Source organism: Papaver somniferum, chromosome 8 (assembly GCF_003573695.1).
Source record: "Papaver somniferum cultivar HN1 chromosome 8, ASM357369v1, whole genome shotgun sequence".
In the NCBI taxonomy this organism is placed as follows: domain Eukaryota; kingdom Viridiplantae; phylum Streptophyta; class Magnoliopsida; order Ranunculales; family Papaveraceae; genus Papaver; species Papaver somniferum.
The window spans coordinates 138,114,403-138,186,491 of record NC_039365.1 but is presented as its reverse complement, the minus strand read 5'-3'; the positions used below and the strand labels follow the sequence as shown (position 1 = coordinate 138,186,491).

The 72,089-nt window shown below is 37.4% G+C and overlaps 4 protein-coding genes and 1 pseudogene across 5 annotated transcripts; 3 read left to right on the top strand and 2 right to left on the bottom strand.

The window, feature by feature from the left end:
- The first annotated feature begins 25,118 nt into the window (after positions 1–25,118).
- On the top strand, positions 25,119–28,984 carry LOC113303189 (protein SET DOMAIN GROUP 40-like). Its single transcript, XM_026552217.1, has 6 exons — positions 25,119–25,585; positions 25,666–25,816; positions 26,007–26,138; positions 26,221–26,361; positions 27,236–27,529; positions 28,062–28,984. The coding sequence occupies exons 1-6, from the start codon at positions 25,428–25,430 to the stop codon at positions 28,704–28,706; spliced, it is 1,521 nt and encodes a 506-aa protein (XP_026408002.1). The 5' UTR covers positions 25,119–25,427; the 3' UTR covers positions 28,707–28,984.
- An 864-nt stretch (positions 28,985–29,848) lies between these two features.
- On the top strand, positions 29,849–34,450 carry LOC113303188 (sucrose synthase 7-like). 2 transcript variants are annotated; one of them, XM_026552215.1, is made up of 16 exons: positions 29,849–30,030; positions 30,137–30,269; positions 30,365–30,519; positions 30,629–30,821; positions 30,922–31,040; positions 31,132–31,348; positions 31,431–31,526; positions 31,625–31,798; positions 31,912–32,028; positions 32,110–32,276; positions 32,390–32,614; positions 32,782–33,348; positions 33,465–33,603; positions 33,699–33,781; positions 33,947–33,970; positions 34,137–34,448. In XM_026552215.1, the coding sequence occupies exons 1-16, from the start codon at positions 29,933–29,935 to the stop codon at positions 34,339–34,341; spliced, it is 2,712 nt and encodes a 903-aa protein (XP_026408000.1). In that variant the 5' UTR covers positions 29,849–29,932; the 3' UTR covers positions 34,342–34,448. The 2 variants fall into 2 exon arrangements, with proteins under 2 accessions (XP_026408000.1, XP_026408001.1); XM_026552216.1 differs by having other exon boundaries at positions 29,878–30,030; positions 34,080–34,450.
- A 313-nt stretch (positions 34,451–34,763) lies between these two features.
- LOC113306099 lies at positions 34,764–37,029 on the bottom strand (annotated as a pseudogene).
- Positions 37,030–44,545: 7,516 nt separating this feature from the next.
- On the top strand, positions 44,546–45,397 carry LOC113306098. The gene has a single exon (XM_026555078.1). The coding sequence runs from the start codon at positions 44,546–44,548 to the stop codon at positions 45,395–45,397; it is 852 nt and encodes a 283-aa protein (XP_026410863.1).
- Positions 45,398–59,412: 14,015 nt separating this feature from the next.
- LOC113303187 (protein argonaute 1-like) lies at positions 59,413–66,701 on the bottom strand. The gene is made up of 22 exons (XM_026552213.1): positions 66,489–66,701; positions 64,355–65,136; positions 64,063–64,271; positions 63,826–63,975; positions 63,607–63,740; positions 63,402–63,511; positions 63,165–63,271; positions 62,922–63,060; positions 62,722–62,838; positions 62,491–62,598; positions 62,311–62,382; positions 62,107–62,229; positions 61,843–62,002; positions 61,485–61,744; positions 61,245–61,387; positions 61,063–61,125; positions 60,916–60,979; positions 60,556–60,691; positions 60,356–60,429; positions 60,158–60,252; positions 60,037–60,068; positions 59,413–59,880 (listed from the first exon to the last, which is right to left on the bottom strand). The coding sequence occupies exons 2-22, from the start codon at positions 65,126–65,128 to the stop codon at positions 59,666–59,668; spliced, it is 3,285 nt and encodes a 1,094-aa protein (XP_026407998.1). The 5' UTR covers positions 65,129–65,136; positions 66,489–66,701; the 3' UTR covers positions 59,413–59,665.
- Positions 66,702–72,089: the final 5,388 nt, after the last annotated feature.

Sequence of the window (72,089 nt, the reverse complement as noted above, 5' to 3'; positions counted from 1 at the left end):
AGTCATTTGAACTAGTTATGGTTAAGATGAATAATGTTTATATGAGAGTAATCATATGGCTAACCTCGGTTAACTATTTGTGAACCAACATAGTGTACACGTTTAGGTACGGTTACATAAACCTAAATGGGGGTACATTTCATTTGTGTGTAACAAGATAAGTTCGATCTAACGGTTGAAAGATATTAGATTGATTGAATCAGGTTTTTCATCTAATGGTGATTATTGAATGCTTTGTTACCAAGGTAACTTGGATTGCAAAGCCTGATTTGAAAACTATATAAAGGAGAACTCTAGCAACTGGGAAACCTAATCCCCACACCTCATGTGTATTACTAGTTGCATAACTATAATTGATTCTCCTTTAACCTTAGGTTTCTTCTCGAGACCCTGTAGGTTAACGGCTTGAAGACTTCATTGAGATTGTGAAGCCATACCCAACTATTATCGTTGTAGTTGCGTGATCTAATCTTGTTGTTTCTATCGTGTTGAGTACAATTGAAATAATTGGCTCGAGATTTTATATCTCTGATAGGAAAGATATAAAAGTAATCACAAACAAACTTCATCTCATCGTTTGTGATTCCACAATAACTTGTTTCGCTAGTCGATTAAGTTTATTATGAGGTGATTGATAATACTAGGTTGTTCTTCGGGAATATAAGTCTGGTTTATCAATTGGTTCATGTTCACCTTGATTTATCAAAAGACGGAACAAAAACTCTTGGGTATTTCTGTGGGAGACAGATTTATTCAATCCTATAAACTTTTCTGAAAAAGCGGGGGTCTAACAACACCACTCAATATTTCGCTTAGCAATCTGTATGGACTAACTCCGAAATACTTTCTAGAGAATCAACTAGACAGTCAGACTCAATCTAGGTAAAAGTATCTCAAGGAGTTATTATCTCTCTCTTGTTTTGATTCACTCGAGCTAATAGAAATCAGCGAGTCTTTAATCAAACACAAGGAATAACTTGGATGGTACCAAAGACCAATATCCAAGGATCAATCAATTTAAATCAACAACCAAAGGTTGGATATTCTAATTGATGATCTACAATGCACAACCTGTATTATTTCAATTATAAAGATAAACAATATAATGCGGAAATAGAAATAACACAGACACCAGAATTTTGTTAACGAGGAAACCGCAAATGCAGAAAAACCCCGGGACCTAGTCCAGATTGAACACACACTATATTAAGCCGCTACAGACACTAGCCTACTCCAAGCTAACTTCGGACTGGACTGTAGTTGGACCCCAATCAATCTCCCACTGATCCAAGGTACAGCTATGCTCCTACGCCTCTGATCCCAGCAGGATACTGCGCACTTGATTCCCTTAGTTGATCTCACCCACATATAAGAGTTGCTACGACCCAAAATCGCAGGCTTTGACAACAAACAAATGTGTCTCCCACAGACAAGTCTATCAAAGGATCAATCTGTCTCCCACAAATAAACCCTAAAGGTTTTGTTCCGTCTTTTGATAATAATCAAGGTGAACATGAACCAATTGATAATCCGGTCTTGTATTCCCGAAGAACAACCTAGAGTTATCAATCACCTCACAACAATCTTAATCGTATGGTAGCGAAACAAGATGTTGCGGAATCACAAACAATGAGACCAAGATGTTTGTGATTACTTTTTATATCTTGCCTATCAGAGATATCAATCTCAAGCCAATCAATCTGATTGTACTCGGATGATAGAAGATGCAAGATGAGATCACACAACTACGATAAAAGTAGTATCGGTCTGGCTTCATAATCCCAATGATGTCTTTAAGTCGTTAACATGGTTTTAGAAGAATAAAACCAAAGGTTAAAGGAGAATCGACTCTAGCACACAAACTAGTATCACATGTAAGGTGTGGGGATTAGTTTTGCACAATACTAGATGTCTCCTTTATATAGTCTTTCAAATCAGGGTTTGCAATCAATATTAGCTTAGTAACAAAGCATTCAATATTCACTGTTAGATGAAAACCTGATTTATATTCAAGCTAATATTTCTCAACCGTTAGATCGAAAACTTAGCTTGTTATACACACTTGACAATGCACGCTTCTAGGTTTGTTAACCGTACCCAAACGTATGCCCTTGTTGGTTCAACAACAGTTAACCAAAATGTTAGCCATATGAGCATTTCATATCAACTATGTTCTTCTTCAACATAACTAGTTCAAATGACTTCAAATGAACTAGTTAGAGAGTTGTTCAGTTGCAAGGAAATCTCATGTACTACACAAGACACAATTGAAGCAAAGATGATTTGATTCACTTGAATCGATTCATGAACTTTTATAGCCACGGTTTGCAAAATGCATTCCTTAGTTTTTTAAGTTTAAGTTCAGAAATCATCTTCAGATATATAACCTTCTCAAGTTCGCAGACTAGGTTCGCGGACTTAAGTTACCGGGCAGAGTTTACAAACTCCAGCAGAAATTCTCAGGTTTGAGAACTTCGCCGGTTCGCGGACTGGGTTTGCGGACTTAGCTTCACGCAAGTAGTTTTTCAACTCCAGCAGAAATCAAACTTATAATTTTGATCACTAACATTGAAAAACATGCTTGAGATAGCAACGCATGCGAGTTCGACCGAGCAATGCTCTAACATTTTCTGTGTGAGACAGATTTGTCTATCAAGTCTTCGACCTTTGCTCGTAGAAACTATTAGTTGTGGGTGAGATCAGCTAAGGGAATCAAGTGCGTAGTATCCTGCTAGGATCAGAGACGTAAGGAGCGCAATTGTACCTTGAATCTGTGTGAGAATGATTAGGGTTCAACTACAGTCCAGTCCCAAGTTAATTGGTAGTAGGCTAGTGTCTATAGCGGATTAATACAGCATGGTGTTCAATCTGGACTAGGTCCCGGGGTTTTTCTGCATTTGTGGTTTCCTCGTTAACAAAATTCTTGTATCTATGTTATCTCTTTTCCGCATTATATTTTGTTATATAATTGAAATATCACAAGTTGTGCGTTAAGATCAATCAATTAGAATATCCAACCTTTGGTTGTTGATTTACATTGATTGTCCCTTGAACATTGGTCTTTGGCACCGTTCAAGTAACTCCTCTTATATTCAATCAGGCTCGCAGATTTCTATTTGTTGATTGCGGATTGAATTAAGAGTTAGAGATATTAAACTCGTTGATATACTTTATTCTAGATTTAGTATGATTGTCTAGTTGATTCTCTAGAAAGTGTCTTAGAGTAAGTCCTCTCAGATTGCCAAATGAATTGTTGGGTGTGGTTGTTAGAAACCCGCATTTTCACAGTGCACCACTGTTAGCCGCATCAATCAAGTATCTCTCATGCGGTAGTAACCCATCATAGAAGTGTGCAATGATAAGTTGTGGTGGTATCTGATGGTGTGGGCAACTCGCCAACAATCTCTTGTACCTCTCCCAATAGTCGTACAAAGTTTCTCTGGTAATCTGCACAATTCCAGCGATTTCCTTACGAATAGCTGCAGCTTTAGAAGCAAGAAAATACTTCTATAAAAATAGCCTTTTCATTCCGGTCCATGTGGTAATACTTCCGTAAGGGAGATAATATAACCATGATTCTGCTTGGTCTGTTAATGAAAATGGAAAAGCTTATAGAAAAGTTGTATCATCATCATCATCGCTCTTTTTCATACTTCTTACTGTATTCTGAAACTGCTGCAGGTGTCGATTAGGATCTTCACCTGGTAGTCCCTTGAACTTTGGAACCCAATGAAGAAGATTTAACTTAATTTCCAGTATGTCAGTTAGAGTAATACACAGTGGTTGAGATTCTAAACATGGTGATGTTAGATCTCTCAACGTCTTCCTCTCCGGAGGTGGAGGTGGAGGTAGATTATTTGTACCGCCTACCATTTTTGATGTAGAAGGTTCTTCTTGCAACTTTGGACGTGCTTGTAGTACCGTTCCCTTGCGAATTTGAATTTTGCACCTCTGATAATTCCAATCCTTCGATGCCAGAGATTAAGTACCTAAAACAAAAATCTAGAAAACAAAGTTCAAAACTAAAAAGAAAAACTAAAAACAAAATAAACGTAAAAGAAACAACTAAAGCTACCGACTGCTCCTCGGCAGTGGCGCCGAAATTTGATGCGTGTGGTGAGTACAATCAAATTAAATCACTTATTTCCACACAATTAACTAGTAATATAATGGAAGCAAGGATCGTTCCCACGAAGAGCAGGGAGTTTAGTTGTCAAAAAGGTCACAATTAGGAGTTCTATTTTAGATTGTAAAAAAAAGTAAATAAAGAAATTAAAATTGAGTTGCAAGCAATAGGGAGAGAGATGACTGAGGAATCTTTCTTCGTTACTAAACCGTCAATGAGTTAATATATTCATCAATTCATCATTAATCATAGATTATCATCAACCGTGAGATAACAACTAGCGCAGTGCTACCCCCTAAAGTTCTTTGGTCACTAAATACCGAAGCGCTCGAATATCAGATTCTATTCATCCAAGCCACCAAGTAGTAGCACACTCAAGGTATAACTTGGTAGAATGCTTTAAGTTTTAAGACTTAGGTTAATCTTAGTAGTTAGACTCTTAGCGCAAGGTCCACTTTTTAATGTTTTTCTACACGCGATTGCTCCACCGAATCCCTCTGCAAGGTCTCACGTTTTCTACTTGTGTAAGGATTATTCAACAATTACACGGATATCCTAACACTTTATTAGCAATGGATCAATTAATAAACTACTATAGTTGGCCACCTAGAGCAATCAATTTATCAATCATAAGCATTAATCAAAGTAGAAGCAAATGATAATCACATGAAGAAATCAAACTAGATGCATATACTAAACCAAATCAAGTCTAGAACTTAGAATTCATCCTCAATCAAGTATGGGTTTATCTACTCATGAATGTAGGATCATCCATGTTATACAATTGATAAACTAGAGAAGAAATTGTTACAATTGATAAGAACCGCTCCGAACCCTAGCTTTTCCTCTGTTATGTTGTTCCTCTCCTCCAAGACTTGCAAAATAATGTAAAAGATGTCTTCTTAATGTTTAGGACGTGTCTTTATATAGTTCTCACGAATTAGGTCTTCAAAATCCTTCCAGGCTCGCGTTTTCTTCGATTTGTAGTCTCACGCACGTGCCAAATACCCTTAGTTACGGTTGGGTTCGTTAACATCAATCCAACTGTAAGTCTGATCATCAAAATTCGCCAAAAATCACCAGAGTTACGGTTGGGTTCAACCCAGCCGAAATTCTGACCAAAAAATAATGTTGAAAATCCCAGAATTACGGTTGGGTTCGAGTCTTTGGACCTGGCCGTAATTCTTCCTGGATAATTTTTGTTCTTCACCATTTTGGCTATAACTTCTTCATACGATGTCCGGTTGACCTTATTCTTTTTGAGTTTCGTTTGTATCGTCGTCCTCTACAACATAGCGATGACCAAATCTTCATATATCTTCACTCAATTTTACGGTTGGGTTGGACCTAGCCGTAAATCTTCCTGTGTAATATGTTGAAATTCATCTATTTTACGGTTGGGTTTTGAGAAGCTTTTCCCAACCGTAAATCTTCCTGGAACTTGTATCCAAGAGTTGTCTTTGAGCCTTACAACTCTATAGTTTCATGCGGTAATGAACTCCTTTCCTCTTCTTGGCTCCTTTTAACTTCATTTCCATTGATTTCGGATGATTCACCTAAAGAAACAAATAAAACACAAAACAAGAGTAATACAAGATAATATGCAAGAAATATAGCTAAAACAAGTATGGAATGAATACTAAAATCATGTAAATTATGCACTTATCAATCGGATTATCAATTGGTTCATGTTCACCTTGATTTATCAAACGACGAAACAAAAACCGAATAAAGAATAGACATGTCCGCGGGAGACAGAATTGTTTATAGGTCTTCGACTTTGGGTCGTAGAAACTCTTAGTTGTGAGTGAGATCAGCTAAGGGAATCAAGTGTGCAGAATCCAGCGTGGTTCTAGAGGCGTAAGGAAGGCGACTCTACCTTAATCGGTGAGAGACTTGGTTAGGGCTCAACTACATTCCAGTCCAAAGTTAACTTGTAGTAGGCTAGAGTCTGTAGCGTATTAATACAGTGTGGTGTTCAAATTTGGACTAGGTCCCGGCGTTTTTCTGCATTTGCGGTTTCCTCGTTAAAAAAACTTCTGGTGTATGTATTATTTCTTTTCCGCATTATATTTTTATGTAAATGAAATATCACAGGTTATGCGTAGTTCAATCAGTTGATAAATCCGACCTTGTTTATTGGACATAACTTTATTGACACTTGAGCATTGGTCTTTGGTACCATCCAAGTTATTTCTCATATCAATCAGGCTCGCAGATTTCTATCTTTTTGATTTGCTAATTGTATTGAGAAAAAGATATAAACTCTTTGATTTAATTCTTGATTGAGTCTTGCTTTAAAGTTGGTTCTCTCGGAATTAAGTTGGAGGTTAGTCCATATAGATTTTCCGAACGAATTATTGGGTATGGTTTCATACCCCCGCTTTTTCAATTGGTATCAGAGCAGGCAAACACGCTAAGACCTTATAAGTATGTGCTTGTAGCAATTTGATTCTATGGACAGAAGTGCTATCTCTATAAATGTACCGCCAGTCTTCGATGACTCGAATTACTTATGGTGGAAAATTCCTATGTGTGCCTTTCTTCAAGCGCGTGATTTTCAATCATGGTTTTTTTTTTGTTAATGGCTATAATCCTCCATTAGTTACAGTAGACAGTGTAACTGTTGCAAAGGATATTGTGAGTATGATCCTGTCGACATTCTCACTGCAAAGCAAAATTCTGATGGATTAAATGCAATCATCCATGCCATTACCCATATCTTCAGCACCATGTGACTACGTGTACTCGGTCTAAAGATGCTTGGGATATCTTAGAAACCGTATTTGAAGGGAATACTTCTGAGAAAGAAGGTAGGCTTCAAAACCTAAATTCTGATTGAGAAAACCTTCGTATGGATGATGAAGAGTCATTTGATGAATTTAATCACAAAGCGTCTGAAATTGTTAATGCATCTTTTGTTTTGGGTAAGACTATTCCTGAAAAGGACATTGCGATGAAAATTCTTAGATTGCTACCAGCTAGATACGATTCTAAGAAATATGCCATAATTGAGGGAAATAACCTTGAAACACTTTCCAGGAATACTCTTATTGGAAAGCTAAAGATTTTTGATCTTGAACTGAGTAAAAGAGAAAAACTTCACATGTCTTGCATTCATGTTGCTGCACCTGATGTAAAGTCTCTATGTCCTGAATTGATTGATATGAAGGATGAGAATTACTTTAATTCAACTCTTTCACTGCTTGTACAACAATTGAAGAAAACTCTTAGAAGGAGAAAAAGAAAGTCTCGTAAAAATTTCTCCTCATCAATCAATGAAATGGATAGGAAGGTTCACAAAGACTATGATAATGGAACTTGTTCCAAGTGCTACAGATATGGTCATCATATCTCTGGTTGTCCTAATAAGGAGGTTAGTGAGAATACCAAAGCATGGATGGAAACTCTCGACTATTTCCCGAGTAAGAAGCCTGTGAAAGTTATCTCACTTACTTAGATGATAATCACACTTGTCTCTCCAACAACTCTGATTATTCCATGATAAATAGTCTAACTTCCCCATAAGAGAAAATTGATATGTTGACCAAAGTTCTATACTCAATGAAGAGTATGTTTTAACTAGAGAAGGAAGCTTGGATTAAAATGGTTGAAAATCTGGAGTGCAACTGAAAAAATGAAGACATGAAAATGCAATATCTTGCAACCATGATCACAAAAAGAAGAATCGATTCACTTCGAAAAAAACTCTTTTAAACTCAATCAACATACTACTCCTGAAAACACGTCAGGTACAAGCTCCTATTATAAAAAGAAACACCTGATAAAATACAAAGACACAACAAGTCCCAAGTCTTCCTTGTGTAAAAACTAGGATCACCTGAAGATGGATTGCACAAAGGTTCTTGAAAAGCCTTCTTCTATTAATTTACTTTATCATAAGAAGAGAAGAAAATCTCATGAGAAATCAACATCATTTTCAAAAGAGATATTCAAAACCATTAATAGTTTAAAAAAATCGATAAACAGAGCATTCAGAACATTATGGGAAAGTAAGATATTCTCTTTTGACCATTCCTCCATAAAGACAAATGAGAGACAAGGAATAAGGAAATCATCCTCACCTCTTGAGAAACCACCCGATCCTTTACTGGATGGGAGAAATTACAAGTTGTAATAGGTTTTGATATTGTTCTTGTTTTTCTTTGGACAAGAACCATAATATCCAAGCGAGGTGTGAAAAGGTTCATGATGCTTCATCTTGACCTAGACGAGAATCTATTCTTGTTTCGGTATCTCTTTCTTGTGATCTAAGTTCGCTTATTGATCTAAGAACTGTTTCTTGTGTTTTTGTTCATGAAAATAGCTTGCACACATCCTGGGTATGTGTACAGAGTTTGTTTGACGGAGCCTTGTTGGGATATCTAAAATTCTTTTAGGGTTTTGGTAAAAGGTTATTTTGGGAATTTATTCCTTATCTTCTTCCTTTTAAGGTTGAAGATTTCATTTCTTGATCAAGCATTTCATTTACTTTTAATCATGTCCTCGTCAAGTTTTTCCAGTAAAGAAGATGATGTTTGGACTGTTCTCTTTCCCTCTAGAAAAGTTCGTTTTGATTCTTCTGGTAGTGGGTTAAGTCAAGACAAACGTGATTCCTCTTCTGATGTGAATCCTTCAATCTCACAACTTGATAATCTCTTACTAACTATAAATCTTGTTTTGAAACAAGTACACGCCTTAAAGAATGAACTCGAATTTCAACCAAAAGACTTGAAGATAAGATCGATAATATCGAATCTAGGATTGATCTGATCGAAGATGAGCTTGATGAATATAGGTAATACGAGAAGATTCTTCAAAGTAAGTGAAATGTCTTTTTTTTTCATTGTTAAAATATTGTCTAGGAAGCTTCTTATGAGAATTTATTCTTATGTTTAAGAAGGATAACTAGGGTTCGGAATAGCATTATTTGTGATTACACATAGGTATTTCAACGATTTTCATCTTGCAGTGTTTTTAGGTTTATTTATTCTAAAGTTATTTGGAAGATGATTCTTGCAGTATTTAATCTTTTTGATTTCATATATTCCAATTGCTTATGAGATATATATGTGTTTATGTTCGTGAACTATGCTTATCTCATATATGTTCAAAAGTTAAGTCTGTTGTATCATTATGCAAATATTGATGAAAGATAGAACGAACTTTTGAAAGTATTTCGCAGTATTGATCTTTACCTGATCCACTTTTATGTGAAAGTACTTTATGGCTCCGTAAGTTTTCTTATGTTGAGCATTTTTGATTAAACTAATGATTAAGGTCTTCTTCTGATCAATTTATTCGAGTTTATTGCATACAAATCCATGTGATTTGTTAATATCCAAAAAAATCCTTATTTTCTTGTAAAAGTAAGGTCGCTCATGTTTTTCTATTGGGAATGACATCAAATGGGGGAGAGTTCTTAGTTGAACTTGTGCTTAATTTTCATATCTTTGTGAGGAGTGCAGCTGTTGAATATTGGACGAGTTATCTTGTATCTTTATAAACTCCTTGATGAATACACTAAGTTTCGACGATGTGAAATCATCGAAACAAAGTTGATATGTTCTCTTTTAGTCATGAAGTATCTTTTTGAAAATTTCATTATGATCCCGTAGTTTCCGTACCTTTGCTAATTTATATTGACAAAAAGGGGGAGAATTATTTGGTAGTTCACACTACATATATATGGTTTACGGATCATTATGTAAGGGGGGTGGTTTTCATGGTAAGATGAAGTATTGACTAAGAGGGGGTGATACATATCACCATAGTATTATTTCAAATTTGTGATACAACTGAACTCTGATTATCTATATGTTTTGGGGTAAAAACTGATTCTGCTGTTTTTGGTAAACTTGGGTGTGTTGATGAGAAACGAATTCAAACCCTAAACAAATGTACTGCACATGAGTACTTTTAGATTCTAGAGATCAATTTGTAAGACTCCGGCCTAAACCAAGAAATGTCCGTTCCAGATTCAATTCGGTCACAAAGTGAAGGAGAAGGGTTGATCTTAGGGAGGGAAGGGAAAAAGGTGTTTGAGTTCATAATGTTGAATTATGAAGGTGTGGTTGTTTTATGACTCGTATCAGAATGTGGAACTGGCTTGCGGAGATATCAGTTCTTGGTGTTTTCTGAATACTTGTGTTGTTAACCAAAACTCTCTTGTTGGTTGAAATAGGTTGAAACCTATTTATACAAGTCATAGTTGAAAGCACCCTGATCTCACAGGAAGTGGGAGTAGTGGAGTGATGGAGAAGTGAGATCATGTGAAAATGTGGAAAACCACGTCTTACTATGAGGGAAGACAAGTCGGTTTACACCCACTACTTCTCTGCCGCCACTAACTGTCCGATTTTCCTGACACTTTCTCATAATGGGCGTGTTGCACGCCGCTTGCTGTAAAACGCCAGACCAATACCCTGATGAATATCCCCCAATTTGTGACATGCTTGATGTCTCGAGTATTTTCGTGGAAAATATGCAGCAGGCTGATGAATGGGTCTTGTTTGCAAGACCTAGTTATTTTGAAAAATCACGCGCAAGCTAGGTGGCGGGTGGTCATGCGTGAGTAGCTTCCAGGAGCTATCCATGTACACTAAAGATGTGGTGATCGGTCCTATAGGATAATAGTGACTGGTAGCCATTTTGACATCCTATTGGTTGGACCAAATTAAATCTAAACCGATTAAGTTGGATAGCCAAGTTGGATGGCTGAGATGATTTGCAGAAGTTTATGCTAATTCATGAAATTTCGTAATCTGAAAATTCAGATGTGACACCCTCACTAAATCTGTTGTAGAATTCTCATACGAACTCGGATTTTGACGATCCGCCACTCCATTCTTATCAGAAAAGAAATTCCTATCTACTACCGTGGGAATATTTAGGTTTTGAGCTCGTTTAGAAGGTGAAAACATCCCGACAGTAAAAACTCAGGAAGGATTCAGGAGGAATTCTGTCAGTTTTCAGCCATGACCTAGCTCGCCTTTTAAGATGTATCTTTTAGCTCGTTACTCCGATTGATGTGATTTTTTAGTATGTTATGATAGATATCCATACAAAAATTTTGGTATGTAGCTCATAATAAAATTGTTTACCAAATGCTTCGTTTGTCCAATCTTTGGGTGATCATTTAGAAGCCATATGGGTAGGCTGCGGCATGGCCGATTGTTTCTTATAGAAGAGGAGCGGTCAATGGTCACAGCGACATTTGGTTGAATGCCTAGAATAAGAGTGTGGCTGGACGATTCGGCTAGCGAAGTTGGGAGGCCGAGATGGTTTGCTACAGTTAATGGTCGTCGTTGATTAATTTAGGGTTTAAAGCCGTGTGGCCAACCTACCTTGGGCCAAACGATTTAGGGTGTTTGCCGCTTATTTGGACAAGTAGATTGGGCAGACACAAAGATGGGTGGCCGGTGAGCATGTTGGCATCTCGTTGGCCACTTGAAATTATATCTAGGATGTCCGACTAGGCTAGTGAAGATGGACGTCCATGATCATTTTGCGACAGTAACATGTTGCCGCTAACATGAATTAGGGTTTTCAAAACGCGTGATCACCCTACTTTGGGAACTCGGTTTGACGCGCTCCTGACATGTCGTGAGTAGTTAGACTATCCAGGGATGAAGGCGAGTCGCCAGTGATCATACCGGTACCTCATTGATCGTTCAAAAGAAGATCTAATCCGTCCAACTAGGCTGGCTAAGTTGGGCCGATGCGATGGGTTTGAGACTGTTACGGTCAGTATTAGCTCGTTAAACTTCTCTTTCAAGAGCACGATCACCCTAATTCTTGCCAACGATTAGGGATGCTGCTGGCTGGTTTAGAGGATTCCGGTTGGCTGGAATAGTATTGGACCCACTGGTAAACATTATGGATTTTGTTTGGTCTCGCTGGAAGAAGGCCAAGCTTGTTGGGTTGGCCGGCCAAATCATGTGGCCGTGCTTGTTTTAAGACTAACATACACAGTCTAGGCTTTTTTTCTTAAGGAATTTAAGCGCGTCGACCATGCTGACTTTTAATTAAAAGTGCGCGTAGCGCTTTTGGAGCGATCTGATTGGTTGGTGGGAAGAAGGGCCTGCAAGTAGCAACATGGAGCGTGGTCAGCCATCCACGGGCGACGCTTGTTGAGGCAAATCGGTCGGCCAAGTGTCGCGGCCACGCCTCCTTTTGTTGCTGCTCTTACTTGCTGCAGTTCCTCTTTATTTCTTGTTTTCTCAGTTTTGGTAGGATCTTGCTCCTACTAGCTCTGTGACAGATTAATTTCCTAGCTTTCCTAGGTTTGGTCTCGAATAATAGGGTTCGAGATATTGCGCAGGGCGCAAAAAACCTAATTTTTGCAAATTAATTAGGCCAAAAATTGAATCTTGTGAGCTATCACAAAATTGAATAAATTTGATAAAATTATGTGTGTTGACACAGAAATTCTTTAATCTTTATTCTCAGAGAGTAGTGTAACGCTTCTAACTGAGTACTTTCATGCAGACCTTAATCTTGATATTTTGGGAGATTCATGCTACTTAGCTGCGAGTGAACACTTATTGTCATGTCATACCAATATTAAGGTTCAGCCGGGGAACATATCATAGGAAAAATACTCAATAAGCCATACATTAATGAATAATGCAGGCGGGAGATTAAATACTCATTAGGCTCTATAATAGTGAACAATTCATTTAGGAGCTTGAGTTTCAATACAATATGAAGAGCGCCATAGTCACTCATCAGATTTTGATATATCCTTCAAATTCCTTGCGGAATATAGACATATCAAGGTCTACTACTTCTGATGCCGGGTCAGGTAGACAGACTTTTACGGTTTTCGTCCTAAGCTAACAACCACCACCAACATTAAGTCCCCTGTTTAGCATGTAACAGTGACATTGTTGCGGGGTAAGCACTAGATGGTGACAGACGAAAAATAAAATTGAAAAGACGAAGCAGGTAGATATTACCAGGGAAATCCAAATCGGCCTTCAGCAGCGGGATCGAGCGGCCAATGGCTTTCGTAGTAGCGTGTTGCTAGCTCAGCTATGGGGTATGAGTGCGGCACGCCCAGCCATCTATTCCCGCTCATGGAGCATGAAGGAATCCTTCTTCTGTTCAAACTTTAAAAACTCTGTTCATATAAAAAGGGGTAATCGACCCTCTTCTGTTTTTTGTTGTTGCTCGTCCGGCTCCGTGCTTTCTTCTGCAGGGTCGGCTCCTCTTTGTCACTGTCAGCAACTCGATCACAAGTGTTCCAATCGTCAGCGACAAGGTAAGTTCATCTTGTCTTCGTATTTTAGTTGTGAGTGTAATATCCATGAGTAGTTGATCAAAATTGAACATTTAGCTCGGTGTGAATGACTTTCTTTGTTATCGGTGGTAGAGCGAGCGTCAACGGAAACAAAGCAATCTCTAATAGTTATAATCAGCAGCAAGGCGATCCAGGAGAACTCAAGGTAGATGTTTTTTTCTATTTTGTGCATGTAGCCACCCAACAGTACCATCGATCTTCTCCAGAATGTGTAATAAGGCTATGACTCCAGAAGAATGAGTATCTAACCTCTCCAGCGGATTTCAAAGTTTACTAAACTCCATTGCACTCCTGGGGTGGATGGATAAAATGTGTGTTCGGCAATGATCATGTCAGGGCTAATCTTGGAGATTTTAGCTGCGTTGTTGATCCGTCCTTGACTTTAAGTTATTTGGTGCCTAGAAGGCTTATTCTTTCCTTTCTGATTGCGATGATAATATGTTGTGGATGCTTGTATGGTCAAAATCTTCTGGATCCATTGGGTGAAGTAGACGAGCTGAGAGGAGTTCCATCACCGACGTGGATCTATCAAGTCTTCAAGGATAATCGGCATATTTTGAACCATCTTTTGAATCTTGGATTGTTTCATGGAATGGGATGCGATGAGCAGTCCCCAGTTATACTTCTGTCTGGTCACTAGAGTAGATCCAATGGCGTGGAAGGATATTTGAATATATTTCTGCGGCGTGCTCTTGGAGGGCAAGAAATCCTCATCAAATTGGTGGCGCTCTAGTCGTCTATCTTTTATGAGCTGGAAATATTTTCGACGGTGAGGGGATTTTATGCCAGCCTTCAATCTCCCAAGTATGATTCATGTGATTCTTCGTATGCAGTTATGCTTCATGCAACAGTCAATGCGAATTTTCTAGTTTGTTGAAAAATCTCAGAACATGCACAGAAACTGTAGTTATGTTTTACTGTTGATCATCAGGTGAGTCCCTTGATAAAAATCCTGCAGCTGAGGGGCGTCGTGTCTGGCTTTGCTCATGGGTGATACGGACATAAGTATCTATGGGTCTTCTTTTGGGATCTTTGATGCACGTATACGACTTCATGTTGAGAAATTCTGCGGCTCGTAAAGCTTTGACAGTGATGATGCTGATATCAGAAATAAACTGGTTGATGGAAATTAAGGCATCTCGTGCTGGCAGTCCCCAGGTTTAGTTATCCTGATCTTATTTTCTCCTGAAAGACGTACTTCCATTGCATTTGCTGGTAAGGTGGTTGTCGAATTGACGAAAGTGGCAATCTTTTGGATTCGTCATTTGTTAATCAATGGGCGGGAGTCGCACTTGATAAACCTGTACTGTATCCAAACTCCTGGCAACCCATGCACCCCTTCCATAGGAAATTGGAAATAAACACCGAATTTTACTTTGTCAGCAATGTGGTTATTGATATGCAGCTTCGTGCAAGCCTTGGGTAGGTAGTGATGAGTTCTGAGTAGGTGATGTGGCAGACCTGATGTGGTTGGTCTGTGTATCTTTCTGAGGCGTTGAAGCGGCTTTGACTTCTGGAGAGGATATTGAAGCGGCTTCTGGAGAAACGTTGAAGCGGCTTCTGGAGAGAACGTTGAAGCGGCTTCTGGAGAGAACGTTGAAGCGGCTTCTGGAGAGAACGTTGAAGCGAAGCGGCTTCTGGAGAGAACGTTGAATCGGCATCTGGAGCGAAACGTTGAAGAGGCTTTTGGAGAGAATGTTGAAGTGACGACTTCTGGAGAGAAACGTTGAAGTGTCTTCTAGATCGAACATTGAAGATGCTTCAAGAGTGAACGTTGAAGCGATTTCTGGAGCGAAACTCCAGTGAGGGCGCCATTAACCCTTGTCTTCGAAAAACGAATACGATATGGCTGATGGGAAGATGACACATAAATAGTGCTAGTCGGCAAGTCATGTTTTCTCCTCATGGGAAAGAATACGCTTCTTCTGTTTGATTTTCCCTTGCAACTCTCAGAGTCTTGATGGTTACAATGTTGAAGTTGGATGTCGCGTCAATCAGTGCGCTTTCAAACTCGACACCTTTCAGGTGAGTAGTGGTTAGGGGTCCCCAACTACATTTACCAGCCGTACCTTCCAAGAGAGACTGGGATTTAGGGGTAGCTTCTCCAATCGCCTGCCCGACACAACACGGTTGAGGGATGAAAATATATCTCGGCGATGCGCCTTGGATAAATAGAGAATCTCACACACATGCTCCATCATAGATTACACGGTTTTGTGAACAGATTCCCCAGAAAGCATTAATGCACAACTCCACCAATTGATGTCCAGTCACGCCTGAATTCTGAATCTCTTGACATAATCATTCGGATGTTCGTTGTTTCGCTCCTTCTGCGTTGTGGCCATATCCGTCTGAGTTTTGGCAAGAACTTCATGTCTCTCCATTAAATCGATAATGGTAATGGGAGGTTGGTTTCCTCTGACTCCTCCAGTCTCTCGTCCTGACGAAGAAGTGGTAGCATCCCCGGTAATGATTGGAGGCGTCATGCTCAAAGAAATATTAGGAGTAGTGGTGGCTCTGGTTCTGGTAATAGGAGGCGTCACGCCAGAGGGGATGCTTCCGGTCCTGCTAGTGTTGGTGTTAGAGGATGTAACGACATGTGATTTGTTGACTGCGCTTGCGGACTGTATATTGGTGTTCGCCATTACATTTTGCTCTCGTTCGATACGGCCACATACTCTGTCTACGTCGTCGCTGGTGGAGGCACAGACCCCAGACAAGGATTCAATATTTTTTGTGTCATCTCTGAAATTGGTGGCATTCTCCGAGCGAATGTTTGTTGGCTCTTGCCACATCCAGTTTGCCATACTCTTTAAGAGACAAAACATCTCATTTTGCAACTTGACAATATCAGCTTGATTTGCGACAACATATTCTAATATTTTTGCCATACCTTCCATGGTGATTTGATTTCGAGCATTGGCGGCTTTGGAAGTGTTTCGAATGGCCGGGGTAACTCATGAAGCGAAAAGTTTGGATTGGTGATTGAAGTGAATTCAGGTTAATGATTGAATTTATAACTAAGATCCACCATCTTAAGTTTGGGAAGGTTGGAATGAAAATTGAGAAATTGGCTTCGCAACCGAGAGATTAATCTCCCACTGTGGTCGCCAGTTTTTTTGAGGTGAGATTCTGCTATTTTTGGTAAATTTGGGTGTGTTGATGAGAAACGAATTCAAATCCTAAAAAAATGTATTGCACATGAATACTTTTAGATTCGAGCGATCAATCTGTAAGACTCTGTCCTAAACCAAGAAATGGTCGTTCCAGATTCAATTCGGTCACAAAGTGAAGGAGAAGGGTTGATCTTAGGGAGGGAAGCGAAGAAGGTGTTTGAGATCAGAATGTTGAATTATGAAGTTGTGGTTATTTTATGACTCGTATCAGAATATGGAACTGGCTTGCGAAGTGTAAGTTATCAGTTCTTGGTGTTTTCTGAATACTTGTGTTGTTAACCAAAACTCTCTTGTTGGTTGAAATAGGTTGAAACTTATTTATACAAGTCATAGTTGAATGCACCCTGATCTCACAGGAAGTGGGAGTAGTGGAGTGGTGGAGAAGTGAGATCGTGTGAAAATGTGGAAAACCATGTCTTACTATGAGGGAAGACAAGACGGTTTACACCTACTACTTCTCTGAAGCCACTAACTGTCTTCTTTTCCTGAAACTTTCTCATAATGGGCGTGTTTCACGCCGCACGCTGTAAACAGCCAGACCAAGACCCTGATGAACATCCCCCCCCCCCCCCCCCCCAGTTTGTGACATGCTTGATGTCTCGAGTTTTTCGTGGAAAATATGCAGCGGGATGCTGAATGGGTCTTATTTGCAAGACCTGGTTATTCTGACCAATCACGCACAATCTAGGTGGCGGTTGGTCATGCGTGGGTAGATTCCAGGAGTTATCTATGTATATTAAAAATGTGGTGATCGGTCCCTATAGGAGAATGGTGACTGGTATCCATTTTGACATCCTATTGGTTGGACAAAATTAAATCTAAACCGGTTAAGTTGGATGGATGAGATGATTTGCAGAAGTTTGTGCTAATTCATGAAATTTCGTAATCAGAAAATTCAGATGTGAGACCCTCACTAAAACTATTGTAGAATTCTCATACAAACTCGGATTTTGACGATCCGCCCCTCCATTATTATCAAAAAAGAATTTCTTATCTACCAAAGAGGGAATATTTAGGTTTTGATCTCGTTTAGGAGGTGAAAACAGCCCGACAGTAAAAACTCAGGAAGGATTCATGAGGAATTCTGTCAGTTTTCAGCCAATGACCTAGCTCGCCTTTTAAGCTGTATCTTTTAGCTCGTTACTCTGATTGATGTGATTTTTTAGTATGTTATGTTGGACATCCATACACAAATTTTGGCATGTAGCTCATACTAAAATTGTTTACCAAATTCTCCGAGTTGTTCGTCCAATATTTGGGTGATCGTTTAGAATCCATACGGGTAGGCCGCGACGTGGATGATTGTTCCTTATGGAAGAGGAGCGGCCAATGGTCACGGAGACATTTGGTTGAACGCCTAGAATAGGAGTGTGGCCGGACGATTCAACTAGCGAAGTTTGGCGGCCGAGATGGTTTGTGTCAATTAATGGTCGTCCTTGATTAATATAGGGTTTAAAGTTGTGTGGTCAACCTACCTTGGGTCAAACGTTTTGGGGTGTTTGCCGCTAATTTGGACAAGTAGATTGGGCAGACACAAAGATGGGTGGCTGAAAAGCTTATTGGCATCTCATTGGCCGCCTGAAATTAGATCTAGGCCGTCCGACTAGGCTAGCGAAGATGGACAACCATGATCGTTTTGCGACAGTGACATGCTGCCGCTGACATGAATTAGGGTTTTCAAAACGCGTGATCACCCTACTTTGGGAAATCAGTTTGACGCGCTCCTGACATGTCGTGAGTAGTTCGTCTGTCCAAGGATGGAGGCGAGTCGCCAGTGATCATATTGGTACCTCATTGATCGTTCGAAAGAAGATCTAAGCCGTCCAACTAGGCTGGTTAAGTTGGGCCGATGCGACGGGTTTGAGACTGTTACGGTCAGTCTTAGCTCGTTGAACTTCTATTTCAAGAGCGCGATCACCCTAATTATGGCTAATGATTAGGGACGTTGCTGGAGGGTTTAGAGGATTCTGGTTGGATGGAATAGTGGTGGGCCCACTAGTGAACATTATGGAGTTTGTTTGGTCTTGTTGGGAGAAGGCCCACTAGTGAACATTATGGAGTTTGTTTGGTCGGACAAATCGTGTGGCCGTGATTGTTTTAAGACTGACATGGACATTCTAGGCTTATTTTCTTAAGGAATTTAAGCGTGTCGACCATGCTGACTTTTAATTAAAAGTGCGCGTAGCGCTTTTAGAGCGATATGATTGGTCGGTGGGAAGAGGGGCCTGCAAGTAGCAACATGGAGCGTGGTCAGCCAGCCACAGGCGACGCCTGTTGAGGCAAATCGGTCGGCCAAGTGTCGCGGCCACGCCTCCTTTTGCTGCTTCTCTTACTTGCTGCAGTTCCTCCTTATTTCTTGTTTTCTGATTTTTGGTAGGATCTTGCTCCTACTAGCTCCGTGACGGATTAATTTCCTAGCTTGCCCGGGTTTGTTCTCGAACAATAGGGTTCAAGATATTTCGCAGGGCGCAAAAAACCTAATTTTTGCAAATTAATTAGGACAAAAATTGAATCTTGTGAGTTATCACAAAATTGAATAAATTTGATAAATTCTGTGTGTTGACACAGAAATTCTTTAATCTTTATTCTGAGGGAGCAATTTAACGCTTCTGAAAACCTAATCCCCACACTTCTGTGTGTTCCTAGTTGCGTACTAGATTCGATTCTCCTTTAACCTAGGTTTTTCCTAAAACCATTGTAGGTTAACGACTTGAAGACTTCATTGGGATTCGTGAAGCCAGATCCAACTATTTTCTATGTAGTTGCGTATTCTGATTGTACTTATTATATCGTATTGAGTTTTATCTTCTCTAAGATTTACTCGATATTTATCTCCGATAGGTAAGATATAAAAAGTAATCACAACAGTTCTTCGTCTCAGACTCTTGTGATTCTACAATAACTTTTTCTGTTAATCAGTTGGGTTATTATGAGGTGATTGATATTTCTAGGATGCTCTTCGAGAGTATAATACCGGATTACCAATTGGTTTCTGTTCACTTTAATTTATCAAAAGACGGACATAAACCGAATAAATGATAGATATATCTGTGGGAGACAGATTTGTTTATAAGTCTTCGACTTTGGGTCGTAGCAACTCTTAGTTGTGGGTGAGATCAACTAAGGGAATCAAGTGCGCAGAATCTGGCGTGGTTCTAGAGGCGTAAGAAATGCGACTGTACCTTAATCGGTGTGAGACTTGGTTAGGCATCAACTACATTCCAGTCAGAAGTTAGCTTGCAGTAGGCTAGAGTCTGTAGCGGCTTAATACAGTGTGGTTTTCAAATCTGGACCAGGTCCCGGGGTTTTTCTGCATTTACGGTTTCCTCGTTAACAAAACTTCTGGTGTCTGTATTTTTTCTTTTTCACATTATATCACAGGTTGTGCGTAGTTCAATCAGTTGATAAATCCGACCTTATTTGTTGGATAGAACTTGATTGATACTTGGGAATTGGTATTTGGCACCATCCAAGTTATTTCTCATATCAATCAGGCTCGCAGATTTCTATCTGTTTGATTTGCTGATTGTATTGAGAAAAAGATATAAACTCATTGATTTTATTCTTGATTGAGTCTTGCTTTCAAGTTTGTGCTCTCGGAATTAAGTTGGAGTTTAGTCCATACATATTTCCGAACGAATTATTGTGTGTGGTTATTATACCCCCGCTTTTTCAAATGGTTTAGTCTTCACATACATTTGTTTATGAAGTTCTCCAAGTGTCTTCGTCAATCTTCAGTCTTCGAGGGTGATGTTTGATACCCAACTACTAGTTTCTATACCTAGTCTGAGACCTGTATTAGCAGACTAGAAATCAAGATATATTTTTATTCATTTAACATTGATAACAAATTTAAGATAGAAAAACTTGTGAATTCGACCGGGCAGTGCTCTAAAAGTTACCTTGATTATCACTGTCATTTTTACTTCAAGTATTTACCGTATGAACTGCTTCAAACTTCCAAAACAAACTTTCCAAGACCCAAACAAGATTCAAAGAGATTTCTTTCAGGGAAAGGAAGTGGATAATCCAAAATTTTACTACCCTAAGGCAGGAATTCAACATAAAATCCAAAATTTTACGACCCAGCTCATTTCAGCAGAGTACTTAATCGGTAAAAATGTTTTAAGTATGGGTACTAAACCTAAAATTGGAAATTCTTGAATTTGGAAGGGTATTCTTGTAATAAGTAAGTAACATTCAGTAGCACAACATATGAAGAGTTGAAAATAGGAATAAGATCAGAAATTTGGATGACACTTCGTTGGAAATACTTCTATTTATCTGACCAAACCAGAAAGCTACCTCGAAGAACTCTTGATGGTAAATCATCTAATCTTTGGAGATGCGGAGACTGGGACACAACCAAAAGCAACAACTGATTCAATCTTGAGGAATCCAGGTTTATTCTGGATTCTTTTTTAAACCTTGGAGAGAAAGAACAAGTTCAGTGAAGATGAACACTGGAAAATTGTCTATCAGTCTCTTTATTTTAATATCTCTGAGTTTAGAGAACACTTAATTCTTGGCTTGTGTAATCAATATTGACATCCGTCCTAACACCATTGGAATCACAAGATATTCCATGTCACTTAATGCCCTTAGTGGCAAGGATCAATATCGTCAAGTGCGAATAAAAAAAAAGATACTCGAGCGTAACAACAATCCTTTTGCGGTGCTGGAAAAGGATAACACCAACCTCCACTGGATCATCACGGTGTTGGGATAATCCCAATGCTAGCTCATGCTACCACAACGCCGGCTGGTATAATGACATGCTCTCCTCTTATGACGCTGGGATTATTCCAACGCCAAGATAAGTAGTCACGTCGTTATCTTAATCTCAATACCAATCTAAGAAACTAGCAACCTAATATGTGGTGCTAGCACCAAACTTCCACGGCGTGAGGATATCCAGCGCTAACCTACTATGTAGCGCTATCATAGTGCCATCGCCCTACTCTCATGATGACCTAGACCTATCATTAATTATACCTAGTGTTGGCATAATGTCAGTGTTAACTCCATGTTGGGACTTGGTTTTCTTCACTCTTGGTGCAATAGAAAGTACTTCATCTTGCTCATGCATGTCTCGAATCTAAGCTACCTTCTCAATATCGTGAGTCTCAAATATTCTACAAGTAAGCCTCTCAGCTGAGATCACCTAAAACACCATCATTGGTAATTCATATTACTAAGTACCAAGCTTATTCAAATGCCCTCGAATGGCACCACTACTTACAATTCATCGTTCAGAGATCATCGTTCATGTCACACTACTTACATTCACAATCTATCATTAGATCTCAGTGCATAGATCATATTAGTACAGCCTACTCCTAAACTTACTCAAATTTAAGTCACTACTAGACTCATTATTTTTACTAGACTTGATATTGACCAATCTACTTAACCACTTAGTGAACTGTGCAACTTGGCCTACTAATTTAGCAGGTTATTTTCCTAACTTAACAAAAAATAGCAGTAACCCATGACTCCACTATTTTTTAGGAAACATTAAAATGTCACATGAAGGTTCTCATTGGGTATTGGTTTGGCGGTTTACATCAACATATGGTGTGGCAACACACCTATGATGAGAAAGTAACAAGTAGTGGAAACGACTAAGAACATTTAAAAGAATGGGGAAGTATGGTCATACACAATTGATGCCTTCCCTGGCATAGCATACATGCCTTCAGCACTCCTTCACAACTTCTACGACTTACGTAGAATCAGTGTGTTGTTTACAACTATAATTAGATGACTTCATATACTCAAAAGTATATCTCATACTTACATTCACAAGTATAACCTTCACACACTAGTTCAACAACTCCATACTGTAAACAGATCACACCGTGATTTCTCAATTTCCTCTGCTTTCGACCCTAAGATCAGACTATCTTCTTCCTCTGTGGCCGTTGCAAGGATGGAACGTCCGTTTCTTAGTTTATGCTAGCCTTGTACGATTTCGATCTCTTGAATCTAGTTACTTCTACAGTACATTATTTTTACCCTAAAACACTACGAACTTTTTAAGATTCATGTGTATGGATCCGATGTTAATTTATTACCCCATAGTAAAATGTAAAACTAGTTTGGATTTAAATATTGATTCTAATATAATTTTCATAAACAAAAAAATTACAATTACATGAAACACTTGAAATCAAATTGTATCTATAAACTACTGATTTCCCTGATTAATACTGACCATTAAAGATCCATCCAGACAGGTTTTTATGGATCAAGGGTGGTGTTCAACATAGCAGAGAATTCACATTGTTGAGTCTGAGATGGCAGTTGAGTAGAATCAAGAGAATCGTCTCTGAAACCTTGAAAGTAACCCGAATGAGATCATTCTTGCGGAGGAGAACACCATAACGATCTTGAAATGGGAGAGCTTGAAATTAGTGAAATACTAATGCAGTTGAGGGAATTTGGGAATAAATAGTATATTGTCGAGTTGTTTGAACGTCAAAGCCACCATCAAGAGTTTGTATCTGAGTTGCTTTAATGTCAAAGCCACTACCTGAAGTTTCTAACTAAGATTCTTTAATGTCAAATCCCCATTCATCGTCGGGTGATATTTGATTCTATTGCATAAAATTCAGGGTAAAACAATGATTTTTTTGACTTCCACGACTTCTAAGATGTCTAGACTTCCAAAAGTAGAACCAAAAGGATAACCTCCACCAATGACAAAAGAAGAACATGTGTCACCATTACCACCACCACTACCACCAATAGTAGAACCTGCAACACTCTGACCACCACCACGAGTGGAAGAAACTGGAGTAGATATGTTAAACATATGGTTATCTCTCATTTGACGCATCTCATGCAAGTGAAATAAATCTAATTTGTGTATATAATATTCAAAATCATTCAATATGTCCTGATATTCCATATATGCATCCGACCATACCCCCAATATGAATTAGTCCGACCGAGACCTTGAGAAGTAATTGGAACCGCAATAGTCTCTCCACTTTGAAATATAGAATGTATATCCTACAACTCCGGCATATGATGAAGCTCTTTGACTACACCTTTATCATAAATAAGACCGAATAACGCAATCCTCTTTGGAATTAGCACTAGCATCCTCCGAGCTACCATATTATGGTACTCATCAATGTTCACATACGACATGACAACAATGTTTTGACTTGCCCAATACGGTTTTTGGATCCTCTGGACCAGGGAATTTTTTTTACAATCATCAACCTGACCAGTCACCAAATTATTTGCGTGGTATTTCTGTATGACTGGAAAATAATTACTTGCATTGGGAAGTGATGGTTCACCAACTCGGAAGTAAGTATACCACCAGTACTGAAAATAATAACACTGCCTTTAGTATATTACTATTTCAAAAATGAAATGAAATATAAATAAATGACAGAAATGAATTATGGGTTTTACCTCCAAAACCACGTATAAACAATTCATGCTTGATTTGCATCCCGAGCATGCACAGAGGGTTACGTTCCTTTCAGCTAGAAGTGCAGACCCTAGTCTAATCTTGGTGCTCGCTTTAAATTTTCTGAGGGTTCCTGAAAACCAAGTAATATCATTGAGATAGCATTTGGAAATATACATTGGCCTAGTACATACAACACAAAAATTCGTTCGAGTTCATTAAAATGTTCAGGTTAAAATATGGTGATTGGCCTTTCAGTTCACTTCCATTTTTTTTCTTCATAAAAAGGCTTTAGAAAAACTCTTCAACCCAACCACCCTTAATCATTAGCTTTTATTTGTCTATGTTGTGGATTTCATTCTATTTCACTACATAATATGGAAGCCGTTCGCGCCATCTTCCTTGTGACTCCTCACTTGGTCAAAAGTAACCAAATCTCCCTCACATATGATTCTTAGCAACATGTACTTATCTAACAACATAACTTCTATAAACAAAATGTTCAGCATAAATTTTACATATGATATAAGTAACATATACCCAAATTTAATTCAATAAAACTAAAGTTTAAATTCAAAAGAAGTAGAAAAAAACATATTTACCGCAATTGCAAATCCTTGAAATATAGCGCATTTATAGTCTTCCACCAACATTCTAATATAACTTAACAATTTGGATCGTATGGTTTTTAGGTTTTAAAATAAACATGTCATTAAGGATATAGCCGAACTCTTTCTTTAACAACTTGGGGAAGGAAATGGAACACTTCTCTCAACTCAGATCACCCACCTCTTAGTCTGGTTAAATTAACTCGTTCTGGATAGCTAGACATATGCGTAGAGAGTACACCAGGACCGGCTTGTTATTTAGGGATATTGAACTTTCGTTTTTTATTAGGAGTCCAAGTTAATCCACTCATTAGGGATGCTTACATCTTTGTCTTTTCTATTTCTTTTTTTTTTCTTCTCTTAGATTATTTATTTTGACTATTTTTTAGGAAAAGAAATAATTTTAACCGAAAAATTTTGGAGAAAAAAAATGTGGAGAAGTTGTGAAGAAATAATAGGGAAGGCATGTTATAAGCGTCCAAAAATTGAAAGTTTACGATTGAAATCCGACAGCTTATGATAGTGTTTGAATCGAGCAACAAAATCTTTATCGCTGGCGATTGACACTCCACCGTTCCGTAGAAACTCAACCTCTGAGGCAAATTTGCTAGGGCACCTAGCATGGAAAATTAAAATATTGCATTTTCGGCACCCATCGGCAGATCACTTTTGACCGGATATTGCACTCGCCACCCCAGCTTGGGTGCAGTGCTAAAGAGGGTTGCCAAAACTAACATGGGGGAAAAAGGAGGAACTAGGAATTGAGAAAGAGGAAAAGAGAGAAATGGGAGAGGAAGAAGAAAGCGTGGGGAAGTTTTTGAAGTGGGCAACAAAACTAGGTATCACAGATGCACCATTAGATACTTTGGATTCTGAAATTCAAACAGTATCATCATGTTTGGGCAAATCTCTTTTCGTTTCAGAGTTTCCAGATGCTGGAGGGTAAGTTTACTTCCACACTCTCTTCAACTTCTGTAGTTCAATAAAAACCCTAATAAAATTACTATAATCTCACCTTGCAGAAGAGGTTTAGGAGCCACTCGTGATCTTCGGAAGCATGAACTTATTCTTAGAGTTCCTAAATCTGCTTTAATGACTAGTGAAACTCTTATGCTCAAGGATCGGAAACTTTCTCTTTCTATCAAAAGATATCCCCATCTTTCATCCACTCAGGTAACCAAAATCTCATAAATTGTATACTCATAATCATTTTTTATGTCAATGATTACATGTGTTCAGTATTTTCATTTCATTGTGTTGGACTTTATCTGTTTTTCAATCTAATGTTGTTCGATTAATGTATTTATTTTCCATTTTTTTACATTAGACGAACTTATGCATTTTCTTTTGCTGATAATTTCAGATTTTGAGTGTGTGTTTATTAGCTGAAATGAGTAAAGCAAAGGGTTCTTGGTGGTACCCTTACTTAAAGCAACTTCCTCGCCAATATGAAACGTTATCGACCTTCTCTCATTTTGAAATTCAAGCTCTACAGGTAGTGATTTTTTATTTAAAATCACACATTTTTACAAAGTGTAAGCTTGAAATGTTGCAAATATTAGTTGTTGGATTGTTAGGTTGATGATGCAATCTGGGCTGCAGAGAGGGCTGTATCTAAGGCTGAAATGGAATGGAACGAAGCAATCCCTCTTATGCGAGAGCTTGAGCTCAGGCCTCAACTATTAACATTTAAGTCTTGGCTTTGGTCATCGGAAACAGTGAGTATAATATATCATACTGAGTTCTAGTTTATTTCAATGCAACTTTAGAGCTTAAGATTTTAATTTGTTTGGTATCATTTGTTATTTGTTACCAACTTTGGGGTATCTTCTGCAAAATTTGAAATGAAAATTCCCATTGTGCGAAGAAAGATGGTTTCGAAACGTTGAGTGTTTGACTATGGATGGATGTTCAGTTATTGGGACAACTCATTCTTGTTGGCCAATTGGCAAAGGTTGTATATTATTTTGATCTGGCTATCATTATTATGCTTTCGACAAAGGGAAAAGTCGAAAAGCAAAAATCGTAAGTCATTCAACAGATTGAGAAAAACATGTGTTAGTTATATTTTCTCTTTTTTATTTATAAGGAAGTTCAAAGTTTCTCTAATTGGTTTTACTTGCCTCAATGCTGAAATTTGTTTTCCACTGACTATGCGGTTACAAGTTATAACCATTTTAAAACATGGAATTAGGTATTTTTCCAGTCCATTTCATTCCCTAGTCATTTGTTCTATTTATCTTTATTTTCTACCCTTGTCCTTGGAGATCTACTACTGTACCATGTGGGACTGTGGCTTTGCTTCTCATAGGTTACTATTTTAAACCCCCTCGAGGACTCTTGGTGGGGGTTTCTTGAGCGTCTGCTATCTATGCAGCGGCCCAAGAATTAGTTGGGTTAAGTCTGGCGTCATGGTTGTGAAATATATGTACTATATCGCGTCATTGCGGCCTAATGTGTGATGGTCATTAATTGCGTCTCACTTGACTGAATAATTCAAGTCTAACCATTGTGAAGCATCTGTCCTTTCTAGTTCACTTTCTTTTGAATATATTCTGATTTTATTTAAACTCTTTAATCTTTTTCTTGAAGGTATCCTCGCGTACATTGCATATACCATGGGATAGTGCTGGATGTTTTTGCCCCGTCGGTGACTTATTTAATTATGCTGCTCCTGGAATGGAGTCCTATTCCTCTGAAGAGATAGCAAGTTGGACACAAACATCTACCTCGGATAGCAGCTCATTAGAAAAAAGTGCAAGTGACGAGGAGTTGGAAGTTGAGCACATCGATGGAGATTCACTGAGGTTGACAGATGCAGGTTATGAGGAACAGGTTGAGGCATATTGCTTCTATGCTAGGAGGAGATATAGAAAAGGAGAGCAGGTACATGCTTTTAGTTTTGCTGTTTATCTTCATAATTTGGGTTATTACTTGTCTTGCTATTGTAAACATTCTCTTTTGTGAAGTGCATCATGAATAAACTGTCTGCATGTTTCAGGATGATAAAATTTCCGCACCATTTGATTAGAAGAATGCTTTTGTTAATTTGTTTTGTACAATTACTCTCTCTTGCCTGATCCAGTCTTCTTTTTTCATAGTAAAAGTATTATATATGTTGCACCGATCTTTGAACTTGTATGTTCAGTTGTATTACACCGCGGTCTTTTAAGGTTCTCCATTGTTCTCTTCCACATATAATAAACCAGAGCAAAATGGTGAGGTAACTTTTCTATGTTACTATGTTGAAGAGCATTAAAAGTTCTCTGATTGCTTCTGGTTCAGTGGTGAAAAAATCATCATGTATAATTACTTTTGATCATACATAGTATGGATTTCGTAGTGGAAGCTTATCTTCATCGTCTTAATTATTCAAATGAGATCTATTGGTCTTCTTAGTGACACCTTTTTCCTACAGGTTCTTTTGGGGTACGGAACATACACCAATCTGGAGCTCCTTGAGCACTATGGGTTTCTTCTGAATGCAAATCCAAATGAAAAGGTTTTCATTCAAATGGAACAAAATATCAACTTCAACTCATGGCCGAAGGACTCTATATATATCCAGCACGACGGGAAACCATCTTTTGCACTATTATCTGCTCTGCGTTTGTGGGTTACCCCACCAAACGATCGAAAATCTGTTGGACATCTTGCTTATTCTGGGAAACAATTATCAGCTAAGAATGAGATATCCGTCATGAAATGGCTGAGAAAGAAATGTGAAGCTCTCCTAGAAAAGTTGCCAAGTTCGATAGAAACGGATGGTTTGCTTCTAACTTTCATTGAGAAAATGCAAAACCATCCTTCTATTCAAGAAGTTAAAAAGATGATCTCAGCTTGTGAAGTTGAGATTGGGAATTTCTTTGAATCAACCAACTCACAGACGTTTGACGAAGTGGGCAAGTTTCATTTGTCGAGTAAGGCTAGAGGGTCAATTGAGAGATGGAAATTGGCAGTTCAGTGGAGGCTTAGGTATAAGCAAATCCTTTTTCGTTGTTTTTCATTTTGCAGTGAAGTTATTTATTTTCTTTCTGCTCAGCAAGCCTCCGGTGGCCTATGAATAAGATCAATGCTCTTGCTTCTAGAACAGTGTCAGTGAGCCAACTTTGTGTTTGTGCATTCCTGTGGCCCTCTGTAAGCTCTGCCATTGTATTGTATAGCATAAGACTGCTGCTTCCACCAATCTAGCAATAATCTCCTAGACCTCACATTTAAATTTTAACCAACTGCAAGGCCGAGAGTTCCATTTGGTGGAAGCAAGTGTTGACAACTTGAGATTGCAATCCATGAAAGTTTGTTGTTGGTGATTACATAAGTGAAGGACTCATGTTAAGTGCCCATGGAATTGCAAATTTCATTTTAAAAATCTCTTTTACGTACAAATTTTTGACATTTTTCCATCAAAAATATAAATAAAATGGACTTTCCACATTTGGCAGGACGAAATTGCACGTTGCACTTCCCCATTGACCCACTAGTAGGGAGGTGAAAAAACAAGTCTCTAGACTCCACCCTCATTCAGGGATGGACTGTTAAAGATTAAAAAAAATAATAATAATAATAATAATCCAACTGCTCTGCACTTGGTAGAAGGGGCAGCGCATTGGAAGATGTTGCAGAATACCGATTTATGTAAAGGTTTGATCCATAAGTACGATTTGTTCTCTCTTTAGAATTCTGCATATCTCATGGTTTTCTAAATCACTTGCATTTAGATGAAACTATACAGATGTTTATCGACATATCACAAGTGCAGTACACAAGTCCACAGATATCCGACAAAAAAGAATAAAATGTTGAGGAGCTTGTAGTTCACTTATATTTTGGCGGGTGGAGTTTATTAGAAAATAACTAGAGAAGGTACTTAAACCATTTGAAATAGCTAACGGTCATAGAATGAAGTTAAACCAATGAAGAAAAGAATGAAATCTGTTTGAAAATAATAAAAGTAATAATAAATATAAAAACCCATAAATTCTTTTCCTTCGTTTTTAGAAAATTAAAAGTAAAACCAAAATTTGCTCAAAACAAGGAATATTTCCTGTGAAATGAATTCCTTTCTTGTTTTAAGGATAGTCCTCCTCTAACAATCTTCTTCTCTTTGTCCTGTTCAAAAAATCTTCCAGCCAAAAAGTTTCGATTCTATGACTTTGGAAACAAATAATCTATTAGTCCATTTCACCATAAATTCACTATTTTTTGTCAAGTTTAACATATCATATCATCTATCATTTTACCTGAAATAAACTTCCAGACTTTTAAATCTTTCTTTTAGTGTTTTCCTCTATGGCTTCATCTGCATTTAAACGATCGGATTCTATAGCTGATAGTATGCCGGAGGCTTTGAGGCAGAGTCGGTATCATATGAAACGATGTTTTGCTAGGTACGATTTTCACCAATATCAGCTTATTTTTGTCCTAACTATCGTGACCTTTTAGTTAAATTTGTTACTAAGAACTCCTGTTTTGCTTCTTCAATTGTTTAAACAGATATATTGCAAAGGGGAAAAGGCTAATGAAACTGCAAAACTTGATGGATGAAATGGAGAAATCTATAGAGGATAAGCTTGAACGGACACAAGTTTTGGAAGGCCTACTTGGTTACATACTTTGTTCAACTCAGGTACTGATACTTGGGTTGCATTCTCATATCGCTTGATACGGTGATAGAAATTAATTTAACTAATATGAAGAGATTATTCATCTGAAACATTGCAGGAGGCAGCCGTCGTTCCTCCATATGTCGCGTTTGCAGTTAGACCGAACCCAGGTTTCTGGGAATTCGTTAAAGTTAATTCTGATGATCTAGCTGTAGAGGGAATAACCGCTGGAGAGTTTCTGAAATTCAAGGAAATGATATTCGACGAGAAATGGTATAATTTGTAAATGCACAATGCCAAAAACAAAAATGCCCGAGGTTAAATACTGCTGTTCTAGTAGACTTGTAAGAATGAACAATAAAAAGATTACTCTGACATGCAGGGCGAAAAATGAAAGTGCATTGGAAGTGGATTTTGGAGCATTGGATTTCTCAATGTCCACTGTGACCTTATCATCTTCAATTGGAAATGGAGTCCATTATGTCTCTAAGTTCATGTCATCAAAACTGAGTGGGAATTCTGAGGCAGCAAAGCCTTTGCTAGACTACTTGATTGCTCTTAATCATCAAGGAGAGGTAAATACTGCAGTACATTACTACTTGAAGCCTGACAAAAATGAGAAGGAATAGTGATCTAGGAAAACTTGATAGATTTTTATTTGGTTTTGACATGCAGAAACTAATGATCAACGAGAATCTCAATACCGTAACCAAGCTCGAGACTGCGTTGGTCGTAGCTGAAGTATTTGTTTCTGCACTCCCCAGTGAAACTCCTTATCATAAATTCGAACAAAGGTGAACCTTTCTCAAATTCAATATTCTTTCTTCTTACTTAGTATATCGATAAGCAGAAACATTAAAAAGACCGTGTTTCATGCACTGTCAGGTTTCTCGAGTGGGGTTTCGAGAAAGGCTGGGGTGAAACCGCAGAAACTGTTAAAGAGACAATGGAATCACTTTCAGAGATCCTACAAGCACCAGACCCTGTAAACATGGAGAAGTTCTTCAGCAGGGTTCCTACAATATTCAACATTGTAATCTTCTCTCCCCATGGATATTTTGGACAAGCTGACGTTCTTGGCTTGCCTGATACTGGTGGACAGGTATGAAAACATAATTAAAGCCAGTCTGATTGCTTAGCTCAAGAAAACCTCAGTTTCCAAGTATATCTTCTATGTTAAACAGGTTGTCTACATTTTGGACCAAGTTAGAGCAATGGAAGAGGAACTGCTCTTTAGAATCAAAAGGCAAGGATTGACTGTGAAGCCCCAAATTGTTGTGGTGAGTTAAAAGAACACCGTCTGAATTTCTCACTGTACTTAAAAGAGTGTTCAGATGAACCATCCTGAGATTCTTTTTTGTGGTTTTCATTTTCACAGGTGACAAGATTAATACCAGATGCTAAAGGAACCAAATGCAACCAAGAGTTGGAACCAATTCTTGATACCAAACATTCTCACATCCTCCGTGTTCCATTTAGAACAGAAAATGGAGTTGTAAGGCAATGGATTTCCCGTTTTGATATCTATCCTTACCTTGAAAGATTTACTCAGGTGTGCTATCCATCTTGGCCAATTCATTCTCACATCTTATTCAAGAACAGAAGGGAACGACAGACCATTTCGTTTATACAGTACTAATCATCTTCTTCCTTAAATTTTTCTAGGATGCAACTGCCAAGATCCTTGACCACTTGGAAGGAAAACCAGACCTCATAATCGGGAACTACACTGACGGAAACCTAGTAGCATCTTTAATGGCAAGCAAGCTAGGGATAACTCAGGTATTATAGTTCACTAACCCAGAAACGTTAGAGCCCCTTACTTGTAGTCCATGTTACTGACATTTTATCGTCCAATTATAGGGAACTATTGCACATGCTCTAGAAAAAACCAAGTATGAAGACTCTGATGTGAAATGGAAAGAACTCGACCCGAAGTATCATTTTTCATGCCAATTCACAGCAGACATGATTGCAATGAATAGCACGGATTTTATCATCACAAGCACATATCAAGAAATTGCAGGAAGGTTAGAATACATCTACTCGAATTTCAACTGCAATTTTTTTTTTTTAAAATGAGGCCTTCAAAGTTGAGATGGTCAGTAGTTTTGCTTGTGAAACTGAGTTATATTGTTTACAGCAAGGAAAGGCCAGGACAATATGAAAAACATACTGCATTCACAATGCCAGGGCTTTGCCGAGTAGTTTCTGGCATTAATGTATTTGATCCCAAGTTCAACATTGCTGCTCCTGGGGCTGATCAATCCGTCTATTTTCCCTATACACAAAAACAAAAGAGGCTTGCGGCATTCCATCCAGCCATCCAAGAACTGCTTTTCAGCGTAGAAGAAAACAGCGAACACATGTGAGTTCTTCTTCAATCAATGTAACACTGACATTGACATAATTTTATCCATGCGTGTTCACGACAGATCCTACAAGGACATATTCATTTTGGCCGAGATCACTTTAGAGCAAACTAAATAATACAGATTATAAGCTTTTCTAACGTATGAAATTCTCTTGAAACAGTGGATTTCTTGCAGACAAGAAAAAACCCATCATATTTTCGATGGCTAGACTCGACACAGTGAAGAACATTACAGGACTAACCGAATGGTATGGAAAGAACAAGAGATTGAGGAATTTGGTTAACTTGGTCATTGTTGCTGGATTCTTCGACCCTACGAAATCCAAGGACAGAGAAGAAATTGCTGAAATAAAGAAGATGCATTCTATCATCGAGAAGTATCAACTGAAAGGTCAAGTGAGATGGATAGCGGCTCAGAATGATAGAGTCCGCAATGGCGAGCTTTACCGTTGTATTGCTGACACAAAGGGAGCCTTTGTACAACCTGCCCTGTATGAAGCATTTGGACTTACAGTTATTGAAGCAATGAACTGTGGATTAGTAACAATTGCGACTAACCAAGGAGGGCCTGCTGAAATCATTGTCGATGGAGTGTCAGGAATCCATATTGATCCCAATAATGGAGATGAGTCGAGCAATAAGATAGCTGATTTCTTTGAGAAATGTAAAGAGGATCCTGAATACTGGAATAGGATGTCCACAGCAGGTCTCAAACGGATATACGAATGGTAAGTGAAAAAAGCTAAGTGACATGTATATAATTGAAAGGAAAACTGGATACTCCTAGATTTAATCTCTTTTCAGACTTTTTTGGCACTGATTGTCAATGAAATTTCTCTTGCAGCTATACATGGAAAATTTACGCAAACAAAGTGTTGAACATGGGATCAATGTATGGATTCTGGAAGCAATTGAATAAGGATCAAAAGCAAGCAAAACAAAGATACCTTCAGATGTTTTACAATCTCCAATTCAAGAATTTGGTGAGTTTTGATGTAATCCACTTACTGCCATATTGCAAACCGAAATAAAATTACAATGAGCTAACATCTCTTTCTTATTCAAAATATTATTGCAGGCAAAGAATGTAACCATTGCAAGCAACGTGCCTCAACTGCCACTAGCTGCAACACCAGAAATAAAAGCTCTTCCACCAGCCAGGCAAGTTCATTAACTCGTACTAGTTTCTTTCTCATACTGACAATCCCGTTCGAAAACGAAGTACTAAATTTCTACTTCTTCTAAGATTTACACTTCATTTCTTTCATTCTCATATGCCTAAATTTAAACTAACAATACTGCACATTGTTTTGATGAAAAAAACAGGAGAACACAATCGCTATACCAGAGGTAAGCATTACACTCCTCCGGTCTCAATGGTATCAAAGTAGTAGTAATTCAGTTGTACAAGTTTAATAGGGAAAATTGTTTAATTTTGCATTCATTCAACTTATTTTAGGATGTTCGGTTAGGATCCTTCCATGCTTCGACTCAAAAGAGCCTTAAAAATTCGCAGGCACGAAGATGAAGAAGTAAAAAGAGTGGAAGAGTCTACTAAAAAGGTTGGACAGACAAAGATGGTTGAAGAGATTAAGAAGGTCAGCTCGTTAAGCACTGTCCGTGGAAATCGTTCGTCTTCAAACTGGTTGGTGTGTGTCGTGTTTCTTAGTGGTTTTATTCTTTACCATTACCTCGTAAAGAAGTTGAATTATTACGTATAGAAAGAATTTATCGGTTTGTGATTATACAAAAGAGCAAACTAAATAAGCTCATATATTGGACTTAAATAATAATAAAATAATAAACTGTCATTGTTTTTATTTTTACATTTTGATTATACTGGTGTTCTTCGTTTGCGCCATAATATTCTATACAAAACAAAACAACAATCCGGATACCTTTATAAATATCACTTATCAATTATCAAAAGATGAAATCCTGTTTCCAAACCACATGCTACTATATACTGAAGAAATACTAATGAAAACAAATAAAAAATAATTAACATCTAATCATTGGTTTAACAGTCTGACAATAAGAAAATAATTCGCTAGTAATCTGCAGGAAAGAAAAACATGAAAAATAAAAAAAGTAGAGTAACTTGCAGTCACTAGTGGTAAAGTGCACACCTTATTTTTAAGATTCAAGCCAGATATTTAAAGGTGTTGGTATTATCCTTGTCTCTCTCAAGAAATTCTCGCGCAATCAAATCTTCAATCCGCTTCTTGATAACCTTAAAATCGGGCTTAAACATTCGACTTAGCTGTTCAACACAAGCAGTCACCAACTCATTGTATTGCAAAACTTTACGAGCCTTCATTATCCGCACAATTGAAGCATCAATTGCAAAACGTCTATCCTTGTCGACATCTTCAATCACTTTCTTCTTTTCGTCCGAAGGGGGTAAAGGAATCTTGATCCTCCTCATTTTGTCAGTAAACTCGACATTCCATGAGAAACTGTCCTTCTTAGAGATTGTCTTTGTATTTGGTTCTTTGGTTAGGATCTTGTACTTTGCACACGAAAGCGAATGGAGCAATCTGACAACGTCATCATCCGTCAAGTTTAGGCCTGCCCTGATTTCTGAATAACTTAATTTATCTGAGTCGTTGAATAGCATCAGAAGACAAGCTTGATGAGTAGACACAATAAGATCTACAGGGTTTTTTTGGAACTCTCCAGTACCGCTACAAGAACCCAGTGAGAACTAGTATGTAAGTTTCCTGTTATTGGTTTTTGACTGATAAAACTCCTTGAAAGCTTGAACGCATTTTCGCATCTCCGTAGGCAAGTTGAGATCCAAAGTTTTGTAAGTTGGCCAGTATCCTGTAGTAAGGACAGTGACATTAAACACGGTGCCAGGATGAGTATTATTATTATTTACATACTCATCGTAGCCAGTTTGCAAATCCCTTGCTAGTGTCAAATCAGTGACCATGCCCTCCATTTTCTAGGTAAACTGTCCACCACATTCCTGGATCGTGTGAAATAAGAGTCGTACCATTGCTGCTTCAATTTTGTCAAAAAACTCCGCTCATGAGCATCATCAACACTATTCTTATCGAACAGAAGACGACGAGCAAGCTTTTTCCTACAGAACTCAGCAAAAAGATCTTTATCATCTATATAAGCAAGCAGGGTTACAATCCTGTCAAGGGTTTCCTCAATGGCATCATCACTCAGTTTCTCACTACTCCCACCTTTCCTAAGAATACCGTCGGAGAAAGTAGAGAATAATTCTGCAACTGAGCTGCCACCGACATCCTTGTTGCAAAACTCCTCAAATGCCTCCTTAAGTGCCTTGTAAAAAAGATCATCCTTTTTGAAGCAGTTCGTCACATAGGCATAGTATTTATCATGCAACTCGATTAGTCGTCTGACGAAAGCCTGCTCTTGCAAGCCCGCAGCGGCTTTGTCTTCCTTCTTGCCAGTTGCCATTGCATCGTCTGCCTGTATGACTATGGATGTACCATCGGAAGTAACATGTAGTTTAAATGCAGCGGTAATGGGATTCAACCCATTCTTGATATTAACAAAGAGTCGATACATCCTATCGAGATCAGTGGTTTTGTCATCTCTAAGCAATACATGACATCCAGAGTGTTCTTTCTCAAGAAGTTGCTGAGCATTGTTAAGCAACAAGTGCTCTTGAACTTTTTCAAGCAACTTTTTCTCGGTAATGGAATGCAAATATTTAGTAACGCTGTCTTTCTCCCTTTTCAAACATTCTTCAGCCTTTATCATATAGTCCGGACAAGAATCTTCTTGGATCCAAGAAGAAGCTTTCCGGGTATAATAATCGGCTGTATCAGTTAAAAACGCCTTTTCAAAATCATTGAGATAATAATCTAAACCACCCCTTAAACTCATATTCGTGTTAACAAAAAACTCTAAGACATGCTTGACCAGAGTTCGATCGATTTCTTCTCCCTCACGTTCTCGATTAATCAGAGAGATAATCACATCTTTAACTTGAACTTTCACCGACTCATAGACAATATCACGAAAGCATGCAAGTCCACTTTCACTTAACTTAGGAAGTGCTTTTTTCGCAATATAGTAGCGATCCAGATAATGGAAAAACCGAACAAGCCACCTTACCATATAACTTTATGATTTGCCCACCTATTCATGAGCTCTCGCAACATGAATACGTCATGCTTCTCCTGTATAGCTGGTAGAACTCTTGAACGTAAGTAAGTGTGGTAAGTCTCTATGTATCTACCGTGAATTACATCATCATCACGACCTTGCTGAGTGCACAGATTGTAAACTGTTGTGTACAGCCTCATGTAAGTATCTGAGTCGAATTGCGATTCACCAGGGACACCTTCAAGAATATTTTTCAGCTTTCTGATCCCATCTTCCATCTGCGGCCATACTTCCTCCAACTTGTAATGCGTATTCATGGTGATCTCAAACTCCAAACCCTAACTCAATCGAGTAAAAGAGAGACGCAGGTAAAGGAGATAAACGGTGATCGAAAAACATTACAGGGGTTAGTCGTGGGAGAGTTTGAGAGATTTTAATGTATTTAAATCTTTAGGGATTTACAGGGAGTGTGAGAGAGTCTAGGCAATTTGGGGGTTTAACCCAAACTCCCCAGAAATCTCTTGTTTTTTGAGAGATTTTGTCCAAGCACAAAAACATCGTGAAACTCCCTCAAACTCCGCCAAATTATAAACTCCCTATGACTCTATTGTTTTACGACTAACAGGGAGTTTAAAAGATTCTAATCAAATCTCTCACCACTAACAGGGAGTTTAAGGGATTTTGAGGTAGTTTTAGAAACTCCTTATAAATCTCTCACCACTGACAGAGATTTTAAAATTTTTTTGACAAACTCTCTCACGACTAATAGGGGATTTGCTAACTCCATTAAAATCTCTCAAACTCTCCCACGACTAACCCCTGGTACGTATGAAACGTCTTTTATAGAGAAAAAGAAAACGATTCCTTGTGGGGCACTACGTCTTTTATAGAGAAAAAGAAAACGATTCCTTGTGGGGCACTCTTTCCTTTCACGTAGAGCTTCTGAAATATAAGAGACTCACATAACTTCAGAAGTTTCTAAACTGTTATTGGAAAACCTAGTACTGACATTCTGACACGCCCATGCTGGTTTGGAAAAAGATAAACATTCCGCATATAATCGCCGCTTCTACGCTCAATGTTCGCCAAGCTGTGATGTGGCCAGGCAGCACTGGATCCTCCATCCCGGTGGATGGTCCAATTTCTAGGATGTAGGCCTTTGAATGCAACAGTTCACGGACCCGATAAGCTCACTGCTAGTTTTTGGTGTTTATATCTATTGAACATGTTTGGTATCCATTGAACATGTTTGGTAGATAGAGGACTAATCATGGAGAAATAACTAGTAGAAGAATTAATGTTGATAGTGAACAATTATATTAATATGGGTCAAGTCTGTGAACCATATTTTGATGCTAGTCTTCCATGCTCGTAACAAATATAATGAACATTTTTCACTAAAGGATTTATGATGCAACAACTCATGAACACGAATTTATCAAGTTCATAAACCAATATGAATGGGTTTGTATTCACCTCGACAGGGTAGTGATCATTCTGGGAACACTAGCTTGTTCTATGCTAGCATGCATGATGCATGCTCTCGCAATTACAATTGTGATTACTAATTTTCCATAGTATATGTAATATGAACAGCTCAGAGAATCCAATACTAAGTTAAACTGATTAGGCTAAGTAATAAAAGGTGCTCAAGATAAGGATGATAATAACGATATACACAACGGTAATGTAAATGCTACTACATTATCAAGAGACACAAGGGATTTGCAAGGGATTTACGTGGTTCGACTTTTGTTTTGTGGTGGCTACAAGATCTTAAATGCTTTCCAAAGTAATTAAAAGAACTCAAATTGGAGTAAATACTTAAGTTATAGACATTTAAGAGGTGCAAGCTTAACACTAGATATTCCTTAGTAATTACATGTCCCTTCATTGATGGTTGTATTTATAGCACCTTCAGCACCAGGAACGTCTTCGCTGTCTTTAGATTCATCGAGATTTGACGTTCCTTCTGTATATAGTGTACCTTCATTGGTTGCATGTCTTATCCCGTTAGACTGTGCCACCTCAGTGGTAGGCTTCTAAAAGGTCCTAAAAATTATCCCCGGCCAAAAACTTGGTGGGCCCGGAGATATGTATAAAATTAAGCGCAGAAAAACGCGGGCCTACAGTAATACCGCAAGTGCACGGTCGTCGGTTGTAGCTCGTGCAAGTACGGGTCGATCCACAGAGATCGGGTGTGTTTTGGAGTGTTCTAGCTATTTTGGGTTCTAGTTGCTATTGGGCTATGAAGCCTTTTGGCTTAGATTGGGCTTTGAGTACTAATGGGTTTGAATGCCCTTTGAATGAATTGGGCTCTGTAATGTGAACTGATGCTTTGGGCTCAGAGTTTTTGAACTAACAGTTATAATGGACTGGGCTTGACCTTTTGTCCTAGCAGTGAACTAGGCTTTGCCTTGAACTTAGGCTTGGGCTCAGTGTAGTGAATTGAGAATTGGAGAGGAAGCAGCAGCAGCAGGGTAGCAGACAGCTGCAAGGGAAGTGGAGTGGCAGCAACAGCTGCAGAAACTCAGATGCAGGAGAAGGGAGGAAAAGGCAGCTGCAGCACAAGGCAATGCAAGTAGTAGCAGCAAGAACAGCAAGGCAGAGGCAAGTGCACAGCAAGGCCAAGGAAACAACAGCAGCAACAGAGTTGCAGCAAGCCAAGGGAAGTAACAAGAAAAGAAGTAGCAGCAATAGCACAAGCAAGGAAGAAAACAGCAGTAAGGGAAGCAACAAGAAAACAAGTAGCAGCAGCACAAGGCAGTGAAGAAAACAGTGTAAACAAGGTAATGAGTAACAAAACAGTGAACAAAATGGAACAAAGTGAAAGTGACACAAAGGCAATTAGCCTAAGGCAGGGAAGATGGTGAAACTAACAGTGATAACAATGCAAGTAGTAGCAGTGGCTCTAGGCATACCTAAGGAATGGGAGGAGAATTAGCTTGCTATGAGCACTAATTCCTCCCATTGCTCAATCACAACAATGCAATAGAGTTAAGCATACAAAAATGGAATGGCAAGATAATCAGCTTGCTATGAGCACTGATTTCTTCCATTACTCAATCAATTCAGTGCTCTGAAAGCTCTAACCTAGCATTAACAGGAACATAACAGGAACATTAACAAAGGAAAAAAGCAATCAAAGGAACTTATCAACACAATGCATCAAAACAAGCACATTAACAGGGTAAACACTAACAGGATTAACATTAACAGGAACAACTTTAACCTAACATGATAAACTAACACTAACAGGGAACAACAGGATTAACATTAACATTAACAGAACATAGTAAACATGAACATAAATGAAATTTAACTAAAATTGAAAATTAACATAACTTGAAAGTCCTGGACACTGGCTAGTCCAGCATGTCTTTAACACTAATCCCACACCCATATTTATACCCAATACCCAATTAGGGTTTACAATCAAAATCCCCAAATTTCTCCAATCGACAGTACAATTAGGGTTTCCCCTTTTTCTAGTGTTCTGGGTCTAATTTTTCCCATAACCCTACTCTCATCCTCTCCTAAGCAGTTCTATTACATCAATTGGGGTTTTCTAGAAAAACTCTAAATTATAAAGAAAATTAGGGTTTTCAGACTTGGGAGAAAATTACCATACTCTTCTGATTTCGTTGTCCCCTCTGCGATTAAGCTCATACCCATGCTTCCACTTGCATATGCGCTCTTGAAACACGCCTCAATGTTGTCTTCTGATGGAACCCTAGTTCTGTCTTTCTAGGTTTTAGCGTCTGATGGAGAAGCTATAACCGAGGAAGAGAGAAGTTGAGGTTATGGTCGAGGCGGTCGGTTTTGGGAAGGTGGTGGTGGCAGTGGAAATGGAGGTGAAGTGAAGGCTGGTACGGTGGAGGCAGGAGTTGCAGTTGCAGCTCTCTGCAACTGTCGGGTGAAGGAGAAGGAAAAGAAAGAGAAGGGAAGAGGAAGAATGAGGTTGGTTCGATAGTTTTAGGGTATGGGATGTTCTGGTGTGAGGCGGGTCCATCAAGAGGTGATGTTTCGTGAGATGGGCCGTGGGATGTGAAGCTGGTAGGTGGATCGGATGGTTCCTCCTGAAGAGGCTGGTATAGACCGTCAGATTTTTTGATACAACGAAGTTAACGGCTCTAGATGGGGTTAGGTGTTGTAGTGTTAAGCGGAAGTATCGGGATTTGATGAACAGCAAGGGAGCGACCGTTGGATTCAACTACCATCTAATCGGAAGGCTTGGAATTTCAGCGTTGTGGTGTTTGGCAGAGACTTCAGATTTTGATGCTCTATGAAGGAGCGACCATCGGATGCTTCTGAGAACTGATCTGATGGCTGAGAACGGAGGCGTTTTTATGTGTATAAAATGAGGTTGTGCGCACCATTCTTCGCGGCTTCCTTGCGTGATTTCTCCCGGCTTTTCACTACTTTTCTGCTCTTTTCCGCTCCGCAAGTCATCCAGACTTTATTTATTACCTAAAAATGCAAAATTAAGTAAGAAAAATATTTATTCTTGAAAACAATGAAAATGCAGAATATGGGATAAAATGTAGAATTAATGCATAAAAGATGAGTTAAATGCCAACAAAAAGGGATAAATATATACAATATTTGGCACTCATCACTCAGCTCCTCGCACGCGCCCACGAAAACTACCTAACCTTAGTATAGAATGTACCTTCGTTGGTCGTGCACCTTCCACCTCATCCTTATCCTCATCTTCTTGAGAACACACGCCAAGTTTTGCTTTATTGCATTTAATGTTGATTGGATATGTAGTTGTCTTTGTCCCCTCGCCAGCTTCTACCTCCCTAGACTAGGATATTGTTTTTCATATTCACCGTCGAGGTACGCTTCCTCGAGATAAGATAAAGCCGATTTAGAAGAGATTCGCTGCTTCTCAGGATCCCGTGTACTAGTGGGGCTACTTTGTTACTTTACATACAAATATCGTGACACGTGTTCACAGAATTATTGGTACTCACGAACAATTTCAAAACCATAGTCAAAGATAATGTGTTTGTTAACGTCGACCATGGTGTAATTGCTTATTTATTGGATTTAACTCATAATGTTTATTTTACCATTCCTCAACTTGAGAATATGAGACCTTCTCAGAATCAGATGTCTGAATTCCTTCTCGGAAAGAGTGTCACTTAGAAATATGAAAAGTTTCCAGTAAACTAGGCATCTTTAATTATTCTGAAATCATTATTTGGAAAATTGGATATTTCCAATCTCATTAAAAGCACCATTGACAAAAATTGGTAGACCAGAATTGTGGATGAGTTGGTTTACTATCTTGGCGAGGGAGAAAAAATTGACTTAATGCGGACTCATTATTCGTTAAATGATTGGCATGACTTCAGGTAAGAAAAATCATGTCTTTCCTTGTATCATTACCAGGATTTGCAGTCACTTTGGAGGTTCGCATTTTGGCTCATGCATTGGAAGACCTTCTTGTCTTACTTAAGATGACATTAACAAGATGAACAGAAACTCATCGGTTTCTCCTCACTCTGAATATCTACAGATAGCAGAACTTCATCAAAGAGTTGCTTGTCTTGAGGAACAAGTCAATTTTGTAGTCCATGTGCATTAGGATCTTGTTTAAGGACATTCAAGGATTTTAGAAGAGTTTAACCAATATTAAATTATTTGTTGCACAAGTGTTTTCCTTCATGTGTGTTATTTTGGGTGTTGTAAGCTTTTGCCGAACTTCTTATGTATTATATTTCTTTAAGACGGTTGGACAACTTTGACGTTACTTCAGCTTAAATGTTTTTACGTTCTCGTTTAAAAAATGCCAAATATGTCAAATTCATGATAGCTTATTTTGTGAGATTTGTTCTTTGCTATCATATTTTTGGTGATTAGAATGAATATCTCATATGTTCTCATAGGTTAAACTCTTAAATCCTTTTGTTTGAACTGACTAAAGGAGGAGTAAACTCTATTTAGAGTTGCTATATTAATCTTCCCACGATTAAACTTTGCGAATATATTGCAGAGGATTCCATAAGATGGTCTTAGTTATTGCCTTACCTATCTGAATCCGTATTTAGTAGGGAATAAGTGCGACAACTTTAGTCTCTACATCTGTACATGCCTAGGGAAGATATAATTCTTATGAGAGTCATGTCACTCAAATTATGCTCTTTGTTCGTAAGTGTCCTACAAAATAATTTTTGTCGATGTTATTTTTTTCACGGGAATAATGGTTATTGATGCCTCTAACATTAAGATCATTGTTTTTAACTAGCGAGAAGAAAGAAAAATACTTTGGGATACAAATATACTTGTAAATTTGTTAATGTCCAAGATATTTGTCTCGTGTTTCTAGAGAAAGGTCGCTGATTTGGCTGTCAACGGCACTTACTGAAACGGATAGTGGCTCAGCCTCTTCCGTTACTATAAAAGTTATCGGATATCCGATAAATTCCGACGGAAATCTGAAATTCAGTTCTGATTCTGTTACGTTGGAATTATCGAAAATCAGATAATTTTCTGATAAGTGTCATTATTTTTCCAAAAGTTCAGCCAACTAACAAACCTAACTCTGCTATTCTGTTGATTCAAATTCACGATATACCCAAGTTTCCCAAGTGATTATGGTCTTCAAATATCATTAAATTGAAGAAAAAAATCATTGTTAACATTCATTGGGAGAGCTCAAACCCAACTGATTACAGTTCTCAAACCCAGAACTCTCAAAACGCGGGAAAAAAAATGATAGAACAACAATACCATAAGATCTACCTTCCTACAATCCTAGTATCCCAAACTCTAAAGAAACACATTAATTGAAAAATCACCGAAACCATCACGAGCAAAAATATTCCCAGCAATCCTTTTCAACCCACCTTTTAAAACATGATTCCCAAATAAAAATCTATCTCTGAAGTTGGTTCCAACTTCATATCTAATAAATTTTCAACAGAACAAATCCCACAATCTTCATAAAACAATCAAAAAGGAACCCTAGTTTCAGATGGTTTTTTTAGAGATAGACTATTAGAGCATTGCTCGGTTGAACCCACCAAGCATTGGTATGTCAAGTTTGGTTGTCATATTTTAGTGAATCAAAACTCATGTTAAGAGTCGCTTAATTATATACTAGAGTGAACTTTATATAGGTTAGCTTGAAAGTATTAGGATATGAGACATTACAAGTATTGTGAAGACTTGAAGATGTGAAGAAGCAAGGAGCTACAACGACAGCAATCATCCTTCCACTTGAGGTTAGTGATATTTGAATTGAACTGTTTCATTCCCTAACGTATCTTTCAAGTCGTGCATATTGAAAACATAACTTCGAAGCATATATGAACTCTAGATAGACATAGTATTAAGGAATACCATACGAGGTTTATTGCTTAACCATTAAACTTTGTAAATAAGACATTACCATAATTATTTGAATGCTATTATGATTATGTATGGGTATGAGGTGAGGATTTCATCCTAGGGAATAATGTTTGCATGTGTTCTAAGGAAGTAAGTTCATAAACTTGTTTGTGGACCGAAAAGGAAATTCCAGGTGTTATTGGTTTTGTTATTCATTGCATATCTTATGAACAACCAATATGTGTGATAGAGTATAACCGCTCACAACTTGTTGTGTTCTTGGTAGAACTATTCACAAAGGCCTGACTTATGTAAATTCTCTGTTAAGAGTGCTTACAAAAAGCTCACTTTTAATGACAGGTTATAATTAATGGAATCACAGTAAACAAGAAAGTGTGGAAAACACTATGGCACTGTAAAACTGCTCATCGTATCAAGTTTTTTGCTTGGAAATGCATAAGGGGCCTTCACTGTACCAATTCTAGAAGAGCAATGTTTGATAATACACAAGACTCTAGTAGTTCTATGTGTGGTAGGTATGAAGAAACAAAGGAGCATTTGTTTTTTGATTGTACTCATGCCAGAGAAGTATGGAGTGGTCTTAATGTCAATATAGATCTAGCCAGAAACAACAACAACGCAGTTCCTGAATGGATGATAAGTTGGTTCTCCTCTACACAGATTGATGAAGATGAAAAAAGGTTTCTACCTCTTTTGATAGGTGCTTGGGTCATTTGGAAGGACAGATGCGAATTAATTTTTCAGGGAGTAACTCTTAACTCTACTACATATGTGCATAAAATACATTACCACCTTACTTCACATATGCATGTAGAAAATAACTCTTTGAATATTGATGTGAATGGTGCTAAGATTTCAAAATGGAAACCACCTTTAGAAGGTGTTATTAAGCTCAACATATATGCATCTTATGATCATGATACTAATGAATTTGGAACTGGCATTGTCATGCGTAACCACACAGATAACTGCCTTGGAATTAAAGGAACATATGGCAATGGAGCATTAGGAGCTGAGTCTGGGGAGTGCATGGATGTTCGTGAAGCGTCACACTGGGCTAGGAGACTTCAACTACCAAATATTCAGATTGAAGCAGATGCAAAGCTTGTGATTCAATCCATCAACAGTCAGTCCTTACTCGTTCAATGGGAAAATAGGAATTTCATTAAAGAGATCAAACATTTAATCTCCAGTTTTATTTCTTGTTCTTTTGTTTATGTTAGTCGTGATGATAACCAAGTAGCAAATGCTATTGCAAGATCATCTAGAGAAACTAGTCCGGCCTGTGAGAGTTATGAAAATTTTTTCTCCTGCCATTTGTAGTCTCCTAACAGGAGACAACAATTCTATCCATTAATAAAATTCTCTTGTTATCAAAAAAAAAAGTATGGGTATGAGGTGAGGATTTCATCCTAGGGAACAATGTTTACATGTGTTCTAAGGAAGTAAGTTCATAAACTTGTTTGTGAACCGAAAAAGAAATTGCCAGGTGTTATTGGTTTTGTTATTCATTGCATATCTTATGAACAACCAATATGTGTGATAGAGTATAACCGCTCACAACTTGTTGTGTTCTTGGTAGAACTATTCACAAAGGCATGACTTATGTATTGGTACAACTTTTATTAGTAAAACCAATCTAAAGTAATCACCTGTGGTATGATCGGATGTTGTATGTCTGACCTAGTAAGGGAAAGGGAACCGATCCTAGTAAGGTAAAGGTAACCGATCCTTGTAAGGTAAAGGGAACCGATCCTAGTAAGGGAAAGGGAACGGATCCTTGTAAGGGGTGCAGTACATCAAAGGGAATCAATCCTTGTATGAGGTGTAGAAAGGTTTATAGCAGAAAGGGGAACCGATTCTATGGACATGTGCAACACATATAAGTTAGATAACATATATATGTGGGGAAGCGATCCTAGTACCTAGTCAACCGAATCTTTGGGAAGCTAGTGTGACTATGCGTAGTACTCACATGGAAGTAGAACCGAAACTTGTTTTGGTAGAAACGTAAACCTATGATTGTGATTGAATGTTGGTTTGATCAATCACATAGTTCTTGAAAGTCAGATGAACCAATTCTAAACTTGTTTGGAAGTGTGGAAAATCGATTTCAAGGTTGTAAGTGTGAAAGAGAACTTACAACGTAAAGATGTCGACAAACTTTGAACACGTGTTGTGAATGTTTATTTCTATAATTGTTCAAAGATATTCCTTAACGGCTAAGGGAAGAGAATCCCAGGATCGAAACATAAGTAAGTTAAGAATCTTTTAATTAAGGTTATTAATTTCATTTTATAGGAAAATTCCAGAATTAGTAATGTGCATTTACTAATTAGATTTTCCGAGAGATTTCGATCGTTATTTTTGGACAGAGCATTTACAGGAATTATGGAAACCGAATTTGTGCTTTATGAATATCTTGAGAATATTTTCGGTTTTGGAAATTCCTTGGTGTCCAAACTTCCTTGTCTATAAATACAAGAAGTTTGCCTTTCTAGCAAACCAATCCTTCGTAACAACAGACTTCCTCTTTTGTCTTTGTTACTGGTGTAGCCTCCTATCAGAGAGAAGAGTAATCTAATTAGGTGAAATCTCTTACGGCCGCTCGTTTTAAAGTCTTCTTTGGGATGGAGAAGTTCTAGCGCGACCCGTTGGTGGGAAACTAGATAATTGCGGTTTATCTTTGTTTTCGATTGATTTGATTGACTAACGGTGGTTGAAATATGATTGCACCTAGTTTGTTTATTCTTGAGAATCTTCTCTTCTGATATAAGATTCACTCAAACTAGTTCAGAGTTTCGACAGGGATCTTTAGACTGTTGTTAGATATAAAGATGATCTTGTGATAATCCATTGTTAACAGACTCCGTTCTGTGCGTGATTAATCACAAGAGATTCAAGTGATTGTGTGCAGGTGTTTATTAAAGATTTAAGAAGATTTAAAGACAACGAAGATATTGAAGATCTGACTTGGGTTTTATAATCTTTGATGTGCACAATACTTGTTTGGGAAAAAGAGAATCCAATTAATAATCGGTTTATCCTTGTGGTAGATTGGATTGATTAATTGAGTAGATCGGCATCAACATGGTTCTTCGGATTAAAGGTGTTGTTGGATTAATCTTAATCGATTACCTTTGGGTGATTGAACATAAGATAGATCTAGACCTGGCGGAGGAGTTTATGTTAAGATAAACGGAAGAGCCTTTGTCCGACTCATATCACTTGGTTGAATAGAGTTGTTACCAAACATATTTCTTATTCCTTTACTGTTTGGAATACGAACCAAAGGGATTGTCCCAGGTACATTACTTATTCATAAGTCGGGGGCGTGGGAATACAGACGGAACTAGGTGAACTATAGGGTTAGTTACTTGGTCTCAACTATACGAAGTTAAGTATAATTTTGTATAGCGGCTTAATCCTGAGAGTATTTAATTATGGACTAGGTCCCGGGGTTTTTCTGCATTTGCGGTTTCCTCTTAACAAAATCTTGTTGTGTCATTTACTTTTATATTCCGCATTATAATTGTTTTATTATAATTAAAGTAAATTACACAAACATTAATTCCTATTTACTTGATAAGCAATCCTATTGTGTTTGGTTAAGTCCGAACCTTTATATCAAGTAAACATACTTCGTTGTTATATTGTCTCGATCTCGTATCCATAGACGATCACACGAAGTGTGAACTGATTAGTTGTATTGTCTCGACTCAGCCATAGACAATCACTTTCGGATAAAGGAATTATAGGTAGGAAATTTTTTATCTTGAGGTATATTTGGGTACCCTCTCCTTTTCAGAGACGGTCAAAGAGATGAAATATAAATGGGTTCTGTCACATAGATGTTTTGTGCTTAACGGAAAGGTCAAACGTTTTTTTATTTCATCTCTTCAATCTTGAGCTTTGATTAACAGATGAACGGTTATAGATCATGACTAAAAAAGTGTTCTAATAAAACCTATCGGTCTCAGATATTGTCGTAAAAGAAACTGCCTCAACTGGTTCTGTTACGATAACACAAGAAGTTCCGATAAATATTCCGGTTCTGATATCCGATAACCACTATGTCGGAAAAGGGATATTCGAAAACGACTATCGTATCCCCATTGACAGCCCTTGTCGCTCATGTGGTTCTCTTGAGAATAACATCTAATGAGGGATAGTTCAATTTTTGAACTTGTGCTTAGTTATTATGTTTGTGAGGAATGCGTTTGTGGAATTATAAGAGATGGTTGTACATTTTTATCTCTTTAATGAAGATGCTAAGTTGTGAAACTTAGTGGAATCGTCTTTAAGAGTTGTTATGTTATCTTTAGTCTAGACAACTTTTTTGTGTAGTTCATTAAATCCCTTTTCTTTCACCTTTGCCAATTTTTTGACTAAAAAGGGAACATTATTTAGTATTTATTGTAACATATGCTTTCTCGGAGCATTACGTAAGGGGAAGTGAATTGCAAGTTGTAGGATTTTATTTCGGACCATTATGAAAAAGAGGCAAGTAAGAACTAACAGGAGAACACATCGCCATAGTATTGCTTCAAAGTTTTGGTACAAATGGACTTTGAGGTAGGTAAAAATTCTATGCACAGGTGTAACAACCATTGAGTAGATTAACTTGTAATTCTAGAAAATCTCTAATTAAGTATTCTCATAAGTTTTTATTCTCTAAGGATCTTCAATAAATAAAGTGTTGCAATGATCATATGTAAAACCATAGAAGAACTTGAAGTACGAAAAATTCAAGCAGATGTTGAAGATTCAAAAATCAAGCATTATGAAAATGGAACTGAAAGTTTATTTTATTGAATCCATATGTGTTGATAGTTTTGTTAATAAAATTAATACAAGAGGAGAATGTTAGAGCATCCTCGGTGAAAGTTTTTTCATCTCAAGCTTGTTGTCAATGTTAGATGTAAAAAACTATATCTTAATTTCTAGTCTACTAATTAAAGTCAAGTATTGGACTAGGATTAGAGTATGGTAGTTGATATCAAACATTACTAATTAATAAACCTCAAAGATTGAAGACTGGAGAACAAACAAAAACATCTGCGAGAACTTCATCAACAAAGAGGTATGTAAAGACTGGCATATCCTAGTTACTCATCGCATATACAATTTTGTTTTATGAGACTATGTTGTATTAATTTAGTAGACTTAATATTGCATAGGTTCAAGTTTGTCTTGGTTAAACTCTCGAAATATGACTGGAGTGATGGATGTCCATAGATCCTTAGCAATCTTAGTTAGGACAGTTTTATTGTTTACAAACTATTTTTTTTAAGTTTATCATTTGGAAATTTCCTAAGAAACGTGCATACGGTCTATGGTTGTTGGAAACATTTCAAATTAACTTTTGAAATAAATAGAACTGCTTGGCGCAAGGTACACATACTTGTATTATTACCTATTCAGTCTGAATTCCACGAACTATATAGGTTTGTAAACCCCTTGCACCTGAGATGGGGAATGTATGTAGGTTTGAAAACCCCTTTGACCTGACTTCGTGAACTTCCGAAGTTTTGAAAATCGGGTATGCAAACCTATTCAGTTCCAGTTTAGTACAAGGTCACGTTTTGTCTTACATGACTTTGTTCACTTTGGCTAATACACTCGTAGACACTTCTAAGACAACTTTATTCACAAAATAACTTGTGGTTGTGGATTATGTTTTGAGTCTTGAGTGTTCTTGAACACCGCTAAGTGCTTATAAATTCAAAGGCACACTTGCCGCAGTGGACTATATCAATAGAAGTCTTCTATAATCTAGGTTTATTTATAAAATTGTATTCTAGGTTACGACTTTTAAGACATCAATTAGGGATTCATAAAGCGGGTTAGACTATCTTTTTACTTGATAGTTCTTCTTTCTGTATCGTGTTCTACTGGTTATTCAAGTCCAAATCTAAGGATGTTGCGTTCAAAGCACTAAAAGACACAAAATTACTTGATAAAAGTAAAAATGTGTATATCTCTGGAGAAGATCATTCTGAGATAGATTCATCAGATGAAGATCTTGACAAATCAGTCTCGATGATCACAAGACAGTTTAGAGATCTTCTGTTGAAGAGAAGTAAACGGTTCTCCAGAGATAAGCCAAAAGCATCAGTCAAACCTCATAATCGTATTCCTCCTAAAAACAGGGACACTGATGAAACTGATGACGAGGATATGCCTCAGTGCTTTAAGTGTAAAGGTTTTGGTAATTTTGCAAATGAGTGCCCGAACCGTAGAAAATACACTGGGAACAAAGGTCTTGCTGCGACACTTGATGAGATGTCTGACAATTATGATTCTGATGAAGACAAAAAATCAAGTGTTGCTCTTCTATGTGAAAATATTGATTTTGATAATTGTAGCAATACATACATCAACCTTTGTAATCTTTTAGAAGATAACCCAATCAATATGGAAGAATCAATTGACCCTTCTCTTGGAAACCCCTTGTTTAACGTTTCAGGATCTACCTTGTGCCTGGAAGTGCGTTTTAAAGGCGCCTGAATCATCTTTTGCGTTGACATGCTCCTATTGATCACTCAAGGGACATGAGTTTTCAAAGTGTTTCAAGTACAAACACAAGATGAGATATGTCAACAAGCTTCAACGAAGAGCAGATCGGTTAGCTACCAAGCTTAAATTAGCGGAGAAAATAGCTGAGGTACGTAAGATCTTATCTTCCTCGAAGAAATTAGTTTCTAAATATAGATATAGGCCATTAGATAAGAAACATGGTCTAAATACACGGAAAGGCATGGTTCCATGAATTCCAACCAAAAGGGTCATGGTGGACAAATTGTTGTTCACCACAACACAACTTGATTGTATTGTCTTGTGCATCTTGTCTCATGTGCCTGTTCAAAAGAGACAAGATCTTGCACACCTCAGGCTTTAAAAATTAAAAAAAATAATTAGTTTTTTTTTTAGCTTTGTTTTGTTTGGTTTTGGAATTCCTCCATATCACTGTTGATATTGGAAGAGACCATTTTTCCGAAAGAAGAGAGTCATTGTCGACAATTATACTCTTTATAGGGTTGTAAGTTGGATTACGAACCTGTTTAAAGGTTTTAAAACCATGCATTCCTTTTTCCTTCTCTGATACTCTTTATATCTTAAGACTGCTTGTTGATATTTGATTGTGAACTCCTCTCACAAAAACTATTAGTTCATGGATACACCAAGCACTTTGTCTTCGGATGGGAAAGATATTAATATGATTGTTAAGCCGTCAATCACTGAGGAAAAAGAGAAATCTCAATTGCCTCCAACTTTAAAAAGAAAAAGAAGGAATGTTAGGAAGCCAAGGGTTGTTCCTTCAAACTCTCAGAAGTTTTATGATGTTCTTGAAGAGTTGAAGCTGGCAAGAAAAAAGATTCAGGAAATAAAGGCTTGTGTTATAAGATCATTGGAGATTGAGAAGGCCCTGATTCGACAACATCGGCCAAGAAGGTTTATTGATATTAACTCCTATCATAATGAACCTTATGTCCCAATGGTTGTTGACGACAAGGAGTTCGGGGACGATAAAGAATTCTTCAAAGGTCTTAATGCCTAGTAAATCTTCTATTTTTCTTGTTTTGTTCAGAAGAATAACTAGGGTTTGGAATAGCCATTATTGTGAGTACACATATCTATGTCCAGCGTTTTCATCTTCTTGTTTTTAGGTTTATTTATTTAAATTCTGAAAAATTATTTTGGAAGATGATGAGTGCAGTATTAATCTTTATGGTTTTATATATTACAATATGTTATGGGATATATGTGTTTGCTTTCGCGAACTATTATTGTCCCATAAGGTGTCATTATCTCGTTTATATGTCGATATGCATGTATTGATACAAGAACGATGAACTTTTGACAAACAAAAGTTAAGCCTATTATGTCAATTCTTTTATGGAAGATAGGTTAAAACCTTTTTTTTTTGCAAGGATTATGTCTATTATATGTCATTGTGCAAATAGTGGTGGAAAATAGAATTAGTCCATGTATATTCCGTTGTATTGATCTTCCCTGATCCATATTTTTTTATATACTGTGTGGCTCCATAAGTCTTCTTGTGTGAGCATTTACAACTAAACTAATCATAGATTCGTTTATGGTTATTTTGGTTGTGTATTCCGATTGAATTAATCATGGATTCTCTTGTGGTTAATTTAATTGAGAATTTTTGGATAACAAAATCGTTTTTTGGTTTTTGGTGTCCAAAGAAATCCTTCTTTTCTTGTAAAAGTAAGGTCGCTCTTGTTATTCTTTCGGGAATGACATCAAATGGGGGAGAGTTCTTTTGAACTTGCGCTTAATTTCCATATCTTTGTGGGGAGTGCGGCTGTGGAATATTTGAGGAGTTATCTTGTATCTTTATAAACCCCATGATGAATGCATTTAGCTTTGGCTTTATGATTGCATCAAAACAAAGTTGATATGTACTTTTCTTCGGTCTTGAAGTGTCTCCATGAGAATTTCATTAGGATCTCGTTCTTGTACCTTTGCCAATTTTATTGACAAAAAGGGGGAGAATTAATATGTAGTTCACACTACAAATACATATGGTTTACGTGTTTCAAGAATCATTATGTAAGGGGGAGTGGTTTTCGTGTTGAGACGAAGTATTGACTAAGGGGGAGTGATACATATATTGTTGTCGAAGTTATGATATGATAACTTAAATGTTGTGTAATAATACTATGAAACTGCATAACAATGATCGAGAGCTTTTTTTTTCTCATTGTTATGGCTACGGAACTTCAACAACGATGATACTAAACTTACAACCTTTGGAATCATTGGAGTAGTTGGAAGTGACGAAGATTTCGAGTAATGTTGAAGCACCAAGGAGATCAAGCATGTGGACATGAAGCTACAAAGTTTTATCTTTTTTGTAATCCATATGTATTGATGGTTTTGCCACTAAAATTGACAAAGAGGGGGACTGTTAGAGCATTGCTTGGTCGAACTCGCATGTGTTGCTATATCAAGCATGCTTGTCAATGTTAGTGATCAAAACTATATGTCTTGATTTCTAGTTTACTTATGACTAAGTATCGGTCTAGGATAATCAAGTGTAGTTGAGCTCCAGACTCCATGGCGATCATCTTACGAAGACGAAGAACTACTCGAGGAACCGATGGAACTTCATCCGAATAAAAGGTATGTGGAGACTTGAACTTATCTATCACTCAAAAGTCTATTCTATCTCCTACTCTTGAGACAAAGTCGTATAAGTATGATAGTTTTCATACATACACATTTGTTATTTCGACCCGAGTTTACTCGCCTATCTTTTTCTCGAAATATGTGTTGGTAAGCTTTTGCTTTAACCATTTTCATCTTTACCTGTGACGCAAGTCATGATGACGTTTCAATCTTGAAAATAGATTTGATGACGATAGTCGTGAATAACGATTGTTATAACATTATAGAAGAATGTTTCAATGATTGAAATGTAGAGTTGAGATTACCATCTATGGATATAAGCATATATAGTGTGTTCGCACATTAGTGTATAAATCCATGTGTCGGAAACCAAGTGCGTGCATATGTGTGCATGCGTTATTGGTGAAGGATACAGGTTGAGTACGTATACCCATACGCGTACCCACGGAAGTTTTCATACCGAAAATTTCTGCTGGAGTTTATAAGTTTGCAAACTAGTAAACCAGTCACCTTAGGTACGCGTACTCACGGAAGTTTTCGAACCTAAAATTTCTGCTGAGTTTGTAAACTCAAATCCGGTATCTAAGGTACGCATACCCGTACACGTACTCAAGCTGGTGATATCTCAAATCGGTAGTTCATGAACTTAAACAATAAATTATAAGGAATGCAATCTTTGTAAACCGTGGTTATATTGTTCATGAATTGATTCAAATGGATCAAACCGATTTCGGTCAATTGTGTCTATGAATAAAGACCTAACCAATTGAACAACTCTTGAACTAGTTCTTATGAGTCATTTGAACTAGTTATGAGAAAGATGAATACGGTTAATATGATCAAAGTGCTCATATGGCTAACCATTGGTTAACTATTTGTGAACCAACTAAGTGTACACGTTTAGGTACGGTTACTCAAACCTAAATGAATACATTTCATTTGCGTGTGACAAGCTAAGTTTCGATCTAACGGTTGAAAGATATTAGCTTGGTTGAATCGGGTTTTTCATCTAATGGTGAATATTGAATGCTTTGTTACCAAGGTAACTTAGATTGCAAACCCTGATTTGAAAATTATATAAAGGAGACATCTAGCATCTGGAAAAACTAATCCCCACACCTCCTGTGTGATACTAGTTGGTTTGCTAGAGTCGATTCTCCTTTAACCGTAGGTATCTTCTCGAGACCCTGTCGGTTTACGACTGAAAGACATCATTGGGATTGTGAAGCCAGACGAAACTACTTTTCTTGTAGTTGAGCGATATGATCTTTCCATTTTCTATCGTACGAGTTCAATTGAATAATTGGCTTGAGATTATATCTCCGATAGGGCAAGAAATCACAAACATCTTCGTCTCATCGTTTGTAATTCCACAATATCTAGTTTCGCTACCATACGATTTAGATTATTGTGAGGTGATTGATAATACTAGGCTATTCTTCGGGAATATAAGTTCTGTAGAGGTGTCAAAAAGACCATGCCAACCTGGGTCTGGTCTGGCCCGGCCTGTATAAACAGGCTAAAACCTGGCCTGGACAGCATTTAAACAGGCCTGACTCAGGCCCAGGCTAGGCTGTAATTCTCGGCCTTGTAGCCTGTTAGGCCTGGCCTGCTTAAGCCTGCTCAGGCCGGCCTGCCTTGGCTTGTATATGTTTAATTAGTTGAGCGGAGGTCTGTATACGTTTAGTTCGTTGAGCTAAAAGTAAAACAAATGAGAACTATAAAATAACAGACAGCGTGGTTCGAACTCCTAAACAAGAGAGTATGATAAGAGAAAGTGGACTACCATCGCACAAAGATATTTTGTGTTGTGTTACGTAAAATTTCTAACGACATTAATATGCCATATATATCAACTGCATATAAACCAAGATATATTATTTCCCCAAAATATTCTAAGTTCTAACGGCAAATAAACATGCCATATGTATCAACTGATTATTGAACTGCGGGTGAGTTATCAATGGACGCACAATAGAGCAAGATCATTATTTTCTTATCGTGATTGTCAACTTTACAGTGCTAATGGTGCCGCAATTATCCCATGATTATTCACTCTAAAAACAATTACATTAGATTGATGTACCATTATTATTACTTACCATCATATCCTTATTCACATTTTCACCAAAAGAATCAAACTATTTTCAATCGAGTAATACAAAAGATAAATGAAGATAATATTAAATGCATCTAACTTCTAAACTAAATATTTTGGCGCTAAGATGGTCAGGCATATTATATCTTTACTAGAGGTCAAGATATCAAACCCCCGTTGCTGGTAATTATTTTCTGTCTTAATTTCTTATCAGGCCGGGCTGGCCTGGCCTGGCCAGTTTAATGGACAAGCTTCTTCAGGCCGGGATGTAGGCCAGGCCAGGTTGAGATATGACAGGTCGGGCCAGGCCAGGCTGGCCTGTTTGACACCTCTAAAGTTCTGGTTATCAATTAGTTCATGTTCACCTTGATTTATCAAAAGACGAAACAAAAACTCTTGGGTATATTCGTGGGAGACGGATTTGTTTATCAAGTCTTCGACTTTGGGTCGTAGCAACTCTTAGTTGTGGGTGAGATCAGCTAAGGGAATCAAGTGTGTAGTACCCTGCTGGGATCAAAGACGTAATGAGCGCAATTGTACCTTGAATTAGTGTGAGATTTATTAGGGTTCAACTACAGTCCAGACCGAAGTTAGTTTGTAGTAGGCTAGTGTCTGTAGCGGCTTAATACTGTGTGGTGTTCAATCTTGACTAGGTCCTGTGGTTTTTCTGCATTTACGGTTTCCTCATTAACAAAATTTCTGGTGTCTGTGTTATTTCTATTCCGCATTATATTTTGTTATATAATTGAAATATCACTGGTTGTGCATTGTATCGATCAATTGTGAAATCCAACCTTTGGTTGTTGATTGGAAATTGATTGATCCTTGGATATTGGTCTTTGGTACCATCCAAGTTTATTATCCTTGTATTTGACAAAGACTCGCAGATTTCTATTTGCTTGAGTAAAGATCAAATCAAGAGATTGAGATATTAACTCCTCGATATAATTTTCTCAAATTGAGTTTGACTGTCTAGTTGATTCTCTAGAAAGTATATTGGAGTTAGTTCATACAGATTGCTAATCGAAATATTGGGTGAGGTTGTTAGACCCCGCATTTTCAGATGGCCGCTACGAGGGGATTGAATTTAGCGCTATATGGACCAAAATAAAAGTAATACAGTACAACTTCGTTAAACTAATCCACCATACATTAATAACTTCACTAAAATAATACTTTTTGCGTGTCCCAACTTGGGACAGCATACTAAATTAATAACCCCCCAAATAAGATAATAAAAATTTTGAGTTTCCAATAGTGCTCGACTGATATATAAACTAATAACCAGTGTAATAAAACTATATTATAGTGCCTTTATAAAAATAGTGCCTCATTAAAATAAGAATCCAATATTATTTGTTTCTTGCTCATATTTATATTACAATGGACTTCATTTTCGAAACCCCTAGTGGAGTTCTGGATTGATTTTATTATGTCGTTCTTTTTTTTATTTTGATTTTTAACACCAAATTATATGCGTTTAACATCTCTTTTTCAAATTTAGTATGTTTCAATATATTAATAACTTATTAATTTAGTGATAAATTAATACTCCCTCCGTACCTATTATATAGGCGGAATATTGGATTTTTCTAGTCCCACTAAATAGGCGGAATTCTAATTCCAAGATACCTTTTAATCCATATAACCTTATTTATGTTGTATTGAGAATAAGACAAAGGATAAAAACATGAAAAACATGAAAATTTATGAAAACCAAACAATTTCTTATTTTACGAGATTTTAACTTCTCCGCCTATATAATAGAGACGGAGGGAGTATATATATATATATACTTCCTTTAATTCGAATTTTTCTAAATAAACAACAAAAACCACTAATCTGGGGTAATTGTGGAAAAAAACTATTCTCTCTGTGATATTTAATCTTTGTGCAAAATCCTATTTTGACATCTAAAATAGAACGGAGAGGAGTAAAATTTAACAGTCCCTATTAATTACCAAAGTTTTACGGTGTTAATAACAATTGATATGAAGGCACCTTGTTTTACGTTAAATTATCGGATATCCATCCTTCGGCAGCTGAAAATCACCCTTGATGGAGTTAGTTTTTCCAACCCACGTGATAGTGGTAAGAGTAATTATACTCTTTCTCATCACGTCGATTAAAATATAAAAATCGAAAATGTATGCTGCATTTTTCGCCAAAGAACACTAATATTTTGTTACATATCCAGCACCTATTCAACGGGAAACGCGAGACATTTCCTCATAAAGAAAAACATATCACTTTTTTGTTCATAAAACAAGAGGAAGATAACCTGTAACATTACATATCATAGTTTGTTCCCAAGGTCAGATTGGGATTGAACAAAGATATAATTTCATTAAAGAGCTGATAATTAAGTAATTTTAGTAAGCCTCCTCGATCATTTCATTTCCATCTGCTCAGGAGATTATATATATATATATATTACAATAAGTTGATGTATGTTGCCCACTATACATTTAATCTATTACAACAAATAAGTTTTGAAATCTTAAAGTCTACAATAGCAGTGTAGGTTTTTTTTCGAAATCATTACTAATAGAGTATCTTAAAAAAAAAAATTTGCTTCAATATACATTTCTTTGAGCAGCAGCAAAGTAGGCATTGAATCATTATGAAAAGATACTTCATGGCCACTCCATTCTGTTATCCACCGGAAAGCAATTTTTGCACCTTTTTTCTCTAAATCTTCTCTGCTGGTGCAATTGCAAGTACTTCCTCTAGTTTCAATTGTGTATCCTGCGAAATCAGTTAAAGTTAAGCCTATACCAGAAGAAGAGATAGCTTCCATCGTGGCCAGGGAAATATTTATGGTGCAACACATTCTTGTTTCCACAATCTTGTTTCCCAAAGTGTGTATCTCAAGACGGCCATCATATATTGGATTATAATATAAAGTTTGGAAAATACTGTAAGTTGGATCGTTAATAGTAGCAACACTATTGATGTATTTACTCCCTTCGTCCCATGTATATAAGCGGAAAAGTTGAATTCTTTTAGAATAAGAAAGTTTTTGGTTTTTATAATTTTTCATTATGTTTCTTTATTTACCCCATCAATTCCAATATTTATCTAGGAAATATGGAAAATATCAATTTATTAAGAGTTTTTATCCATTCGAAAGTGTAATTGTTCTTGGGAATTATTAAAGGCATTAACTAAGTTTGTTAATATCATGTTCTTTAATAAGGTTAAATATGGAAGAAACCACATTGAAATTGGTTTTATGCCTATTCACAGGGACTAAAGAATTTTACTTCTCCGCCTTCATAATGGAGACGGAGGGAATATATATATATATAGAAGTATTTAAGAGTGTCTAGAAAACTGAAATACACAATTGTCCATGATGTGGCCTGATTTCAAGTGAGTGGAAAATCAAGATAAAAAAAGATGGAAAAATATGAAGTATAGCAAATATTTTAGGAATAAATCCCCTATTTTGGGGATCTAAAAATCCCTTATGTATCAATTTAGCCAAGTAGTATTTTTAGCTCAAGAAAAACATATCACCGGTCCAACCAATTTTACTTGCAACAAAACCTAATCAGTATCCAATCTGAATTTCATTCCCTCAGTCATTGTGATTAACCAAAACCCAATGACTGTTGTCGCAGAACTCAGAACTACTAGTTTTTCAAGTTTGAACTTTCAATCCAAGGTGTTAATACTTGGTGAATAGAGTAGGGTTCCAAAGGCAGCCCAATTCTCTATCAGGTGAATCAGCTGAGAAGCGAACTCCTATCTAATTTCACAACACAATTTCACAGCACAATACTTGTTAATAGAGTACGGTCCCAAATGCATCCCAATTCTCTATCAGGTGAATCAGCTGAGAAGCGAACTCCTACCTAATTTCACAACCCCTTGACAAATACCAGAACCAAACTTGGTGTGGATCCAGCAATTCCTCCTTATATCCCAACACAACCAATTTCTCCTAACTTCAGACTCCTAAAAAAAGATAACCTCAATTCCCACAGCAAAAGATTCAAACTCCTAAAAAAAATACAATAGACCATGCCAAAAAGAAAAGCAGCTAGAAAACTTAAGTAAATAACACCCAAACAGCTTAGCTTCCCAAGATGCGAATTATATAGAAACCTTTAAGTATCTCACTTGACATTAAACAAGCTTGTCAACTGCACCACAAGGACACAGAAACATAGTTTCATAGAAAAAGAGACACCATGGGTGTTCAAAAGAGCACTACTAAAAAAGTAAAGAGAACTGCAACCCTTAAAAGATAAGATTTATGTTTGTGTACTAAATAGGTTCATAAAACTGCCTCCGAAAGAAACCCTCCACTATGTCTCTGTCCCCTCTCAACAGTAAAACATAACCTTCTTAACATTCTCCTTCAAAGCAGGGAGGGGTCTAACAGCTGCACCCGCACCAGGAGCCCTAGGACCACCACGGGCAACAGCTCCACCACCACGACCAGCAGCACCACTTGCCATGGATCCACTATCAGATGTCTCGGGTTCCATGTAAAAACGAGCACGGAAAGCAGCAAGATGGGCATAATAGGCCGGTGGGACTATCAAAAAGCAATGCAAAAGCACAATGTCAGTACAATTTGTTATTGAGGAAATTTTTGCTCTACTACTACAGAGCTATACTAGGTCACACATTGTATCTACTAACTGGATGATAAGAGTACAGAAAGACAGGATTTAAAGTTTAGTAAACTAACCAATTGAAACAGATCGAGTGCATCTCGCATAGCTGCAAAAAAAAAAATAGAGAAGAGAAGATCAGGCGGGTGGACAAGAGTAAGCAGTGACTGAACATTAAAGAAAAGACATCGCGCTTACGTGTAGCAGAGATTATTTGTGAGGGACTGGAGCCCATCAGCAGTAAACTTGTTCTCATCCCATAACACGTGATAGTGAGCTGGACGACTTGTGCCCTGCATTGATAAATCACATAGCACAACTTTCATGAATCGTTCGCAACAATGGCACACCATACATTCAAGCAACCGAAGTGTAAATACAGAAAAACATCTATACCTGAATACCAGCATGACTGCAGAGGTAAAAGTCAAACTCAGTAGGATGACAAATCTTGGAATCTACCACAGTTCCTGAAAAACAACGATTCTGTTAAAAGCTTTCCAGGATCACTAGACGAATACACACCATATTTAGTCAACCACAACTATGCACCATATTTAGTCAACCACAACAAAAGAAGATCCATGTTATTTTACCTGGTAAAATGTTTCCACTCCTGTCAATTGTTTGACGATCGTTATGGTTATTTGCAAACAACCTTGTGTGATGACGTTTTTGAACCACAACAAATGTAACAGGTGGCTGGTAGTTTGGCTCCAAAGAAGCACAAGCCTGTGTGAAGAGAAAGTGACCAGTTAGCTTGACTCCAACAGGACATAATTTGTTTAACCCCAAGGAGCACAGGTTAAAGAACCTAAGAATTCAGAAGTAACTAGACGCACTGCTCAGCTATTCACAGTAAATAAAATAACATTCTCCGCCTTAAGAGGTTGTTACTAGCTATAGACCTTTTGTCACTAAGAAATTTAGCAACTTGACATTAGACACCACATTACCTTGCGAATAGCATCAAGCTCATAGAGTAGAACTTGGTAAAACTGACCCTCACTTACTCCATCCCTGAAAGCAGAAAACAGATCAGAAAGAACTAGAGAAGGCAGTAGATATAAGCCAATTAGCTACATTATGAACGCCAACATTACCTGTAAAATATAATACGCTGAGGCTTCTGTCCAGTTGCTCTGCGGAAAGAGATAAGAAGTTCCCTAGTTCATGAAAATATCAAAAAATTAGCCAAAACGAACACCAAATATGCAATTCAGGCCCCGAAGAAAATAAATTGAAATGACGAAGACAGAGAAACACAACAGGCAAAGACACTTACTTAACCATGCCTCCCGTCACAGTTCCTCGAACTGGATCTTGCCATACTTTAAACAGATCCTGAATCAACTCTTGGCGATGGGCTTGAGCACACACCAAACCAGCATACTTTGTTACCTCTGGCCAATCTTGTGATGCCACAACCTGGGTAAGAGGTACAACAAAATAAAAGTCAAAAATTGGAAAAAATAGGAGTCACCAAAGGATGAACTATAGAGTGGATTAGTAAATAAAATCTTACAGCAGCAATGGAGGGGCTTGAATCCTCTCCCGGGTGAGGATGGGTCACATCAGCACCAAAGATAATGGTTGGCCGGTCACTGACAAGCGGTATGCGCCTTGACAACGCATCAACCAGAACAGTATTACGCCCACCGACCTTCACATTTATCTTTAGGGCGACATTGGCCAGGTACTGCTTGCTCATCTTAAAGACGTGCTTCGTCAGACAACACTGGGAAACAAGACCAAGTTCGGTCTCACAGATACGTTTCAAGTCCCCTGTACAGTACAAATTGTCCTTTAGATAATTCATTCAACTAATCAATCAAAAATCTAAGCTGATAGGGTGTTTCAATTAGAGATGAGGCTTGTCATACCATAGAGTGAGCCATTGTTGTCCGGCAAAATCACAATGAGCAAGTCGAGTTCTTTGCCCTTAAGCTTAGTCATCGCCTCCGAATATCTAGTCTTAAGTGCTCGTTCAACATGATCTGGACGAGCGGTATAAGGAGGGAGAATTGGCTCAGAGTTGAACGTCTACACATGAAACAACCAGAATTTAGTTAGTTCAACGGAGCATCAAGTAAAATCACAGATCAGATTGCCAGTCGCCAGGATTAGGATAAATTAACATGGCGCACCATTCCAGAAATATGACACATCTGTGCAAGCTCAAAACAAAAACCGCGAGCCACACTGTCTTGGACATTGCGTGAAAAGTTGAAGCACATCCAGTTGTTGACAATACCCCCATTGACCATTTTCTGCAGGAAAAGAAGAGATCATTTAGTAAAATGCAAGACGGGAACAAGCCAAAATCTTGCCCAGTAAAAAATAAAGCTGACCTTATTCATCATATTCCATTGGCCAACTTGGGGCAAGCAATCTCTCTCTCTACCACTTTCACTGTACTTCAGCTGCATGGGAAACCTTATGTTATCAGTTAACAGCATAGCAAAATAATACACCAGCTCCATGGCCTATATAAATTACAACTAACAACCTAGATGTGTAAACTTATTTACCCATGGGGCAGGAAGAATGCGAGCTTCAACTTGAGCAAGCTTATCACTGATTTTTATTCCAAATTCCTTAGCGAACGGGTCCTCATAATAAGCATTGTGGCGAACAGTCTACAACAAAAACGTATTACAAACTATCTTTAGATAAAGAAGAATGCTGAATACACATATAATGCAGTAATTCCTAGAAGTATACAAACTCAGCATAATCTTTAGCAACAATGTCAACATTACCTGCATAATATCTTTCTCCCTTTCCTGTGGCCGCTGACATGTAACCTTCAAAAGAGCAGTTATCTGGCGTTCATTGAGTCTTTTCGAGTACCTCTGACCCTCCACAATTTTACAAACCTGCATCAAAAAATATAGAGTACATCAAATGAAATGCATAAAAACTACAAAGCTACAGAGAAAAAGCTTGGGCGTGTATTAACCTCCATGGGAAGATAATTTGGCCTTTGTTGATTTCCAACTTGCAAACAGGGCCAATGAGTGTGCTGAATAGAAAACCCATAAGTCTCGCCAAAATATTCAATAACAGATTTCATGGTGCCCTTCTCATCAACAGGGAAACTTCAAAAACAAACAACCAAATAGATCAGATAAGAAATGAGTATTCAAAAAAAAAAAAAAAAAACCACAGCCAACCAACTCTCAAGGATATATAATTGACTTACGTCAGCTCTCTAGTTGACTGAGAGGTTAATCCAAATATACGGTACTTTCTGCGCATACTTCCTCGATGAGTTACTTCAACCTTCACACCTCTAAGGGCCTTCTTGATCTGCAGTCCAGAGGAAAAAGTTATAAATGGATGTTTGTCAAATTTAAGAGTCCAAAATCATTTCATGTGTCATCACAACACATTGTAAGTTAACTGAGACACACAGTTGCTACCAAGAGAAGTTATTTACCTTGACTCGATCAGCATCAGACAAGGGTCGAGCAAGTGCATCCCTATTCAGGAGCTGGGTAACAAATTCTATTACAGGTAATGGTTCAATGAAAGCCGTGGAAGACATATCTACAAAAAACAAACTTGATGAATACTTAGCACTTAACACAGAACTATGCAGTAGTTATTTGCTCGAATAAGATGATCAAGTAATTAGATCGCACCGATATTCAATGAAAGACCCATTTGGGTCGGGCGAATACTCTGGTAAAAACCTCTCCAACTTTCCAAACCTTCACCAAGTGACTGTCTTCTCCCCAAGTTGGGGGAATAGAAAGAACGACCAACAGGAGCATACCTATTATAACCAATAGAAATCAGTGTAAATCTCAGAATTATGATATAAAAAACAGAAAACTAGAATGTTATATTACAAGACATACCTAGAAGTCGGAAGCTCACGCAGAACAATGTCAAGAACCTGAAGAGCTTCCTGAGGTGCATCTGCCTGTTTTCCCTGCAAAAACATTCCCAAGTGGTGGAGATCCGCTCGAGCAGCATATTTGATAGCAACTTTGAACACCCTCTCTCTCCTGCATCACAAAACAAAGAGAAATATAAGCTTACTGCACATACATGCAAGTGAACATACACGAAATGAAATGCATCAAAGCAACAACCTAGCAGCTCCAGTGCCATCATCCTCGTCAATCAAGGTAATCGAGAAATCCTTGTTAGAAAAAGGTAATGGTCCAGCGGTATAAAGACTCTTCCTTCCATCGTAAGCAGGAAGGCGTCTTCCAAGATGCGACTCTCTATATAATTTCACTAGCTGCTCCATAACAGCCCTGTTGACACCCCTTGATGTACCTTCAGGAGTGATGGAAACCTGGCAACACAAGTGGATGATTAATAAAACAATAAAGTTCCAAGACATCAGTAAAAACCAAATGGATTAAGAGAGATCCTTACATCATATTGGTGTAAATCCTTGTCGGGTAACTCGGCAAAAAAATGGTTTGCTTTGACCACACATTTGATTCCAGTAGTACCCTTGCCAGGTCGAAGAGGAAATCGCATGGATTTACTGGACGCAGGGGCAACAGGCTGACTGGGTGCTAAAGATAACTCTTGAGCTTGCTGGGTTACTTCAGCCAAACTGTGGTCCTCGGGCTGAGACAAAGATCCAGCTGGAATTGTTGATCCAACACTTGTAGGTGCTTTTTGAACTGGGACCTGGGTAGCTTGATGCAGGTCGGGACGTGGTTCCATAGAAGGACCACTAGACGAAGGGCCAACACGACCACCATCACCAGGGTTTTGCTGAGGTTGAGGCCCTCGCGGCTGCTGCTGCTGCCCTCGGCCTTGGTATCCCTGCACTGGCCCACCCTGTTGCTGAGGAGCCATCCCACGCTGAGGTTGTCCACCAGGTCCCTGAGGATATCCTCCACGGCCTCCTTGCTGAGATTGTTGAGGAGTCCAGCCTCTCCCACCAGCTCCCTGTTGAGCAGGTGGACCTTGGTACCCACCAAGGCCACCCTGTTGAGCAGGTGGACCTTGATACCCTCCACGACCACCCTGTTGAGCAGGTGGACCTGGATACGCACCACGGCCTCCCTGAGGTGCAGGTGGACCTTGCACTCCACGGCCTCCCTGAGGTGCAGCTGAAGGGGCACTTTCAGTTTGACGCTGTGGTGGATCTGAACTCTCAGCACCAGTTGGATCAGTTCTCCTCTTCCTCACCATGACTGTATCTGCACACCAGTGAACAGAAAATGAAGGACATATATACAGAGATAAACAAACATTACAAAAAACCTACAAACTAAAAATAAACAGTGACAAAGATGCTGCAACACTTTAAACATGTAAAACATCAGAAGCTTGAGAGAGAGAAAGACTAGTGATAAAAATAAAGAAAAACAGCTAAAATAGACACCATTTCAGCATAACATAAAACCCTTTTAGACTAGAGATTATCTACAACATGCAAATTTAAGAACTCTAAAAGTAAACAGATACTGCCTTAAAAACTTAGCAACAAGTGGAGCAAGAGATAAACTGCTGAAACACTAAAGAAAAGGAAAAAGAACACCCAATACATACATGTACTTCAACAACATAGGACAAACTAGAATAGATGAGAACTAAAAAGAAAAAAAACCTTGGCAGGCAACAAAGGAACCAAGACATAAACTGACACTAAATATAAAGAAAAAGAACACCCAAAACATGCATGTACTTCAACCTAGGACTTGAGTAAAACCCAATAGAAGTGAGAACTACAAGACCCTTCAACAAGCAAACAAGTGAAGACATAAACTCCTGAAACACATACTTAAAGAAAAAGAACACCCACAACATGCATGTACTTCAACACAGGACTTGAGTAAAACCCACAAACTATAAACAGATGAGAACTGAAAAACCCTTTAACAAACAACAACTGAAACAATAGATGAACTGCTGAAACACAAAATATAAAGAAAAAGAACACCCAAATCATACATGTACTTCCAACATATGACAGCAGCCACAGACTAGAACAAACTGGAACAGAGAACTAAAAAAACCCATACAACAGTAAGAAAACTGTGAAACAACAAATTCTAAAAACTAAATGAAATATCAGTTGGTGTTGAAGCAGTAAAACAAAGGATAAACAACTGCACAGGAGACCGAAACCCAGAACCACTACAAAATGAAAAAACCTAAAAAAGAATCCCAAAAATCAAACCCTGATAAGAACAGATTTACAAGATAAAAATAAAAATAGGTAACAATAAACATACAAGGAGCGTCATAAAATGCCGTAACACACAACTAAAACCCTAGATCGACTAACCTAAAACATGAGGAAGAAAAATAAAACATACCCACTGAAACCCTAACTTCAAAAATAGCAAAAAAAACACCAAAACCGTCATTAGATCAGAAAAAACACTAAAATCTCACATAAAACAAGTGAGGTAAAACTCTTCAAAACCCTCTCTGATGAAAAATCAATGATCCTTGCCAGAAAACACACAGTACAACATCAGATCGGAAAATAGAGATCTCTTACTAAACAGTAGCAACTCTAAAAAACTTAAAACACAGTGTATACCTTAAAACCGTTCTTGTATTTCTGAGAGAAACCGCCTTTACTTTGGTAGAAGAAGAAGAAGAAGAAACAAAGCTTTTTTTTCTCAGTGAATGGATACTAGTAGGGTTAGAAGAGACTGGATTCTAGTATTGAGAGAGAAGAAATTAAAAATAATTCTTGAGATAAATTAAAATATACCAACCGAACCCTCACAACCCTGTGAAACTTATTTTAACATTTTACGGCCCTCATTTATAGACGAAGACGCTGAGAAAACGACAAACTACTCCATCTCTCTCTACACTTCTCTGTCTTGTCACAAGTGCTGACTAGGAAAATGAGTTGGAGTGAATTTCGCTTGCGTGGTACGTCTACGTGACACCATATCCTCCCACTTCCTCAATACGTGGTGGAGCAATAACCGAGGTAAGAGATAACACAAACATGATTGACCACGATTATATATAATATATAAGCTTCATGATATTCGACTAATGGCGTAAGATTAGGAGAAGCGGTTTTGGACACCTCATACATGCTATTCTTAATTAACTGCAAACTTTTTTTCTTTCTTTTTTCTTTTTTTCCTGTCATTGGATCTTTTTAGTCTAATTTTTTTCGTCAATGTGCCCACGACTTTTAATCTTCACCATTGGTTTAATTTTGGAGTTATGTAGTTGAGTCATGTGTTAACTAATTTTATGTACTTGAAATTCTAAACATGAACGATAGTAAGTCATATGTTAACTAATCAACGGACATAAAAACATGTCATTGTACATTGTTTGGCGGAGTGCGCAACAAAATGAACTCCAATAAAAGGATGGTAATATCTACACCCTCCGTACCTATTATATATGTGGAGAAATAGTATTTTCTTAGAATATGAAGAAAATATTTAGTTTTCATAAATTTCCTTCTATTTTTCAAATTTATCCTTACCTTGTTCCAACACAAATATTAATATTATTTTATATATCTCTATCTCACATGTAAAACTAGATTGTATGATACACAATTACACATGCATCATTAATAGGGGTGTATGTAGAAAAAACAATTTTGGAAGTGGAGCTCCGCCTATCAATCATCATTTCAATTTTCGATTTTTGTGATATTGTTTTCATCGAACGTTGCCTAAGTATGGTACATTTATCCAGATATAAAAGATTATCTAATGAGCTTTTTAAGGTATCGAGTATCGAATCTTACATTAAATCAACCAACGAGTAAGAAAAATGATAGTATTCGGAAGATTCCATTTGTTCGTTTCAACTTCCCTATTTTTATGAAAAACATTGTTATCATCGAGCGTTACTTGAACATCAGTACAGCCGTACTGAAGTAAAGACCAACTACATAGGTTTTTAGGGTATCAGATTATACATTAAATTTATTTAGTAACGCGTAAGAAAAATGGTAATATCTAGAAGGTCCAATGTATTCGTCTCAACTTTTCTATTCTTATGGAAGAAATTATTATCACCGAGCGTTACATGAACATCATTACAGTTTTGTGGATGGAAAAGACCATTTACGGAGCTTTTGAGGGTATCGAATCATACATTAAATCTAAGGATATCTATAAACTTTAATGTATTCGTTTCAATTTTCTATTCTTGTGAAAAAACTAGTTATCATCGAGCGTTACATGAATATCAGTACAGCTGTACAGATGCAAAAGACCATACACAGAGCTTTTGAGGGAATCAAATTGTACATTAAATTTACTATCACATAAGAAAATGGTGATATCCAGAAGATTAAATGCATTCATTTTAATTTTTTTTATTCTTATGAACGAAATTGTTATCATCTAGCGTTACAAGAACATCAGTACAACTGTGCAAATATAAGCTTTTTAAGGTATCGAGTCGTACATTAAATTTACAAACACGTAAGACAAATGATAATATCCAGAAAATTCAATGTATTAATTATTTATGAAAAGAGTCGTTTTCATTAGATGTTACTTGAACAGTTGTACGGATACAAAAGACTACCTACAGAGCCTTTTAGGATATCAAATTGTATACTATAAACGTTGATTTTCTAATGTTTTATAAAGAAAATGTTTTCATCAGACGTCAATTGAACAGTTGTACAAAAAGGCCATCTGTCAGGTTTTTTAATATACTAATTGTATATATTGAGTAGTAAAAATCGCAAATCCATAGTCAGATATTGAATTGGCAAGTCAACAAGATTTTATATTTAAATATTATAAATAATAGAGTTCTTTCGAAACAAAGCTCATAATCTCTATACAATTTTCTTAATTATTACAAAAAGAAAAAAAAAAACAGATTATAGATATAGACACGACAAATGAGAGACAAACACGAAGAGAGGTACTAATTGCCAAACTGGAAATGTTCAGCACAATTAGATGTAACAGGGGTGTAAGAAATACTTATGTGTTATTAGTCCCTTCAAATTGAAACTGCCAAATGGAATCACTTTAAACTTGTCTCGAAAAAAATAAACAGTGCGTGTTGTCCAATCCCTTTATAAATGTGTCAGCAGCGTGGTCAAGATCTAAGATGTCGGATACCTGGAAAGTTTTCGATTGCACTTAATATACAATTGGTATGCCGAACTCTATTTAGGTTGACGTGTAATTGTCAAGAAATCTGATTCGTCTACCATAGAGTTAGGTATCATCAACTTCTGGACATCAGCAAAGGTTTATGACTTGAAGAATGAGGACTACACGATCAAATCTAGTAAATAACTTCACTAGGACAAAATCGAACTAAATCAACTATTGAAACGACAAATTAATATGACATCCAAAACAAAGAACCATCCCCAATACACATAAGATAATCAATAAAGTTTAGGTATTGCAAATATCATCATCAATATAAAATTTTCTTAGAGCACTGCTCGGTCAAACTCGCAAGTATTGCTATCTCAAGCTTGTTTGTCAAGTTTAGTTGATCAAAACTATATACTTGATTTATAGTCTACTTATAGCTATGTCTCGGATTATGATAGAATGTGTAGTTGAGTTTTAGACTTCACGGCGTTCACCAATTGAAGACGAAAATCTACTAAGGAGCTTGGAGAAACTTCATCAACAAAAGGTATGTGGGGACTAAAACTAAGTATATTCTATTTATTTTCTAATAAGACTAAGTCGTATAGCAATATAGACCTTTACATTATACACATTTGATATTTCGAGCCGAGTTTATCTCGCTTATCTATTTCTCGAAATATGTGTTGAAAACTTTTTGCTTTATCTATGTTCATCATATTCTTAACCAGTTTAGTTGGAAACAATTTATTTGTTGGAAACTAAATATTATGTCAAAATATGATCATGTGAAAATTACCTTGAACATCTTATATGATTTGTGTGAGACAGTCATTTGATCATTCGATCACTTGAAAATTACTTGAAGCTAATGGTTTGTGTGAGACAGCCATTGTCGTCTTCCAAGGATATTTTAATGATTGAAATAAGAGTTTAGATAGATTACCCATGTCTAGATACAACACGGTATGCATACCTAGTATGAGAACTGTATTGTGATAATTCAGGTCTGAAACTCTTGTTTGTGTACCTAGTATGCGAACGGATTTACCTGAGAAGGTGCGGAACTCTTGTTTGCATACCTAGTAGGCGAACGGGTTTACCTGAGTTGGGTCCGGAACGGTTGTTCACGAACCGGGTTTGCGAACGGCTTGATTAGGCCAAGGTCCGAAGCTGATGTTCGCGTACCTGGTTGGCGAACACAGTGGTGAAGTTCTAGAATCGGTTATGTATGATTCTCATACTCATGAACTAAAACATTTATGATCTAAGGAATGCAATTTTCGCAAAATGTGGCTTAATGTTCATGAATTGATTCTTGTATAAGTACTTTGTACGATTATGAATCAAACCGATTTCGATTCAATTTGTTCATATATATTTATATGAGATGTTGAACAATTGAACAACTCTATTTGAAACACAATTACATTCATTTGATTATCTTTCATGATTTATTGATCTTCATATTTGATCAAGAAGTGTTAGATGGATATGGTTAAGACAAGAGTGTTCATATGGCTAACTTCGGTTAACTATTATTGAGCTAACACAATATACACGTTTAGGTACAGTAACCATATATAAATGAAAGTATATTTCATTTGTGTGTAACAATCTAAGACCTATAACCGTGGAGATTGATTGCTTTTTTTTAAGCAGACTTAGCTTGAATCCTAAATCAGGTTTTTCATCTAACGGAGAATATTGAATGTTATATTAGCTTTGATTGAAAGCAACCCTGATCTGAAAAACTATATAAGGGATAACTCTAGCAACTGGAAAACATAATCCCCACACTTCTGTGTGTTCCTAGTTGCAAACTAGAGTTGATTCTCCTTTAACCTAGTTTTTTCCAAAACCATTATAGGTTAACGACTTGAAGACTTCATTGGGATTTGTGAAGTCAGACCCAACTATTTTCTCTGTAGTTGTGTATTCTGATCTTACTTGTTCTATCATATTGAATTTTATCTTCCCTAAGATTTACTTGAGATTTATCTCTGATAGGTAAGATATAAAAAGTAATCACAACAATTTTTCGTCTCAGAATCTTGTGATTCCGCAATAACTTTTCTTGTTAATCAGTTGGGTTATTGTGAGGTGACTAATATTTATAGGTTGCTCTTCGGGAATATAAGACCGGATTATTAGTTGGTTCTTGTTCACCTTAATTTATCAAAAGATGGAACAAAGACTGACTAAAGAATAAACATATTTGTGGGAGACAAAAAAATTTACAAGTCTTCGACTTTGGGTCGTAGCAACTCTTAGTTGTGGGTGAGATCATCTAAGGGAGCATGGTGTTAGAGGCGTAAGGAACGTGATTGTACCTTAATCGGTGTGAGACTTGGTTAGGGATCAACCACATTCCGGTCTGAAGTTAATTTGTAGTAGGCTAGAGTTTGTTAATACAGTGTGGTGTTCAAATCTGAACTAGGTCTCGGGGTTTTTCTGCATTTGCGGTTTCCTCGTTAACGAAATTTATGGTGTCTATGTTATTTCTTTTCCGTATTATGTTTTTATATAATTGAAGTATCACATGTATGCATAGTTTAATCAATTGATAAATCCGACCTTGTTTGTTGGATATAACTTGATTGACACTTGGGCATTGATCTATGGTACCGTCCAAGTTATTTCCCATATCAATCAGGCTCGCAGACTTCTATCTGTTTGATTTGCTGATTGTATCGAGAATGAGATATACTCTTTGATATAATTATTGATTCAGTCTCGCTTTTAAGTTGGTGCTCTATGAATTACATTGGAGTTTAGTCCATACAGATTGCTGAACGAATTATTGAGTGTGGTTGTTATACCCCCGCTTTTTCAAATTTGACTAAATAAACTTCAATAATTGATAGATGATAAGAAGTTGTAGTGTAAGAAAAACGTTAGTAAACTAGAAATAAATTTACTTCATTATATTGTTTTTCCTCCTTAAAACAATAAGAACAAATTTCTACAAGGAGTAAACTAGGAACACATATTTTTGAAAATCAATCAGCATTTCCAAAATTATTGTTATACAAGGGCATTGAAATATATAAGGTTCGTGACGGTTGGCTTCGAGGCCT

Excerpts from the sequence above, each read along its gene's own strand:
- LOC113303189 (XM_026552217.1), top strand. The coding sequence starts at position 25,428 with ATGGGAGAGGAAGAAGAAAGCGTGGGGAAGTTTTTGAAGTGGGCAACA. Across the intron at positions 25,586-25,665 it reads GAGTTTCCAGATGCTGGAGG|AAGAGGTTTAGGAGCCACTC; the intron begins GTAAGTTTACTT and ends CTCACCTTGCAG. Across the intron at positions 26,139-26,220 it reads TTGAAATTCAAGCTCTACAG|GTTGATGATGCAATCTGGGC; the intron begins GTAGTGATTTTT and ends TTGGATTGTTAG.
- LOC113303188 (XM_026552215.1), top strand. The coding sequence starts at position 29,933 with ATGGCTTCATCTGCATTTAAACGATCGGATTCTATAGCTGATAGTATG. Across the intron at positions 30,822-30,921 it reads CTCTTAATCATCAAGGAGAG|AAACTAATGATCAACGAGAA; the intron begins GTAAATACTGCA and ends TTTGACATGCAG. Across the intron at positions 33,349-33,464 it reads CTCAAACGGATATACGAATG|CTATACATGGAAAATTTACG; the intron begins GTAAGTGAAAAA and ends TTTCTCTTGCAG.
- LOC113306098 (XM_026555078.1), top strand. The coding sequence starts at position 44,546 with ATGTTTGATAATACACAAGACTCTAGTAGTTCTATGTGTGGTAGGTAT.
- LOC113303187 (XM_026552213.1), bottom strand. The coding sequence starts at position 65,128 with ATGGTGAGGAAGAGGAGAACTGATCCAACTGGTGCTGAGAGTTCAGAT. Across the intron at positions 61,126-61,244 it reads GTGACGGGAGGCATGGTTAA|GGAACTTCTTATCTCTTTCC; the intron begins GTAAGTGTCTTT and ends TTCATGAACTAG. Across the intron at positions 60,980-61,062 it reads CAGCGTATTATATTTTACAG|GGATGGAGTAAGTGAGGGTC; the intron begins GTAATGTTGGCG and ends TTCTGCTTTCAG.